The sequence below is a fragment of the Rhododendron vialii genome, chromosome 12a (assembly GCF_030253575.1).
Source record: "Rhododendron vialii isolate Sample 1 chromosome 12a, ASM3025357v1".
Classification (NCBI taxonomy): Eukaryota; Viridiplantae; Streptophyta; class Magnoliopsida; order Ericales; family Ericaceae; genus Rhododendron; species Rhododendron vialii.
This window is the reverse complement of record NC_080568.1, coordinates 762,929-831,236: the sequence shown is the minus strand read 5'-3', so window position 1 is coordinate 831,236 and position 68,308 is coordinate 762,929. Positions and strand designations below refer to the sequence as shown.

The window sequence follows — 68,308 nt, the reverse complement described above, 5'->3', positions numbered from 1 at the left end:
GGCCTTCTATAGGATGATCAGTCCTTTCTTCACCCAAAGGACCAAGAGCAAGTTTGTTTTTGCTGGCCCTTCAAAATCTGCAGAAACCCTCTTCAAGTTAGTGAAATCATGTTCTGTTTTCTTTTGCTTCTTTGCCTAATGGGTGAAACATCTTGATGTTTTGGGTTTGATTTCGGACTGTTTGATTGGTGAACAGATATATTGCACCTGAACAAGTACCGGTACAGTATGGTGGCCTTAGCCGGGAGGGTGAATTCACAACCACTGATGCTGCCACGGAGGAGATTATCAAGCCGGCTACCAAGCACACTGTCGAATTCCCAGTTTCTGAGGTGGGCATACCTTCTTGATTTCACCTAGAATTTGATCTTGAAACTACTGTAAAGATTGCGGATGATGTTCTAAATGTCGGTCACTAAGGTTGTGGTTATTTTAGCTTTCATTGGAAGAACTGCATCAGGCCACATCATTTGATCTGATAATTAGGATCGCTATTTTTGTAGACAGTGCATCGCCTTCCTTGATTAGAAAAATGATCTATAAGCTATAAAGAGAATTTCTATTTGCAAAAGGCACTCAAAAAATTATGAGCCACAATGGTGTGTTTCAGTTTTATCCTTTCCATGGTTTAAGTTACATGTATCAATTGTCATGTGGGAGTTGGATTTTCCAGGCATGCTCTTTGGTTTGGGAGGTGAGAGCCGTTGGATGGGAGGTGTTCTATGGAGCTGAATTTACGCCTGAAACTGGATACACCGTGATCATACAGAAGTCTAGGAAGATTTCAGCATCCGAGGAAACAGTGATCTCCGATAGCTTCAAGGTCGGTGAACCGGGCAAAGTGGTGCTCACATTTGATAACCAAACTTCTAAGAAGAAGAAGCTCCTATTCAGGTCCAAGATTAAGCCCTATGAGTGAGCTTGAATTTGCATTTCTGGCTTAACTGGGATTTCAAAGTCAAATCATTCATTAGAAGGAAGCCATTGGAGATGCACAATAAGAAGGGTTCTTTTGTTACTTCAACACAGTTTATTATTATTTTTTTCTTTTTTTGGTGGAAATTATTTTCAATTATGAATTCTTAGAAGTACTGGGGTGTTATTTATATATTTGTTGGGATTTTTTTGTCGGGTTTTTTGGTTTGTTTTGTGAAAAAAGCTTGTGAATTGGGTATGCTGGATGAGAGAAGACGACATTTTGAGATATACAGAAGGGGGTTGGAAATGTGCGGGCATGTGGACAGGAAAAATATGTTACCATTGTTTATACTCCGCCTGTAAAATTTATTTGTGTAATTTTGATGATCTCTCTCTCTCTCTCTCTCTCTCTCTCTCTCTCTCTCTCTCTCTCTCTCTCTTTTGGATGTTCATGTCAATGATATTCCTAGATTTTTGTCCCTTTCCTTGTTTAATGGTGATGAGTCAAGAAACCTTGAATGCATTTTGTCGATTTTTCTTGCTCTTTACCCTAGGCAATGAATTTGTGAAAGCTATGTCTTATTGTTTTCTTAAATGATCTTGTTTTACAATGTGTTTTGGTTCTTCAATTTGTAAATGGATTTACAGAGTGTATAATAAGAGATATATATTTGTGAACACCATTTTCCCCTTTTTAGCTCTTTGTTTGCTTGTTCCTTTTTATACAAAAAAATAATAATAAACGAATATGAAATTTTATTTATTCAATTAGGAAAAGAAACACCTCTTCTGACTTCTGAAAGTTGATCTTGAAGGATAAATTATCTAAGGAAAACAGTGCAATTTCGCTTATTGTGTTAGAAGATCAGCACACCTATTTCTTTCCCGCATGATGTGCTTAACCAAACGCTTGCTTCTGTAGAAAGGGAGCTGAAGCAAAGATCAAATTGTAGAAATGGTGTCGTTATCAACCGAAGTGAGGAGGCTGACTACATTGGGTGCATCCGTTTCTATTTCCACCAATACCATGCAATAAGTGAGAACTTTTAAGCACTTATCCAATGAACCGCCTCTTGTTTTGTTAGTTCTCCGTAGATTCTTGCTCAAACCACGTTCCAAACACACCTACACCTTCAAGTGCGGTGTGAATCTCTTTTTTTTTTCTTTCTTTACGGCTTGAAAGCTGAATTTGTTGGATGGATAGATTATGTATAGTATTAAAAGAAAGAGTACGAGATTTAATTCTTTTTCCCCTGTTCTTACTTTACTTTTTGTTCTTTTCACAAATTAAAGGTTTAAAAGACAGTTTATAAACTCACTTTCCCTGTAAACAATTAAAAAAAAAACCAACGACACACACAGCTGTCAAGCAATGTGGAGAAAAGAGAAAGCAAAGATAGTTTAGTGGAAAGCTGTACAAAAATCCAGAGAACTTCTGTGCCTTTTGGAAATTTGTATCAATTTCATGTTCTTCTTGGCTTTGTCTTTTTCTTACAATTCTGCATTTGAAGGATTTTTAGGCCCCGTTCCGCAACGCTAAATAAGTACTTATTTTTTAAGAAGGCAATTTCAAGCTAAAAAATGATGGGTTTATTGAAATCTAAAAATATGCAATATAAATCTTGTTTGAAAGATCTCATTGAGATCTTTAATACGGTGCAAAAAAAATTGAAAAATTATTTTTCATTTGCATTATTTTTGAATTTAAAAATTTGAAATAAGTAATTATTTTTTAAGAAGATGTTCTGGAACGGGCTTAGAATAAAAAGTGATATAACTCCGTCATTCGGACTAGCTTATGCCATCACCTCAATTAATTTTAGTGTTGAAATCAAATCTTAACGCTACAAGTTGGGATTTCTTATTTTTCCATTTTCCTCCTAGTATTGAAATATAAAACTAAAATATACAAGATCATTACAAAATTATGATAGTTTGTCCCCGAAATTACAGCCTCTCTTGTATCATGTCAAAAGACTATAGGAGCCTTGCCAAATTCAGCAGCGGTAATTCCCAAGGTTGGTCTGGTGCTCAAAGCTTAAGATTTAAAAATAAAAATAAAATTCTAGATTCACAAAATTTAACGAAGGTACGCTTAAACTTTCTTGACACCTGAAGTGATAAAAGAAAAAGAAAGGTCTGCAGTGAAAGTAAAAGCTCCATCACCTAAGCAAGGATAATCAATTCTTCTTTTTGTTGGTTTCTTACCCAATTAAAAATAATGTTTGACTTATTTTATTTCTTTTTTTTCCTTTTTTTTTTCCTTGACAAAAATCAAAGATTCCAACACAAAGGCTGGTTCCTAATCATTCTCTCCACCCCCACCACCTTGGTTAATAAATTGGAAAGTTGATGATTGTTGTTGCTTTGGCTCTTTATCAATTGTGGGTGTCAAACTGCTGTTCCTGTTTTTTAAATTTCGACCAGAGACCCCACTAAAATACTAATCATGTCTTCTAAATTCTCATCTCATCGCTGGCTTTGTTTCATTGTGTTTGTTTCGTGTGACAATTTTGTTTTTGATATAGGAAAATGCTAACAGCAGTTTAGTACTTCAGTGGACAATAATTAATATGCAAAAAGTAAATTAATAGCTGTGAAAGATGTCTAGATTTCCGTAAAAGTATATTGATATTCGTGAAAAATTCACTGAAATTCAAGCTTTTGTATTATTCACTGTCTAGTCGTTTGTAGTTAGCAAAATCGTTTGCAATTTGCAAAATACGGGTCATCAGTTTTGAGATTAAAAAAATGTTGTAGAGGTTTGCGTATTTTCTTGTATGTCTTTAGTCAATTTTTATAACATTTTAACAAAAAAAAATCACTTTTTGCATCGAAGTATGCTATATATATATGCAAAAAATACAAAATCATTGAGAAAAGAGCACGTTGACCTTTTTGTTCCGGTGACAATTCGATTATTATGGAAGTTGAGAGTAATTATCGGGTTTTGTATAAATTTTGAATTTCGAATTCTCTTGACCGCCATTCATTTTGTTCCCTTAAACTTGAGATTGCATATAATAATTGTATCATTTGGGGAATATAAGATTCTGTATATGATTTTACTTTATCTCCTGAGAATCGAATTATATAAATGGATATAAAATTATTGTAAATAATTTGTACTGGAAACTTGCTGCTATTTGTACATAGGTGCGTGAAAATGGGTATCTTGGGAAAAACGGAAAAATATATATATCACGTTATTTATTTATTTTACCTCCAAGAAATTTTCAAGGTAGTCCGTAAATGCCATGTAGTTTTGTCTCCAAAAGCAGAGAATGATTTCCTCTGACAAACTCAATTTTGTTGGCACCCACATGCCCAAGGAAAAGTAAAAAGAAAAGAAAAGCAAAAATCCTCCTAGCAACGTCTAAAAACAATGCTGATTAAAAAAAAAAAAAAAAAAGGTCTAAAAACAATCACTTTATCATCATCACTATTCTTATTTATACAAAGAAAACTTACTTCGAAAGTGTCTCAAAAAAAAAATCATGGTTGAGAATCATTTTGATGATTGGGTCACACACATCAAAATGAAGCTCAATAATTAGTTGCTCTTTTTGGAGTATTTTCGAAATATATTTTCTTTATCCCTAACATTTTTCATAAGAGATTGAGAAGTTGTGTTGGTGTTAGTTGTCACTGGTTACTTGTCTATATAGAAGTATATAGAAGTATCGTCTATATATGCCCCTAACTCAAGAAAATGAGTGCGGGTAGACTTGAAACGGAGCCGAATTAGATAGGAATAATGAATTACTAACTGAGATTCACACTCAGCTTTATTTAAGGCTCGCAAACTTATCTTTTTATCGCCAGAATATATAAGAGGTTGAAAATATAAGCGGAAAAATTTAACAGTCTACTGTAGTTTTGACTCATTCGGAGCTAAAATACGATACTTTAGGGATGGACCATTCTAATAGTATATGCATATTTTGTCGTACTTGGCAGCCGCACTAATTTTCTTTTCGTTCGGAGCATCAAGCTGCAAAACCCGGCTCTACTTGACTAAGCGTTGTGCTCGTCCAATGAGAAAGTTTGCTTTATTATGATATGATATGACTACCAATGTGGCATTGATCTTTCTACCACAAAAAATAAAATAAAATGTGGCATTGATCCTTGCACAAATTGAAGTTAAAAGTCAAAAAGGTGTGGTGGGGTGGAAGCAAACTCCTACGTTATTATTATCTATAATAAAAACTACAGTAGTTCAAAAGTTGAGTTAACTAGCCACATCAGACAAATCAGAATACCAAGATGGGATAAAAAAGATTGGAGTCTCGAAGCCGTGGTATATGTATGATCAAAGAAAGATCCAAGACAATTTCTAACTGCTTTCCATAGTTTAACCAGTGGCCAAAATCTATGGGCTCAACTCAATTGATATCATTAATAAATTTCTCTAATTTTGATTATGTATTAAGAGTCTTTAAATGGTTGATGTTGTGCCTGTATGATTGTTAGAGCGCGTTCGCAGTAGTTTTGAGGACATAATTTAAGGTTATGGTATGTGTCACTGTGTTTCGTTTCTACTTTGGGTTCAACAAAAAAAAAAAAAACCCCTCCTCTTTTCTTTTCTTTTTTCGAGACATGAGATTCACGAGAAAACCTCATTCAGACAATTGCTAACTAAAGAGGTGTTGGTGTTTCATGAGTGTTGTAAACTCTCACTCACTCTCCTGATGCAGGGAAGCTGGTCTTATGTCGCACCCCAAGAATTTTGCTGAACCATAAGAGCATCTCCAACATGAGATGTCAAATTTTTTTTGAAGGCTTATGTGGTGACATATTTAATTTGACATCAAGCTCTTCCTCTCCAATCCTCATGTCAAAAAAATACAACTTAAACTTGGGGGAAAAAAAAACTCAAACGGAAGAATTCCTTTTTTAACTTCAACGGTAAGTTTTTGAAAATTAGCATGCGGAGAGATAGCTAGATGTCAAAATTGGCATGGGAGTAGGAGATGTCAAAATCACCTCAGCTTTGACATGAATAAAAACATATCTGTTGGATTATCCATTTATGCCAAAAGTAACCATCGGAAATGTCACCTCAATTTTGACATCTCATGTTGGATATGTTCCAAGAGGGTGGGCATTGTAATGTGTCAAAGGAAAACCCAGCATGATAGGGCATGGCGTTTGATTTTAATTTTTTTTTTTTATCACAAGGCAGGAGCCTCACAAGAAAATCACACCCAGTAATCATTATCCTATTTTAAGAGTTTTGGATTCTAATTATTATCCTATTTTTCTCCAATTATTACCTTCTTTTTACTCTCTATCTCTCTCTAATTATTACCTATATTTTCAATCATTACTCTATTTCTCTATATACTATTACTTACAAATTCAAATTCAAATCCAAAATTCCAAAACGAACGGGGTCTACTATCCGGAGAGGCGGAGAGGTTCCTGTGGGCAAATTAATTACAACCTCCTTTCAACTTGCCATTTTCCATCGCCACAATGACCATTTTTCTTAAAGAGGGTTCTAGGTCTTTATCTCAAGGAACCCCGTTGCTATCACACAATAGACAGCCCACCTTTTGGGCTGAAATGGACATAGCTGGATAGATACACATGGTATTGGGATGAGAACAAAAGGCTTGAACACACCACACACACACAGTACTCTCCTGTCAAACATATGTGATGTGATGAGTCATTTTTCAGTATTGAGTGGGTATATCCTACGTGATATCCGCTAGGCGCATCCGAGCCGTTCGATACATTTTTAGATTTCTTGGATTGAAACTCTCTCTCTCCTCTCATCCAACACTTTCTCTCTCCAAATCTGACTCGTTCAAACACGTAATGGACGGTTCAGATGCGCAGCAATGAAAAATTTTCTGTGATGTGAGAGATAAGATAAGGGTCCTTTTGTCCCAATCTATTTGCACCTTAACTCATTAAATAACATGGCCATATACTTTGAATTTGGCTTCTCTTCGGATTGGTATCTCAGCTTCGATAAATTTTTGGGGGCCATCCGGGCCATCTATTTCGGTTTTGGATGACTCAGATTTGGAGAGAGAGTGGTGGGGTGAGAGGAGAGAGAGAGAAAGAGTTTCAATCTGAGCCGTCTAACACATTTTTTTTTGGATGGCCTAAATGAACTACTCGGGTACCACGTGAGCACGACCATGCGGTACTGACCTGACACCCAAAAATTTATCACTTCTCCTCAACTTCACTGCGCAGTTTTCCGCTGTGAGCGTATTGTGGTTCTACTTGTATCATTCAATTCAAGCATTCATGCCATTCATCTGGAAAGGTCATAAATTGATTGGAAAGCAATAACTGTTCCTCCATGAGTTCATAGGTTTCATTTTCACGGAAGCCAAACATTGGGGCCACTGGGGGCTTACTTGTCGTTAACTTCAGGGCTCTGGAATTAGTCGAGGTGCACGTAAGTTGTCCCGGACATCTAGTTATCAAAAAAAAAAAATAATAATAACAACTTGATTTAGACTGTATTTTTGTTATGCCAATTGTGTTCGATTGAGCGCCGAGTTAATTATTTTCGATAAATATGCAAGTTTACATGGGTGGTCTCCTCGGCCAACCTTTCAAAAATCAGGCTAAACAAAATGTCGATCAAATTACGTGATCAAGAGACATAAATGTCAGCTAAATATTCAATTATTTCGTTAGTTTAAAAAGCGTATCAAAACCATGAGTTGTGTAAACCATTCATTGGAATTTATATTCGCAAACTCTTCGCTAAAAACCGGCTTGCCAGAAAGAAAACAATTTCATCATTTCTTAGCAATATTGGTTCACTGGTTTTGTAGTTAAACAGTACTAGCATAAAGCCATAAAGATGAAGCGCACCAGCTGCAATGAGACAAGTTTGTCAAAGATATTTCTTTGTGTAAAATTGATTTTGAAGAATTTCGACAAGAAGTGAGTAGTAGTTACGAAAGCGGATGCATTGGATAGTTGGGACTACTAATTAAAGTTGTACTTTTGTTCTTTGGCTATATTCTGATAATGACAATAAAGACAAAGTCTTTTTAACGGTGGAGCTGTGAATAGTTGTTTACGGAGTCAATCTCAACTATTCAAAAGTGCTTTAAACGGTCTAGATGTTAATGAAACTTTTCCGGAGAAGAGTTAAACTTTTTCCCGGAAAAGTTTTATTAAAATCCAGACCTTCTAGAACACGTTTGAACAATCGCGATTAGCTGTTGTTGTAAACAATTTGTTCACGGCTAAGCCGTAAATAAATTTCTCTCGGGAAAAAAAAAATGGTCAAATGAGTAAAAAAAGAAGTTAAAGACTGTATTCAAGAACAAGAGAATGGAATGGCATGGAATTGGAAAGGTATCTCTCTCTCTCTCTCTCTGTTTGTAATTGGATTCATGGGGTAGCAGTGTATACTCTACGGAGTAGTATTTGTGGGAACATAAACTGACATGGGGCATGGGGTTGTAGGGCATGGGTTGGGGCTTGACCGCATCTTTGTCGCTGCTGTAACACAACACAAACCCAGAAACAGAGCACATAGTAATAGTGGAGGAGTAATGTTTTGTATGAAATGCAGCGCAGCCCAGCCAGCCGCTTTTTTTTTTTTTGATCCGCCCCAGCCAGCCGCTTTGGTTTAAGTAATTTGATGCATGGACCCCGACACCCCACCCATTCTCAGGACTCTTTTTGACCAGGCCACGGCTACAACTCAGATTTTGTACCCCAATATTGTTTCTGACCAAACCAACCCACAGATGTGGTCCCTCCGCAGGAGGAGAATAAACCGACACCTATCAGCAGTAACACAAGTGGGGGAGAATCAGCCATGAATGAACGAAACATTCCACCTGATCTGAGGAGCATATATAGAGAAATTGAGAATTCACTTCTTGCATTCCTAAACAGATCCATCGTGTTACGAGATTTGCACGGTGGGCATGTTTCATTCATTTTGGGATTAACTTCTGGGAATTGTAGAAAAAATAGATGGATTGTAGATGGAGAAGTTCACCATTGAGATCACATATTATGAGATTAGTTTTATAGCATTTGATTACGAGTCGAATAAAAGTTAAAATCAATAACTGGGCAAGTGGGGTCACCTCTTGTTCAATCCCAAATACAATAAACATCAGACTATCGGACTAGTTCGTTCGATGAGACCAGTAGTGAAGTAATAATTAAATAAATAGTGATTGAATTAATGCTACTACGTCTCTAATCACATTGTTTGTTACACACTTTGTGAGATTATATATTCGTTGGATGTTTATTTGCAACCAAAATTGTTTAGCCAAATACAGAATTGTATTCACCTTGAATATGTATAGTCACCCACAATAGTATCCAATCAAACTAACAGCCCCACAAATAACAAGGAGTGGGAGTGTTATCTGGTTACTCTTTGACACCTTTGCAAGCTAGATACCACCAACTACTGCCTGATCGGCCGTATGCAGCCATAAGTCAGTCCTAACTCAAGGAAGGAAATGTAGAGAGCTATAGTTAGATAATAACGACGTACATTTCTGCGGATTCTATACCTTATATAGAGAAATCATACTTGGGCTTCGTATAATCTTGTGCTAGGAACAAAACCATGATGTCAGCCCTACCCCCTCTAGGAATGACATCATGCATGATGCACCGAGCTCGTAGCTGAACTCCACATCACCGAGCCGTGCCACTGTTTACTCACGTGGAGCCCTACTAGTTGTCACAATTCGGGTTGGATTTATCCGGATCCGGTCCGATCACCAGGCCTTACACCCGCCACTCCATGGGTTTGTTGGACTCACAAATTCCAGGCCATATACATATCGTGTGTACCGGCCCTATAGGGACTCGATTTAGTCGAATGCAATCGTCGCCGTGGGTTGTCTGTTCTCAAGGCCCAATAATACCTTCTTCTTTCCGGCCCAATACATAAGGTAAAATGTGGCCCTATTCTCACCCCCTAAGTTGGGTTTCAAATGAGAGGAGAGTAATTCAAAGGCATGTGCAACTATTGAAAAATTCTTCGGAAAATTGCAAGCCGCTCCACCACTTAACAAATGCCAAATGTCAATTTATCAAATCACTAAAAAAAAGTAATGAGTCCCACAATATTACCAATGATACATGAGTTAGGACATTATAATGTAATATTCCTCATGAGATAATTATTCTATCCTAAACTCAAAAGGCACGTCAGTAAGAAAAAATGAACTTGTACAGAATAGGCGTGATGTGCACGGCAGCACGGGGCCTAAACACCTAAGAGTTAATTCTGGACCGGTCGTAATATTGGATTCTATAGCCTATCAAGTCTTATGGGGTAAAAGTGCAATGCTCACTAAGTCCTGTGGGTGTGATTTTACTTCTTTACCCCACTTTTAAATAGTAACAAATGAACACAACCCATCATTTAGGGTTTTAAATGAATGCAGCCACCCCCCCCCCCCCCCTCTCTCTCTCTCTCTCTCTCTCCAGTCAGCCCCGCCACCATCGGCTACTCCTCCGTCGGTCTTAGCCCCGCCACCGGCCACTCCTCCGCCGGTCTTAGCTCCACCGCCAACTACTCCTCCTCTGGCCATTCCACCCTCGACTGTTAATTAACACTGTTAATTGTGGTGGTATATAAAGTTTATATGAACCAATTGTTAATTAACACTGTTAATTGTGGTGGTGGTGACGACGGCGTGATGATGGTGATTGTGGTGGCAATGGTGGCGGCGGTATGGTGGTGATGGTGTTGGTGATGGTGGAGTGGTGGTGGTGGTGGTAGTGGTGGTGGTAGTGGTGGCGGCGTTATGGTGGAGGTTGTATGGGTCGATTGCTAATTTAGACAAAAATTAACATTGTTGATTTGTGGTGGCGGCGGCGGCGGTGTGGTGGCTGTGTGGGTGGTGGTGGCAACGGTGGCGACACGGTGGCGATGTGGTGGTGGCGGCAGCGTGGTAGTGGCGGTGTGGGGGTGGTGGTGGTGGCGACGGCGGCGATGGTGGTGGGGTGGCGTGGTGGTGGTGGCAGCGGGGTGGTAGTGGCGGTGTGGGGGTAGTGGTGGTGGCTACGGCGGCAGCGGTGGTGGGGTGGCATGGTGGTAGTGGCTGGATCATCTCTTTCCAATCACTTTTTTTTTATGAGGGGTATTTTTGTCAACAGAATAATGAAGAGGACTTACTGGGCTATAGACTATTTAGGAAGGATCTAGTAGACTATTCTTCACTCAGACAAGACCGGCCAGGAAGTTTCCCAACGCCTAATGAGTAATGAAAGAGGATCGGCTTTTAGGAAGCCCAAGATTCTTTAGCATCAGAGTATTACCACAGTGGAAAAGGAGTCCAACGCAAAAGCATCCAGGCACGCATGAGGCCCAATACGATACGAAGCCCATAAATAAATACTCTTTCAGTCTCAAAATTTTTGATTTTTTTCAATATTAGTGTAGTTCTTTAAACTTTTATATTTTCTAATATAAACCTCAAAAAATTTGCAATGTAAATCTTATTTAATAGTTTTCAATTAGATATACTCTTACAAAGTTTTTAAAATTATGAAAAATATCATAAATTATGAAATTTTAAAATTTTAAAAATAACACAAATATCGAAAAAGACTAAAAATTTTGGGAGGGAGAAAATAACATCCGCCAATACAAACCCAACCCAAGAAGGAAGAGAGTCAAGAGACATTAACCACGGGTCCACAAGTCCTAGCTGTAGCAAAGGTGGCAAAGACCCGCGCCCCAAGAAACCTAAACCAGAGTCCTATAAAAATGGAGGGAGATACAGAATCCTCACAATATTTGAAGTGATAGAAAGACCAAATGGCGGAAAAGAACTCCCCTGCTCTGCCGCAAGATACCAACGCAGAATGGGACGCCCGTATCGGTTTGGCTTTCCGCCGGTTCGTTTACCCCTCCGTGGCCGGTGCCTGCGGTAGCTTTTTCTTTAGTAAGCTCCCTTTTCCACTCCCTCTCTTGTTTATTTCCGAGAAAACTGCCATTTAAAGTTGATCCAATTGCGTCCGTCCAATATATATATATATATATATATATATATAGTATGTCCTTTATCTACATTTCCTTTTTCCCAATCCAACGTCTTATCTGTGTTATCAGTGTTAGATCAATAGCGTTGAAGGATTTGTGTTCTGGAAATAAGGTTCTAGAGTACTCCTAGACCAGATGTTTTACAAAATTTGACTTAAAGGCAGGATTTTGGCAGTTATGAATCCATCTAGATGATCGTCCCAAAACTGACCCAGATATGGGAAACCAGATACTTGGAACTTGTCAAAATTTAGTGTTTTTTTATTTTTAATTTTTATTGCCAAAGAAAATTTCGCTAATCAGAGGAGACCAAGAACTGAAATCAGTTCGGTAGGAAAAGAACTGCATGAGAGAGCTTCAGATAGAAGATAAACTCTCCTAGTGCTCCTATTAGCAACATCTCAACTTAACTCTCAACCTCTCAAGATATAGAGATCACAACAAGTGGTGGTCGTCAAAACTTAGGTCTTGGACGTGAGGTAATCGTTAGGTGTCAAGGGAGCAAAAGTTGTGTGTATGGCTTGCAAATGATTTGTATTCGGTGAGTTAACAGCCTTCTGCCGCTAACCTGAGCATAGTGAACATGACTGTCACATTCGGCCCACTACAGTAAGGTCTTATGTTCTGCAGTGAAAGCAGACCCTATTTTGTGGATGTACCTTTCTCTGGCTTCCTATTCAGGGTTTCTAAGGAAAAAATAAAATTCACAGTTCTGTAGATGCTTAATTTTTGCCTTTCCTTGACAAACTCGTGCAAAACTAGAAATTAGATCCAGCAATTCTGCTGGTTTTCTTTCAATGGAGACATCAAAAAAGATGATCATGTCATCCAATCTCATCTTTGGCTGGAGACATACCGAGGGAATCAGCTTTATATTTTCTATTTGACAGGAAAATAAAGAGTTTTCAGCAACAAAAAGTATTAGTTTGTTGTTTTGTAGGTTATTTATTTGTTTTTACTTGCCAGTTTCATGCTACCTGTATTTGTGAGAAATGGATATTTGGCCCATGAAAGTTATGTCTTGATAATCTTATGGTTGATCTTATCGTGTCAGAGAGTCCTGCGGGACGCTGGGCCTCATTGGCTTTTGGTGCTGGAGTGGGTGTTGGATCTGCATACGCAGAATGCTATGGATCTTCAGCAAAATTTGCTAACCCTAAGAGTTCAGATATTCCTGCTTCTCCAGTAAGTCTCAAGTTACTAACTATTGTTATGTGCTGATCTATTAGTCTTGTTCTTAAAGGCACAAAGATTAACATATTCTGTTGTGGTATGGTTTGTCTACAAGTTGACCAAGAAAATTATGCTCCCATATCTGATTATCATCACGCCAATCTATGGACTTGACGTTTCTTTCTGCGAGATTGTTTCACAAATACCATGGTTTCAGTTTATCGTGATTTGATAGGTTGGTCTGTGATTGTAGTTTTTATCAATTTTTTCGGTTTATTTAGCTATCTTGAGATAATTAGTTACCAGAAAAAAACAAATGTCAGATAAGCAGATGCTTTCTTGTGAGAATGGATTGGAAACAAGTCATGAATTGTGATATCCTTAGAGACCGTTTGGGACTGTGTTTCCCAAATGAACAAAATGTGTCAAATGTTCTGCCAAGTGGGATTCATAGTTCGAAAGTTATGAAGGTGCGTCCTTTGGTTGTTAAATGGTTACGCAAAATTGCTTTTCAAGATCCTTAAAGTACTTCTCTAAAGGAAATCCATGTTATATGGTTGCAAATTAATGTTTTACCTACTGGCCTACTTATAGTATATAGATATTCTGCATCCTACGCTGTTAGACCAACAATGTCGTGTTGCAGTAAATTTTCCACCATGTAAAGAATAGCAGTCATGGCTTGGCATTTATCTGGCCCACACCATGCTGGAATTCATGCTGTTCCATGAGAGAGTTGATTAGCCTGTGAATAGCTAAAGATATGATATTAACATTAATTAAGTCCAGGCAAGTAATCGTTATTCATTTCTTCTTGATCTTTTTTTGTTTCTATTTATTTATTTTTTCTAAAATTGCAGTCACTATGAGATAGTATTTCTAGTCCGGGAAAGTCTGTTTCCAATGTAATCTACGTTCAACATTTTTGGAAGAACTTTATGAGTGCTCTCCTATTCAGTTCTCCCTTATCACAGAAATTGCTCAAAGGCATCTACTATCTTCGCATTGAAACGTTGAAAAAATGTTCCTCCAAGTTTCCATAGCATTGACACTAATGTAGATGTAAATAGCAAAACAGGAGAGTATTTGTTCTCCAGAGCTTGTGTCGAACTAATTTCCTACTAGAACCATATCTTCTATCATATGATTTCCTGATATTCTATTGTTCATTTTAATGCTTCCGAGACATTATTATCTGCTCATTTAGGAATTAGCTTCTCTTAACAGTTTAACATTTAAGTTTTTCCCGAAAAGTCATTTTACTGAGGCTTTTTCTACATTCTTGTAGGTCATGGTTTTCGGTAGTTGCTTCTCCTGTCATTTTCGATTTGCACATTTACGAAACTCTTTAAATTTTTGGTTTTGGGGCTTGATCTCAGTGTTGGCTTTATGGGGCCAACATCCATCTCATACTCGAGGTGCCCCTGCTGGCGCAGGGCAAGTGTAGGGAGGACTAACCACCTCCATCGTCGTGTTGTATGGGCAACATTGCAAACCGCCTCGTGTTTGCCTGCTGCTAAGTGCAGAGCTTTGCGTTGCCCTTTAAAAGATTAAGTTGCGCCTTTTCCTTACAGCAATTGCTTTTAGGTGAGTTGGTTAGCACCTGATCCAACACTAAGATTCAGGTGTGATGCGTGGCATGTTGATATGTACACACCTTTGGTTTTGCTGGTTTTATTACCAATTTTTTTATATATGGAAGCACAGGTACATTTCACCGACTGATGATATTTTTTTTTTCTTTCTTCCCTTGCAGAATGGAGAGGACTGAGATGAGGAAGTTATTTTTTGAAAAATCTCGATCAGAACCGCAAAAAAAATTGAGGCTACTTAAATTAACTTTCTCATCACTTTGAAAAATGAGATGAGAAAGTAATTTAAGTAGCCTCAATTTTTACGTGGTTGTGATCGAGATTTTTCATAAATTCTTGTTGGGTGTTGTTGTTTCCTTTTGGCTGTTGTTGTTGGCCAATATTCTTCTAGATGGGGTTAACATTTAACCCAGTTATGAACTGGAAGTTTTTTATGAACCAAATAGGCTTTTGCCTTGTTAACTCTAATGAGAAAATTATGAATAAAGGTTGCTTTTGTTGTAGCATTGGGCTAGATATGAGTTAAGTTTCTGAAGAAGATTTAATCAAGCAGGAAATTGCAGTCTTATCTGCAGAGTTGAATCTTGCTCATTTCGCCTTCAATTAGAAGAGAAGTCTTCTAATGCCTTGAAAGTCTCCTTTTTTAGTGGCTTCTTGTGGGTAAATATTCTCTTTGCCGCAGGTGGTGCATGTTCTAATTGAGCAACTGTAGGGAAAGTGTTGGGAAATTTTCCCACTGTGGGGAAATTGTTGGGTGAACTGTAGGGAAATTGTTGGTTCTCTTTGCAGGTGGTGTCCAAGTGGGAAATTGTTGGGAAATTTCGTATTTCTCGGCTATACTTTTTCTACTAGTAGTATTTTAGGAGTATCAATATGCAAATTCTTGGACAAAATTGCTTCATCTTCGGCTGTATAGCCATGGATTGAGTTCACTTGGATAGACTAGGCCTGCAAAAAGAGCTCATGCCAGCTTTTTAAGTGTTCATGGCTCTTTTTATACCAACTTAGCTCGAGCTCAACTTAATTTGATATCGAGGTATTTAGCTACTAAACGAGCTTAAAGTCAAAACTCTGAGCTCGAGAGCCCGAGGTCACAGAGCCGAGTCAACTCATACGAGTCGAGCCTTGCGCTGCTCGTAATAACCCATTTTCCAGTCAAAAATTTCGATTATAGACGGCTGGGGTTTTCTTTGATAGGGTGGAACCCCATTTGCCAAAAATCCATTGGCCTGGGGCTTTGGATGGGAGGCTTATCATATCGAGCAATGTACATTTTTAATTTTCTTATACTAATAATTAATTAACTAGATTGTGCATTTTAAAAATCAAATTACTTTTGCTACGTGTTTGGCCTACACGGTTTCCACCTACTCATATAAACTTTAATTTAGCGTAAATCTGATTCTGTCAATTATTTAATTAAACATAAGCGCACGGCAGACACGCTTTAGACACGCTTTTTAACCGGGAAAAACAACTTCTTAAATGCATGTTTTTTTTTGAACCAATTCTTAAATGCATGTTACTACATACATAAATACACTGTAATAATCAGCCTATAACAGGAGACCAACAAGAGAGAGAATACTTTTGCTTCGCTATTACGTAAGAGACCCCGCGACTTCCAATCTCTGTACTCCTAGAGAGAGAGAGAGAGCTTTGACGGTGATGAGAGAGAGAGAGAGAGTTTGAGTGACTGAAAATGGAGGCTCCGTCGAACGACTGCTGTTCGATATGTCACGGCAATTTTCATGTCCCCTGCCAAGCCAATTGCTCTCACTGGTTTTGCGGTTCGTCCAATTATACGCCCTATACATTTGTGTTTTATTATTGTATATCGTACTACATACCATGTCTATTCAGATTTTACCCAATTCAACGAATTGATCTAGGGCATACATAACCTATTCTCAACTGCAATTGGTCTCTTTCTATGATTTTCTATATATGTGTATATACTAGGCGCCCGGGCACACACAGTGCGTATGCAAATGGTGTTGTGCAAAGGATGGAAACAGGAAAGTCTTGGATTGAGATTAATTTGTAATGCATTCTGGGATGTGAAAGTAGAAAAGAGGGGACGAAAAAAGGGGGTGGCATTTTTTTCTTTCCCTTCTTGGCAGTTTCTTTAGGTAGTTAAAGGAAAGGGCAGTTTGGGCGATTAAAATGTGAGCCAGCCTCAAAATTGACGTTCACATCGACAAAAAAGTGTTCCCATTATAATAGACTAGGTGTCTGGGCACACGATGCGTGTGCAAGTTGGTGTAAAAGAGGAAAATCTTCAATTTTGATTAATATCCAATGATATCTTAAGGGTTTTTTGTAGGCAGTTAAAGGGATAGTTTTGAAAAAAAGAAGAAGATGATTTGAGCCAGCTTGATACTCACGTTCACACCATAAAATGGTGTTCCCTTTATAATAGTAATAACAGATACTGTAGTAGATATTTGCTTCTTGGTATACAGAATTTGTGCAAAGCAATGATAGTGCTGTGATAAATAAATAAATAAAAAAAAAAAATTTGATAGTGCTGCAATCCACAACTGTACTTCAACTCGGAGGGAATTGGTGAGGTATAATCGAAGTGGAGAAAGAGAGAGATGGAAGAGAGGAAGAGAGGGGAAGTGGCCAAGTTGCTGGCTTCAACTTAACAATGGGGATGAGAAGATTTGAATTAGCTGTTTTTGGTCTCTAGCCTTGCATTTTATGCTCCTTTGAATTGCTGAGAATATAATCGAAGTGGAGAGAGAGAGATGGAAGAGAGGAAGAGAGGGGAAGTGGCCAAGTTGCTGGCTTCAACTTAACAATGGGGATGAGAAGATTTGAATTAGCTGTTTTTGGTCTCTAGCCTTGCATTTTATGCTCCTTTGAATTGCTGAGAATGTGTTGGGAAGGATTGAATTCAGGATTCTCAAACTGTAACTTGTAATTAGTCAAGACAAACACACCAAATATACTTTAATTACATGAGACCCAAGGAGAAAAATCAGTTTGCATATCGCTATTCATCTCTTCTCTTTGGCTTCCTTTTGTTAATTGTGCGCACACAGTGCATTATTTTTTCCTTCTGTACTATGTTGTAACTTCATTCGAAATAAATAATGAAGTAAATGCTGTCTGTTTACAAAAAAGAAAGCTTCTCTTTTGAGAACGAGATAAAATATAATTGCCCTGGTATATGGCAAATTCCTCGTTCAGCCTCTATCAATGTATATTTAGTTGGTTTTGGTGCATCTCCTTATTCAGGTAATTGCATCCTTCAAGTTTGGAATTATGGATCAGCCTTTCAGCCATGTAGATGCCCTTTATGCCGCCGTCAAATTAATTTGCTGATTCCTACTGATGCTGCATCACAGCAGCGTAATAATTCTGAAGTTGCTGAAGTTCTTGGAAAGATTGAAAGATACAACCGTCATTTTGGTGCTCACTCTAATGGTCTCATTCAGGTACATTTTGAGTGCATGCATTCCTTGGGCCAGGCGATGACAGTTTGCACCTTTTATCATTTCTGAATGTGTCAAGTAGTGTATACCTTTACTGCTAGTTTATCTCAAGTATTTCCACAGTATGGTAGTTGGTCGCCAATAAACAAGGAATGAGAATGAACGCAAAAGGAGAACTGCAGTATGATTTGCATGTTATGGAACAACGTTGGCTAGAAGTGTGGAGTAAGATTCGCATGTTATGGAACAATTTACCTGGAGTTTGGAGGGTTATTTTTTTCCCCATTTGAATGTTTGTTGTGGATTGTCTTGAGCCCTATTGATGATGCGATTTGTGAAAGGTTGGATTTTTGAGATAGTTACATTGGTGTTAAGAATGTGAGTTGGAGTGTGGAGATGATTGGATTTTTGAGATAGTTACATTGGTGTTAAGAATGTGAGTTGGAGTGTGGAGATGATGACAACCCTAAGCGAGATGATGACAACCCTAAGCATGAAGTATTTCAATTTCATAGCTTTGTGCGGATCCTCATTTCTCTAAGCTCTAATATTTTCTTGGTGTTGCAATTTTTATTCAAGTATATTAGTATGCAAATGAGTTGAATGACATTCACTTTTCCAATGCGGATTCTAATGTGGTTGTTTCTTCGTATGTTTTGTTTTGTGATAATGTTGAACCTTCCAAGGCAGGGCTGTTTCCAATTTGTTCTTATTTTAGTCCATCTTTATGGAGTAATGGACATTTTTAACAGTATTGTCGATCTATTAGATTATTCAGTTCTTCTGCTCCAGGACTATAATTCTGATGCTAGTTTTGGAATCCTGCATATTGCCATCCAAGCCCCTTTTATTGTCCTGGAATTTATTTATCTGAAATCCTATGAAACTGTACAACAGTGATTTCTATAAGCTTAGAATGCAGCAAATCAGTAAGTTGATGCATGATTGTTTTTTACAGAGATTCCGAGACCTTCCTTTCCTTCTCAGGAGGTTGTCACGAGATATACTGGAGCCTCAGAGATCACTTCCATTTGTTATCAGAACTCGTGTCTATTTGTCAGTAAGTTGATCTCGCAATATGCAAGCAAGTGCAGTAGCATACTAGCATCTGGCATTGCAGTTTTAGAATTTCATACGTACATCATGCATTTGTATATTTTCTGTATGTCATAATGAGTTGATTCCACTTGGGGAAAAGAAGTCCTGAGCGATTTGCTGCACAAACATGAAAATCCTTGTTACTATGCCTGCTTATTCCTTTCTTCCTTCTTTTTTCTTTTTCTTTTTCTTCGTTTTTTCTTTTTTCCTGCTGCTGTGGTTCACTCTGGTGGCCATTACTATTGTAGATAATGGTTTTGCATTTCCATGAATCCAGATGCCACCAAATTGTGCAGTTATAGATTAGACTGGTACCATGGGGAATAGTTTCCTTGACAGTAAATTATGCTTTTGCCTTGGAACCAAACTAAACCTTGATTTTAAATTTATCAACTTAAACCCTGGGCTTTTGCTATTAATTTAAACCAACCGCCAATCCATCTATGTTTTCAGAGAATAACAAACAAGTGATAATTTTGTCAGTTTATCCACCTCCTACCTCATTCTATAGATACAGCAGCCACCATCATATATATACATACACAAGCATATACAACCAACCACCATCACCACTTTCTTTTCAAACAGGTTCCAACCAGGCCCACTCTCACCCTTTCCCATGCCTCTGTTAACCTCGTAAAATGTACAGAATATGTAAGCTAAGTTTTGTTCCCCAACTGGATAATTTGCATGTGGCTTTCACGTAGATTGGTGTGTTAATTCTTTCTTTCTGTCTCTGTAAACTCTCTCCTTTCTTTGTAGTGAGGGGAAAGCAATAATTGATTTTTGTCATCCATCATCTCTAATTCTCTACTTTCCTCACAGAAAGTTCTGTTACCTTTTCCACAATTGGGAATTCATTCAATGCTTTTGACGAACAATTTGAGATATGCATGGTTTGCAGTAGTGCTTATGCACTGATTAGCATTGGTTTTTTTTTTTTTTGGTTTTTTGGTAGATGGAGCATTTATAAGCAGATCATTGTTGGTCTTTACTTGTTCCAAAGTTTTTATGTTTTTCCTTGTGATTTCCCCTAAAGGTCTAAATACTAGAGAAATCATATCTGTAGTGTTTGACCTTTGTTGTGGGATTTGTGTTTCATTGTTTTTGCACTTTCGAATATGCTTCGATGGTATATAGCCACCAATTTGCAGTTGTTTGTTATATCCAACTTTTCATGCCATCTAAAGCACCTCTACTGTGATTCTCATATTTTTCTTGTGTTTTCTTCCAGATGTTTGTAAGTGCGATCTACATTCTCAGTCCTGTCGACATTATTCCCGAAGGTATATTTGGTTTTGATAGTGTAGAGAAAATGTCTATTGTTCTGTTGCGGACTAGTTTAGTTACATATTTTCTGATGTTGTGTGCAGGAATAGTGGGAGTCATAGGTCTCCTGGATGATATTCTTATAGCACTCATCTGCTTCCTTCACATTGCCACCCTTTATCGGTCTGTACTTGTTTTTCGTCACGGAGGTTCTTGAACTGACTTGAGTTGCCAAAAAGACCGATACCTAGAAGGCTAGAAAGTTGAAGATGTGAAAGATGGAAGAGGAATTGGAAGGAATGAGATATGTACACATCTTCCACCCATGGCCGACGAAATAATTATGTTTTTCCAGCTTTATGAAGTTGATGAGGTAGTGGATCAATAAAGCATGTTAATAGGAAGTTTTTTATTTATGATTTTTTAGCTTTAAATTTCCTCTGACATTTCAAAATGGAAGAGTCTGTAATTGATGCGAATATGTTTTATTTCACTTTGATTTGGTTTCGACTGTAACGTAGAGTGGATGTGTGACATTGCCAGTGAGGTTGTGACTTGTGAGACTGCTGGCCACTGTTGCGTAATTTATTAATGTAGTTGTAGTGTGTATATAGCTTATAAAATATGACCTCTTGAATGCTTACTTAGAAACCGGGTTGTCTTCTTTATATCTACGAGAAGAGCTGAGTCTAGTTGTTTCAGTTTTTATAATTTGATTAATTATTGGAATACTAATCGATAGTGCTTATTCGCTGTGATGATTTATTGCCTCGTCAACTAGCTAATCGAACGTGAGCCCCTCAGTTGAATTTTTCCTTTTGCTTCTCAATCTGCTGGGTATTGACCGCTGTTTCTGATGTCTCCCTCCCGAGTGCATATTCTTATGCCGCCATTTGCTCAACACATTGGATCTTGAATTTGTCAAGCAATTGACCAACAGAAAGAAGAACGATAAAGGAAACCAAGAAAAATGAACTCAAATACTTCACTTTACTATCATCTCATTTTCCCCCCTTACTTTTTCCTTCCCCTGCCCCAATAAGCTATGGGCAAAATTCATGATCGATTCAGAGCCTTGTGGGATTTTGGCAATATTTACTTCCCCGAATTAGCAAAAACCACCCATAAGGAGTAAGGATCCGATATAACGCCATGCCACGACCACAAAAAGCACCAAACAATTTTCATTTTTTTAAATCTGTTTCACGGATCACTAATCAATTCAAATCCAGAGTGAGCCGCACACCATGATCTGCATGATTGCTGCGCGTCAGATTGTAACCAAACAAAAAAAATTAACTATGTAACTCTTTTGAATGACTAACTGGCCAAAAAGTATAACCCATAAACAGGGTTAAAGTTAGCTGATCTTAAGTTTAAACCTAATATTTTTTCATTTTACTCTTTATTATAAGCGGTATGAGAATACAAGTATCAGAGTAACATCAAATTGAAAACAAGTCCACAATCGCTCTAAACTGAACCAAATTAATAGCCCCATGATGAAGGGAGAGAAATAATTTCAATAAGTGCCAAGAAAATAACACTCATACGCCTCGAATACTTGACCAGTTGATCCACTAGAACCATGATTCCAAACCAGCATAGCTAACCCCAATTGGTTAGTAACCTAGTCTTTGAAAACAAAAAAAACCTCCAACATAGTTCCATTGAAAGGCCCAGCCCAAACCGCGAGCGGCGCGCGTTCGATTTGGTGCGAATTTTGGCCCGCCCCGCCCCGCCCCGCCCATTTTATTTCCCGCAACGAGTGACGCCTATTCCACTTTCAGTTCATTGCACTGCACTACTCCCAATTCTCTTAGCAATGGAAAGCGAAACCACCGAACAATCTCTCCTAATGGAAATAGACGAAGAAGATGAAGAAGTAGAAGTAGTAGTAGAAGAAGAAGCGGTGCCCACTCCATTAGTACAAGAGCCACCGAAGATCCACCGCCTGGACGAGTCCGTGGTGAACCGAATCGCCGCCGGAGAAGTGATCCAGCGGCCGGTCTCCGCCGTGAAGGAGCTGGTCGAGAACAGCCTCGACGCCGGCTCCACCTCCGTCAACGTCGTCGTCAAGGACGGCGGCCTCAAACTCATCCAAGTCTCCGACGACGGCCACGGCATCCGTGTATGTTAGTCGTTAACCCTTCTTCCCCCGATTGAGCTGCCTAGGGCTGAAAAGAACCGAACTGGTATAGGCTCGGCTCGTTAGCCAAATGAGTCGAGCTCGAGTTTTAAGCTTGTTTTGGTAAATAAGCCGAGGTCGAGTTAGTTGAAACTCGATTCATTTATGGAAGCTCGGCTCATTTGCAGAGGCTCGGCTTGTTAGGCACAAGTCTGAGTGTGGACTAAATTAACTTTTGTTAGAGACAGTAATACAATACAGTACGTATTATTTAATTTTAGTTACTTTTATTTAGCTTTTCGTCCTGATTTTTACGTCACATCGTTGGGACGAGTGAAATTGTAAAACTATGAAAATATGAATCAAAGTTGCAAAATTGTTCATAAGAAGATGCTAAAGACTAAAAGATTTGTTGTTTTTTGTGTGTGTGTGTGTGTGTGGTCTTTTTCGATCTTTTTTCATCTTTACTGAGGATTAATCCAAAAAATTTGACCTGATTATGGTCAAATGAGGGAAAACAACAATAAAACTCGGAAAACTAGTCCAAAGGGGGTCTTAATAGAGGCTACCTTAGTAAATGAGCCGAGTTTAAGCACATCGATACTAAACGAGTTGATTATTTGGGCTCGACTCGAACTCGAGCGAGGATAGTTTTGATCGAGCCGAGCTCGAATAGTTCAAAGCTCGGCTCTGCAGCCCTACTGAGTTCTGTACTTTATTCTCAAACTTGAATAGGTTAAATAGCCATTTGTTGTTGTTGTTTGGTGGGGTGTAGTTTGAGGATTTGCCAATACTATGCGAGAGGCACACGACATCCAAGTTGTCTAAGTTTGAAGATTTGCAGTCAATTCGGTCGATGGGGTTTAGAGGAGAGGCATTAGCCAGCATGACCTATGTGGGTCATGTAACCGTCACCACCATTACCAAAGGCCAATTGCATGGTTATAGGTATATATCCAGTGCTCCTTCTTGCTATTTCCCTTCATTTTGGCTCTTATTTCTTTTGTTTTGAAATTTATGATACCCAGCTACCAAATGTGTTTTTTCGTCTGTTATTTGCCCCTGCTCTAAGAATCCGGAGCATGTTTTCGAATTATGTTTTTTGCTGGTGGTTGTTGATTTTAATGCTTTTGTTGTTCAGGGTGTCATATAGAGATGGTGTAATGGAGCATGAGCCCAAAGCATGTGCAGCTGTAAAGGGGACGCAGATAATGGTATGTTTTGGAACTTTTACCTTGTCACATGCTATCTTATTAAAAATTGACAACTTCGTGATTTGAGAGTGGCATTAGAATAATTCAGTAGTTAGTTCAGAAACAAGAAAAAAAAGGTATAGTTCAACGCAAAAGTGGAGATTAAGGAAAGAAAAAAAATATGGGGAGAACAAAATAAAGAGTAAAGGCCGCCATCATTCCGTAATTACTTAGAATCAATTCACTAGATTCTGAGTGAATATGGGAACTATTTGCATCGATTGGGGGGTTTAGGGTTTGTTGGGTAATTTGAATCCTATAAAATGCCATGGGATTCAGGAGATAAAAAAGGCATGTTATAAAGGAGTTTTAACTTGGTTGTTCTGTGAAATGTTCTTATGCATCCCCAAGTATTCCAGTGATGGATTAGCCTATTTTCTGCTTTTCCTGTGTTTGATTTGTGCTCAGATAGAGAACTTATTTTATAACATGACTGCTCGGAGGAAAACACTTCAGAACTCTGCTGATGATTATCCGAAAATTGTAGACCTACTAAGTCGGTTTGCCATTCATCACACAAATGTGAGCTTCTCTTGCAGAAAGGTTAGTCTGTTTTCCCTTGATGCTCAATTTATCCACTTGGGGAAACATATTTGTCCTCCTTTCCTGTTCCTTTTGCATGATGATTAATAGGAGGCCACGCCAATTTTTCGTGTACATAGCATGGAGCTGCTAGGCCAGACATTCATTCAGTTGCCACAGCCTCAAGGCTCGATGCAATTAGGTCTGTTTATGGGGTGTCAGTTGCTCGCAATCTGATGAGTATAGAAGTTTCGGATGATGATCCTTCTAGTTCAGTTTTCAAGATGGATGGTTTTATCTCCAACTCTAACTACATTGCTAAGAAGATAACAATGGTTCTTTTTATAAATGGTACGTGTGCATATTCTATTGATGTAGTGGAATTGACAGGTAACCATATGTTGAATCTTATCTTCGTGGTTACAGTTGTGCCATTATTTGTATGCAACCACTATGGGCTATGATACAAGTAGTTGGGTAAAAATTTAGGTTAGGAGCACATGTTGATGTCCAAGTGTTAAGTCTCTCTATATCCTAACTTGGGTAGGAATGTAGGAGTGCCCTTGACATATTCAGGTACCTTAGGTTAGGTCGTATAGAAGAGTCCATTCATGCCACTGACAGGGAATGTTGTATCGGACAGGGTTGCTGGAAGAGTGACGAGATTGGGACAAAGCAATTGACAGGAAACAAATAATGAAATGAAACCATAAGTACCCAAAAGAAAAGGAAAGATCAATTGCCGAAATTTCTCTTCTCCAAGTCTCAAATCACTATTCTCAATGTAGAAAGTGTCTATCAATGACAATAAGTCATGTATATTATGTCTTTTAATGAAGCTCTTTTTTTGGGGGGTGAGGCTTTTAATGAAGCTCTTAGAATGACTGAGAAATCTATCCTGAAAATACATAATTATTTGAGAATAAAGCCCAAGTCAAAGTTGATCTTAACATTTCATAGTTACTCAGCTGATTCTTTTTGTACCTATCAACTGGTTAGCAAAACAGGTAGATTATACATAAAATCAAGTCGTGGACTGTTCAAGTCAGGAAAAAAATGATTGAATACTGAACTAGAATAGCTTCTGTAATTGATGTTACATAACGGATGTAGCTGAGGTCACGTGAAATTTTAAGGCCAAAGATTTGTGGTACAAATCTTAAATTCTTTTGGTTCTGTGTCTCCTTCAAAGTCAATGACATTAGCCTGGTCTTTCCACTTAGGTATTATTAGATTGAGCAAACAGCTGTCAAAGATGCTGGGTTTGCTACGCTAATGCATTTAAGTTTTATTTGTTCCCGTAGGACCAAGATTTCCATAACCAAGTTTCGTAGCCATCAAATTTTCAAACTGCGAAAGATTTTAAATTAAGAAGCAAACTACAACAAGGAAGGAACTTTATGTGATATGGTGCTCCGGGTGTCATGTGTTTTCCTCAATTTCCCTCGTCTTTAGTGAAGGGAAGGTAGAGCCAACCAAATGGGACAAGCTGAGCAACCTTGATGATCTCTCAACTCTAGCCTACAAGTCCTCCAGTTATGTCAAATGGAGATCCATATCGGCAAGTGGGGGAAGGTGGAGGCAAGGAATGGGCGGTAGAAGTGAGGGGTTGGCAGTTGCTTTGGGCAAAATTACTGTCTATATTTTTGCCTCCTCGGTTAACTCATTTCTCTACATACATTTAAAATTTTAATTTATGGAATTGCCTGTTATACTGTTCTAGTTAGTGTTTTGACTGTAACAATCACACTAATCTATTTTGCCGCCCCTTAACCTAGCAATCGAAATAGTATTCATCCTTTTTTTTTTTGCTTTTCCTTTGTTTTACTTCCAGGTCGATTAGTTGAGTGCAGTGCTTTAAAAAGAGCTATTGAAATTGTTTATATGGCAACCTTACCCAAAGCATCAAAGCCCTTCATTTATATGTCGGTTGTATTGCCACCTGAGCATGTTGATGTGAATGTACACCCGACAAAGCGAGAGGTATGAATGTTTCTTGACACATTGCTTGAAAGCTGATACTATCTTCCTTAATTTTAATTTTCCTTGAGCCTCTCACAGCCTCCATCACTCAATGAAATTGATCTATGAAAACCTGATAGTTGATTCCTATCGCTTTTGAAATTCAAGCCCTACACTTAATTCTTACTGAGCTTGAATTTCCAAACTCAATGAAACTTGTTATGGTGGTCCTTCCATTTCGTGCGCTTGGAGGTGTTCCTTTGTCCCTCCTCGTTTTCGATTTATGTCCAATGAATTATAAAAGAGATTTGTTGGTTGATGGAAGCTGGTGTAGTTGAGTTCTTCCTCTGGTAGGAAAGATATAAATCCTCTGAGCTGTTCTTTCTTCATTAGGGTTAAGCTCGTAGTAAAATATTGCTGTAAACTTGGTAACCTCATTAGGGAATCATCCATGTGCAGGTAAGCCTTTTGAATCAGGAAATTATCATTGAAAAGGTACAGTCCGCAGTGGAGTCAAAATTGAGAACCTCCAATGAATCGAGAACATTTCAAGAACAGGTAATTTTTTTCTGCCAGTTTGGTAGCTTATAGTTTACTGATTGATCCAAACAAACTGAACAATGGTTATTTAGTCTCCACCACAATGATATATTGGTTCTAACATCTCCCTGAGCTTGAGGACTGGCTTCAAGCATTGTCCCTGTTTCCCTCTTCGCGGGTTTACTTGTTTACTTTTACTTGGATTTGAGATAATTTCTCTAGTTTTGTAGTGCAGAGTTTCTGTGTGGAGCATTCACTACGGTTGTCATCCCCGGAATGATATTTTTTAGAATCAATAGGGCTCATGCTCACAAACTGTAATCTAAAGCAAATACTGATTTCTGCCGGCTACTTTATCCATCACAACTCACTCCATCTCATATTTTTCATCCATTTAAGAAATGTTAGCTTTTGATATGAGAAATTTGCGGGTTAAGTGAAATTAGCAAGATCATCATGTAGTCCTGCTGTAATTAGAGTTTAAAACATAGGGCCCTTAAGTCGTTAGGTTGAGCAAGGCTGTTGGGAAATGTCGACTCTGTATATACATTGGAACACTTGCTACCTGTGCTACAAATGTATATCCTTTTTTTTTTCGCAATTGTTATTCTAACTTTTATTTCATGTTTGTAGAGATGGAATTGGGATTACAATTAAGTCATTAATATTATTCAGCATGAGCTTTGTTGACAGTATCTTAGTAAATATATACTTAGCACTTAGTCCTTGTGGCATGCAATTATCTTTTATGTTCCTACTATGTATGGCTGTTCTGTTAGTGCTTCGCTTTTTCTTTATGCTCTCTGCATTTCAAATATATCTACGCCATTTTACTATTTTCCTTAGTCTTTTAGCCAAATAACCCTCTAAACTTATATGCGTACATGTGGTCTCCTTTGTTTCATTTATGAGACAGGTGGTAGATCCCTCTCCATCTAGTCCTATGGTTATCATCAAAGATTCGCAAACAAAGCCCTCTGCTTCTGGTATGAAGATATGTTTCTCTCTTACTTGGCAGTGCCTCATCCTTTAGCAGATCTATCATAGATAATTGGTCATTGATTCACCAATTTTTGGCCTTGTCTTTTAGGGACGAAATCACAAAGAGTTCCAGTCCACAAAATGGTACGAACAGATTCACAGGATCCTGCCGGAAGGCTGCATGCTTACTTGCAAGTTAATCCTTCTAGCCTTCAGGAAAAGAGTGCTAGTTTGACATCTGTCAGGTAGGAGTTATATACAGTCCAAGTGCATCTATTACTTTGTCATAGGCGTACTTAACTCATCTTTCATTTGTTCCCACTCAAGAGATCACCATCTGTTCGATCGATCAAATCTTCCCTGCAACTTACCACCCTCTCCTCCTTATTATTGGTCAATATTGATTTTTATCATTGCTCTTCCTGAGTGAACACATGGAAGAAACAAACTTCACCTTGTATTTAAGGGGAAAAGGAAAAACAAAACATACTTAAAATACACCAACCCATATTTGAAAATTGTGCTACAAAGAACGGCAAAACGAAAACAGGAACAATGTTAAATAGGGACAATGGTAACAAGGAATATGACTTTGGATTAGTGTATACAGTAACATCCATAAGAACAATGTTAAATATCTTTATCTGACCCTAGCCCAATCCAAATCAAGGAGACAGCTGTTAAGATTTACGGTACAATAGGACCTAGATAGGAGTAGAAAATTAGGTTAGGTTTTTCTAAAGCAGAAAAATCTCAACATGAGATGACTCTTTTTGTGGAATGACATGACAACTCTTGGATTCTTATGATAAAAGATTACTCGAACTTATAGGTATGCAGGTGCCAACTCTTAGCCAAGTAATCCAATGTGGGTTATTACTTACATTGGTTGGCCTTCAAAACTGAACCAAACGATCTACTTAGTGTCCTTAGTTCTAAGCACTCCACTGTTTGGTGTGTCCACAAACTTGACATGCATGAGAAGTATAAAATCAGTTTGGTTTTGGGTTCGATGGCTTGACGCTATGATGCAAGGACACGGACACGGGGACACGGGAATTCTAAAAAAATGGGGACACGGACACGGCGGGGGACACGCCACGTGTATATTTATTTATTTATTATATTTGTTTTTCTATTTTTCCCAAGTTTAAAGGGCAAAATGTGGACAAAACGAAAAATCCATAGTTCCAATACCATTCAAACAAAACAAGATATCCATAAGTTCAATACAACCCAATTGAAAAATGTCCCTCTCAAAAATTTAAATTAATTTATGGGACATGCCACGTAGCGTGTCCCATACGTGTCCCCGCCGTGTCCGACACTGCAATACGTTGACCTCTATAGGTGTTAGTGCTTCATAACGTGTTTGGTTTTCAAATCCTAGTGTAATATCTGAGCTTTCATAAAACATAATATAGGTATGTATGTCAGTCACAGACAATACAGCACTTGCTTGGATCTTGCATAATAGGAGTCTAGGGGAAGTAATATCTCCCTGTCAAAGGTGAGGGTATTTCCATGTGCCATCTTATTTGTTTGTCTTTATGCAGAACCATAATTTGAAAGTGAGAGAGTTCATTTCTGGCTTGATCTACTCTTGTGTTGGGAACATTTTAGTTATCCTCCTACGGCGGAGGACAGAGGTATCTAGTAGTTAGTATAATCTGAAATGTGTCTCATATCCTTGGTGTTTAATTTTAAGAAGGAAGTTGAATAAGGGGGAATCCTTTAGAATTTTGGTAGTTATGTGGAGGATGAATCTGTGGTCAGTGGACACGTAACAGTTATTCTTTTTGACATCTACCAATTAAACATTAGCTGCCTATATTGACTGGACATTGATTTTACATTTCACTTTGGGTATCGATTATACCTCTGAGGGAAAACATAGTTGGTCTTGTCAGGAACCCTGATCCTCTTTTCTTGTTGCCCTTATTGGTTTCGTATTGTTATCTTTGAATGTATTGTAGACTTTTTAGTTTTGGCAGCTAAAGGCTGGTAGCTAGAAAATTATATTCTAAACGATCTTTAGTAAACCCAAAGTTGGTACTGTATTGATTCATAATTTTAATTTCGAGAAGATTTCGTGGTGTTGTATCCTACCAAAATGTTAAATAGAGTATGCAATAGCAAGTAAAGTTCTTGAATGACTGAACTGGAAACATTATTCAGCAGAGTATCGAATAAACCTTTTTGAAGCCTTGCTTCGCGGGATTAAACTAATAAAGAATACTGTAGTGAACTGCTTAGCTTACCGTTAGGCACACGCACACACAAGTTGTATTCGTAGGATGAGAAGTCTGTTTCCTCGGATATTTTTATGTTCTGGCCACTGCTGGGATTAAGTTGTAGATGCGTATTTAGTTATGTGTAAGGTTCGTATAAGAGAGCTTTACTGCAGGTCTTCTATCAGACAAAGGAGGAACCCGAAGGAAACTGCTGATCTCTCTAGTATTCAGCAGCTTATTGATGACATTGATAACAGTTGTCATTCTGGTAAGTTTTTACCAGATTCATCATCTTCGACAATAAAAATCTTCTCCTGATCTGCTTCTCTCTCTGTAGCTCTGCTGGACATTTTAAGACACTGCACATATATTGGGATGGCAGACGATGTGTTTGCTCTGCTTCAGTATAACACTCACTTATATCTTGCTAATGTAGTGAATTTGAGGTAATAATGCTGCATTGCTGCTGTTTCATGCTTCTTAGAACGAGACAGAATGACAGATTTAGATTTTTGTTTAAATATCTATGTTCCTAGAAAAAAACATTGTTCCAGAAATTATGTTGTCATGTAATCCTTTGTACTAAACTGAAGATTCTGAAAAGTAAACTATTTGAGTTTATATTACTCGTTTGTCAGGTTCAAATTGATCTTGGGAATACTGATGACTAGATGTTGCACTTCCATGTTTTCTTGTCCCCCTTTTGGTGCATCAGTTCCTAATTTGTTCTTTTGTTTTGCTCGTATGCTTTTGACAGCAAAGAACTCATGTATCAGCAAGTCCTTCGTCGGTTTGCTCACTTCAACGCAATACAACTTAGTGAACCGGCCCCTCTGTCTGAGCTTATTTTGCTAGCACTGAAAGAGGAGGATTTAGACCCAGAATGCAGTGAAAAGGATCAACTGAATGAAAAGATTGCAGAAGTAACTAAATCTCAACCAAGCAGATAGTTTTCATCACTTTGCACGTTATTTTGCTTCTATCCTGTTTTTCCTTTGCCATCGAGTATGCAGTACATTTTGCTTTTGTCTCTCGTTTGACAATTGACTATTTATGAATTGCTTATGCCTTTGTTTGGATTCAAATTTGAGTTTTTTTGAGTTTGGTTTTTGGAGTCATAAGTGGAGAGGGAAACTAGGGTAATGATTGGAGATAGGGGTAATGAGTGGAGAGAGATGGAGAGAAATGAGAGTAATGATTAGAGATTGGGGTAATGAATGGAGAGAGAAATGAGAGTAATGATTGAAAGTAGGGGTAATGAGTGTTTTTCAGTTGGAATTTTTTTTCCAAGTTTGAATCCAAACAAGGCATTAAGTGCTCATCCTCTCACCTCCTCTTCTCTCTTTCCCTCTCTCTTTTCCAAGTTTGTCTTTGGTTTTGTTGGTGAATGCAGATCAACTTAGATCACACGGTTCTTATTGGTCAAATTCCTCCTGACTGATTATCTTGGGCTCGCTCGTTAGTTTAAGATACTTAGTTATCTTTTTATTCTGTTGGCAGCAGGTTATTTATCACTCTAATCCATCAATAGCCATGCTTCATGTACATGAAATTTGTCTAATTCGTGAGGAAAAAGAAAAAAACAAGCAACATTCGGTGTAAAAGTGTACTGATATAGTGATGGATTAGTTATAATACTAAACACGAGGCTGTGGAACACTTAAGGATGCTGAGGCAAGATCAAACAATTTTTACTTGATTGTTTATGCATTCAGAGAACAAATAGCATTTTTGGTTCTTACATAATTATCGCATAAGACAAGATAGAATGCAAAGAACTTTTTTATGCTTTCTGGCCTCTATATCTTAGTAACAATAGAAACTAGTAGCCTAAGTAGTTCGAAAAAAATTTCTATTGCCTTGCACTGTTCTGTGACATATATTCAGCCCAACTCAGCAAACATAACTCTTGCCTCATTGTCTGTGGTTGTTTACATACATTGTGTCAATCCCTTCCCAATTCGCTTTAACCAGCAGTTAATGGTCATCCTCCTAAATGAGAGCCAAAATTTACAGATGGACATTCTAAATGAAATGGTAAAGCCTCCAAGTCAAAATTTGGAAAACAATGTGGATCACAAGCTGCTGCTCCTCGTATCAAAATAATCTTAAACTAAAGTTTTTTAGTCAGACTCATTATTGTAGAATAAAATCTTTGTGAATTGGGGTATTTACAACATCCTAGTGGGATTTAAGATTTTTAAATTATATTTCTATGGATTTTTATGTACTTACAGGTCTTGTTTTTCTTCTTCGTCTTCTCCAGATGAATACAGAGATGCTCAAGCAAAAAGCTGAAATGCTAGAGGAATATTTTGGTATTTATGTTGATTCGCAGGGTAAATTGTCCAGGCTTCCTGTCATACTTGACCAGTACACTCCTGATATGGACAGGGTCCCCGAATTTGTACTTTGTTTGGGCAATGATGTGAGTTCTGATATCTATTTCTTTTTATCATTCCTTTCCTTTGCATGTTTGTCTATCTTAATGTATATATAGTAGCACTTGCAGATGTGATGTTGTCTGGAAACTTAATTGACTACGTTTGCGAGTCTTGTCTCATTCTAACTTCAAAGGGTTCCACTCTGCATTGTTGTGGGAGATACAGGCATGTGCAATTTCACAATAGTCTTACCACTCAAAACATGTTTGGAAAGACCGCCTAATAGTCGGTACAATTGTTGAGTTCATCTTTCAGCACAATTCTATTGGTCCCAAAACAATGAAAAGTCGAACGAGACGGAAAATTGGCAGAAATAGAATTGGTTTCTGGGTTTTCCTTCCCCAAAAATATATCACGGATGTTTAATTTAGGTGACGATTAGAGATTTGTTTTTAATCATCTGTGTATTTATGCGAGAAGGCTTCGCTGTTGGTAATGTGGCAAGTCATTTAAGTTTTTGTTCTATTATATGGCGGTTCAGAATCTTTTGAAATTTGGTAGGAGATGTCAGATTCCCAGAACTGTCTTTGTAAATTTTTTTAGGTGGACAATTCTATTGCGAGATTAATGCATACTAGTAGAGGTTCTTGGTGGAATCTGGTATATTTGGAAAGGAGTAAGACATGGCATTATTAAAACTTCTGCTTTCAGGTTGAGATTGCTGCTAGTGAACTTTTGGGCTGCTTTTTCCGGGTTTGGTTTGCCTCCTTCCTTAGGTTACATAGTTCAGTTTAACCAACTCATAGCCCTTTCCCGTGTTCTAAGTGTGATCTTTTTTGCTTCTTCTATTTTGGAAAACTCGATAGCCTTTAAAAAAAGGAAAGGGGAATTCATGCTCTTAACGAGAAAACTTGTCAGTGGAAATTTGTTACCAAGATCGAGTCCTAGACAAGCAGACCTAATTTTAACAGCTGGTACAGTAACCATGAAAATGGCTCCTTCTCTAGTGAGATTTAAACCTTTAGAATCGACGCAGTTTTTTTGGGTGGACCTCTTGTACTTTGAAGTTGGTTTTACAGTCTTCACTTACGTGCTTTGATTCCCAAAGAACTTCTTGACTGTTCCTTGAGGGAAAGAGAAACATGGAAAACAATGTGTTTCGCAAGAGTGAGAGCATGTTCAAGCAAGCTATTCGGCATGTGTGAGACTGAAATGAGAATGAACTTGTAATCCTTCTGTTGGATGTATGTCTGCTCATTTTGGTCCTCTTAATTTAACCTTCTTTTGCTCTTGTTACTTCATTAAGACAGTTGCAAATGCAATTTTGGTTATTGTAATTGTTGTCCTTGTGGAAGTAAAATCTCAATTATCAACAGTGCCTATATCATCTGTTCATTCAAGCTCTCATTCTTATTCCTTTCTGAGGTTTGGCCTTCTATTTGGTCTGTTTTGTGAGTTTTGCTTGTACTTATAGGTTGACTGGGATGACGAGAAAAGTTGTTTCCAATCAATTGCTGCTGCTCTTGGGAACTTCTATGCCATGCATCCCCCATTGTTACCCAATCCATCAGGTGATGGTTTGCAATTTTACAAAAGGAGAAAACCGTTCAGGAGTACCCAAGCAGAAGAAATCCCCAGTAAGAGTACTGGTATGAGCGGTTTCCTTGTACCATTTCTAACTATGCAGTTTATAACTGTATGCTTAGTTACTTGAGTGGTTTTGTCTCCTTCATTCCTAGACCATGGAGAAGACTCAGTGACTATGTATGGATTATTTCCTTGCTGCTATGATTGTTCAATCACTTTGTTTCTCTTCTGTTGGTTATTTTGGATCAGAGGATCATGCAATGGAGGGCGATATTGACCAGGAACTAATTTCTGAGGCAGAGACTGCATGGGCCCAGCGTGAATGGTCAATCCAGCATGTCTTGTTTCCATCCATGAGACTTTTCTTTAAGCCACCAACTTCAATGGCTACGAATGGAACATTTGTCCAGGTATTGTAATGAGCTCCGTTCGGAAACCAAATGGATCTAGGCCTCATAGCTTGGTTATGGCTAAATTCTATATCTAGTCCAACCAATTTTCATTTAGATTCGGTACCAATTAAATTTACGATAAGTTTGGAACTTAGAGAAAGAAAGAGAAAAGTAAGGCAAACTGATGTTTTTTCTCTGCCCATGTTTGGTTCCCACCTTGAGAGGAAAGGAGAAGAAATACAAAATTTGACTAGAAGATAGTTTTGTGCATACTTTCGAAATACTTGTGCTCTTCCTCTCCTTTATGAGTTGACTCTTTTATTATCTTTCATCTTCATTTTTGAACCAAATTAGGATATGCATTTTCCTTTTGATGTCCTTTTCTTTTCTTTTCTTTAAAAAGAGCCAAAGGGAAATAACCAACTTTCTCTAGAATTTCCCTCCTTGTAAACATTCCTTTCCTTCTCTTTATTTCCTCAAGTTCCAAACACACCCTTAGATTTACAGATCAAAAAGAAATAGGACCCTTGTTATTATGCCATTTTTCTAAACCAAAACTTTATCAGATGCTATAATAGTGCTCTAGATTTTCCAAAGCTTGTAATAGTTGAAGAAGTAAACCCTTGGAACTTGCACTGGCACATGTGCAAATTGTTTCTTTTTACCTCAAAAGTTTTGTAATTCATTTCTGCTTGTGTTAATGGAATCATTGTTGATTCTACTGCTACAGGTCGCTTCGCTGGAGAAACTTTACAAGATTTTTGAAAGGTGCTAACAAGAATAGTTCTGCTCATGCCTCAGTATAGAAGCATTTATCGATGCAATGGGAAGGAGTTAACATTCTGTACAGGAAAGAGTTTTGTAAATGTACAGGGAAGAGTTTTGAATCTCTCTCTCTCTCTCTCTCTCTCTCTCTCTCTCTGCGCTAGTGATATGGTGGAGATTTCTCAGGGCAATATTGTGGGACATTATTGGTACTTTTGTGGACTGTTTTTTGGTTTATGAATACTGATGCAAATGTGTGGCAGTTGGTGCTGCTGTTGTCTGTTGATATCACGTACTAATATCACAACAAATATCATGGTTTGTTCATTGTTGTCACGTTAATTACCACATGCAAATGGTCGGAAACACACTGGTAAGTTTTTCACACTCCTCGACTAATCCTTGGGGCAGCTGGTAGGCTGTTGTCCAGGGGCCAAACAATATCATCCCAAGCCCGAAAACTTGATTTGAAACGTTCACTTGAAAGATCTCATCACGTACTATAACCTTGCAAAAATGGAGTCGACACCTCGATAACCTTGTGAACGAATTTTAACTACTAGCAATGCACAAAAGATTCATTTGTAGTGAGGTGATCTTAAAGGGGTGTCCCAATGTTTTGTCGATAGTTTAATTTTTGCAACTCAAATTCCTACATGATATTAACGTAGAAGCACTTACCGTCTTTTAGATTGAAAAATACAATCCCAAAAAATAAAATGTCTGTTTCACATTTTTTTGTCTTTCAAAAACTCATTTTTCCGAGGCAGGGGAAAAATAGCATCAAAAACAAATTTTGGTTTTCAATTTTTAAGTTTTCAAAATGAAAACTGAAATTATAAAGTTTCTCTCTCTCAGGTAAAGAATGAGATGGACAAATTCTCAAGTGGGATCAGGGGAATCCAATAATTCTTTTAACAGAGTAATTTTTATTGTTTTTTGGGTGCTGATTTAACAAATAATTCATGTGCAAAGAGAGAGCAAAAGTACAAGGCCGTACTCGAACCAGACCTCGGCTTGGACCAAGGATGCTGTTTGGCAGTTCCCTGCTGAGTGGGTGCAGAGCGAACGATTCGGCCATTCATCTCGACACGGATGACTCGGATTAGATCGGAGCGCATACAAAATTGAACCGTCTATTGCTTGGTTAAGATCCGAGCCATCGATTGCCGAGCTGCTAGATCGGGGGAGACGCTGATTGAAATGTCAGCATATCGCCTTAGGTTTCACAGAAAAATTTTCAGTGTAGTGGGTACCATGTGGTATCCGGTCGGCTCATCTGAGCCATCTATTACATTTTTGGATGGCTCGGATTTGGAGAGCGAAAAAGGAAATACAAAGTGTTGGGATGAGAGAGAGAGAGAGAGAGTTTCAATCCGAGCCGTCCAAGAGTATATTGGATGGTCTGGATGTGCCGAATGGGAAAAATGAGGCCTGCCCAAAATGGGAGCCTAAAGCTCATGCTTTACCTGCCTAAAGGCAAAGCCGGCCTTGGCTTCAATACCTAAACGTAACTACTCTAGCATTGCACTGTATCCTAATTAACCATGCATCGTGTTTGTCGCCTGTTATAGTATATGGAGAGAGAAACCTTGACGTCATTTTGCATTCAACTTCTGTCATTGCTCTTGTAATCAAGAGTTGTTTAGACCTACCAAATTTCAATTATTTCAACATATACATTGACTTTTTTATTTATTTATTGCCAACCTTGACGGAGTGTGTCACAAATATATAACTGGACAGGTAGAGAATCTTAGAACTTGCATGCACACTTAACCTTGTGCATGCTAGCTACCGTAATTGTCTAAATATTGATCGACAAGACACTATTTATTACGTATCTCGAAATTGGTGATCAATAGTTGTCTCCGAAAAGAAAAGGATGGGAAAAGGGCGTGCCCCGTGTTGCGACAAGGCCGTGGTGAAGAGCGGTCCGTGGACTGCAGTTGAGGATATGAAGCTTGTTTCATATGTTCGGAGGCATGGACATGGGAATTGGCGCGCTCTTCCAAAACAAGCAGGTCTCTCTCTCTCTCTCTCTCTCTCTCTCTCTCTCTCTCTCTCTCTCTCTCTCTCTCTCTCTCTCTCTCTCTCTCTCTCTCTCTCAAAGAGTTTATGTCAATAGCTTGATGGGTTGTGCATGTCATAATTTTGAAACTCAGGTTTGTTGAGATGTGGGAAGAGCTGTCGTTTAAGATGGATAAACTACCTAAGCCCAGATGTTAAGAGAGGAAACTTCACCCCCGAGGAAGAAGAAGCCATCATCAAGCTGCATGATTTGCTTGGCAACAAGTATGAATCTCAAGCTGCATATAAATATACCTTCATATACTTGGAACAGACTATGTATATGCTATTATATAGCCATTTCCTTCTTTCTTTCGAATCTACTTTTCGGGTGGGAAAAAAAAAAACACATTCAGTAGTCGCTAAATACTCGCACAACATGTGCATATGATGCTCTAATCCAATGAGAGCACCCAAACTAAATCGTAATGTAACTTTGTGTTATGAGTCTTATGACACATCGCTTGCTGGCTTAGAAACCAAGAGAAATGGACTGCCATCGTCCAAAACCTTTAAGCTCAAATTAGCAGTACTTGTTGCTCTATATGTACCTTTTAAGGTCTTGTTTGTTTGGTAACTTTGGGTTTTTTAGTTTTGGTAGTGGGTGAAGAGAGAAATATGATAATGATTAGAGAGAGAGGTAATGAGTGGAGAAAGATAGAGAGAGAGAGAAACGAAATTAATAATTAGAAATATAGGTAATGATTGAAAAATAAAGTTAAAACAAAGTAAAATTTGGAAACGAACAAGGCCTAAATATTAACATCCCAGCACTAAGTGAGTTGTTATTCCTTGTCTTCCACCCATATTCCTCATATATCTCACTAATTAAGCATTTTTTCTAATGCAATTAGCAGATGGTCCAAAATAGCCTCTCATTTGCCGGGGAGAACTGACAACGAGATAAAGAACGTCTGGCACACACATTTGAAGAAACGCTCGAGAGTGAAAGAACCTAACGATTGCAACAGCTACAGTGAACCCTCCAACAATTCTCCTCAATTCACTCCATCAGTGGCAAACAGAAATCAAGTTACTGGACATGTTTCCCTCCCTAATAGCCTCTCTGGTTCATTTCCATCTTCTGAAAATGAGCAAGGAGCTAGTTCCATAGATCACGAAACGGCCATTACTCCATATGGTTCACCTTTTACCGATTCTAAAAGCACGAAGTGGTCTGAACCAGAAAAACAATCAGCTTCATTGTCGGGCTCAGAGGGAGAACGCATCGATGCCAATTCGAGCACTCAAACTTTGTCTCGTGAAGTGGTTGAAATCCCATTTGAGCCTAACTTGGACTTTTGGGACATGTTAGATGATGACTCCATTACTAGTAGTGATGTTCCAGTTAGTCACGTGGTTGAAAGTCTAGATCAGCAAGTCACATTCTCTCAAGAAGACAACAAAAGGGAGGTTGGAAGTTGGTGGTGGTTGGCATACTTAGAAAGTGAGCTTGGACTTGAGGCCACAATATTGGATGGAAACCAAGATGAATGAACCCATTCTGGATACAACCTATACTCCACTAGGCTGAATATAGTGCAATCACACACATTTCACTCCTGAATCGATTTTTCAAATCTGCAATATTCAAAGAAACAGTTCACAGTCAACATTTTGGAATATATCAAATCATGAGGTCTTTATCATTAAATCATATGTAGTTCAGTAGTTGGGAAAAAGTTTCTCCCAGAAAGTGAGGGCAACAATTTAAAAGTTGGCTAGTGATGGTAAATTCTATCTACCAGAATAAAATTGTCTATCTGGTTATGTTGCGGTTGTGCTTTCACACCTTGGGAATAGTCTAATCAAATGAAACAAATAAATTCAACTAAGTGCATTAGCTAGAATCAAGTGTACTCCATTGTCTATATAGAAAATAAACCAGCGTCGAATGTACAAGATGGCACAGCACTTCCGTATACACCCCCTCCTACTAAAAGAACACAGAAATCACTTTCACCGACTTGGCCTATCAAATTAGAACCTTCAATTTAGCAACGTTGATGTTCCTTTCAAACTCCTGATGCTTGTAAATGAACAGACCAATGGGCACAAAATGTTAAGTCGGCAAAATCTTTCCTGATGTTGAATCTGCCTCCAGATTGTTAAAACAAGGTAGAAACGAGCCCCTGTAAGACAATCTACTTTCTTTGACCCAGGAAACCATTCTGCCCATAGTTTCAGCAAATGCAACTCTTTGGAAATGTAGCACCACATTATCAGGCAGAGGAAGATAGACTGGATAGGCATGTCAATGTCTCATGATGACATGGGAAACTAGTAGTCATGGAAGAGCAAGTTGATTTTTTTTCCCACTGGAAAATGTTCACTTTGATCAAATTCAGGGTCTAAACTGAAAGGCCAGATGGTAGTTTGCTTCTTTTGCGAATGTATAGATTCCCACCCATTTAGTGAGCCGAATGTCTAAACAGCATTTTATATATCCCATGTTTCTCTTCTTACCCTAACCCGTTCACCCTTGAAGTGGATGTATTTCCATTTACTCAGGTACTTCCTGAGAACCAGCTTCTGATTGTCCACTTGACCTAGGTTTTGGAAGGCACATGCCACTTTCCTGACGGTGTCTTCATCTGGCTTTACACCTAACTCCTCCATGTCTGCAAACACCTGAATTTTATCAAGGAAAAAAAACCCGAATAATTCAACACCATGAATATCATTGTTACGAGTATTTGCCGATTGACAAAAAAAGAAGATCATTGTTACGAAATTAAGCTTCTGAGTGTGCAGAAGTTCAGAAAGTTCAGTCATACTAAACTCCCTGGGGAGGTCCCTTTCACTTCCACAAACCTCAGGGAGGTCAGTGCAATAGTTGCAAATACGACAGAAACAAAAATCTTGTCGTAAAAAGGTGACAAGTAAGACTTAAAAATTAGAACAGTTTGTGTGTACCTCAATTATCTTTTCTGGAAGGTTATGATGTTCATACAAGGAGATCATCCGAGCAAACAATTGCTTTGAGATAGAACGTGTATGCGTATGCAAAATCATATTCCATAATGATTCTGCCTCATCGACCCTCTGATCCATGTCAAATGCTAGTAGAAGGGTGTCGTATGTTCCCATAGTCGCTCCTTGACCTTTGCTCAACATCCACTTGGCAACCTGTGTCACACTTGGGATGAGGAACCAGTAACCTTGTTAAAAAGAACAAACTAACCTAGCAGAATCCAGCAATTCCATTTATAAAATCAAGTCCACAAATTAGTGTAGTATCATTCAACATGACCGTTGCAACTAACAATATGATAAACATAAGCTATTAGCATCGCCCTTTTCTCATCCAGGTGAATTTTAGGGGCCTCAAGACAAAAGAAGTACAGACACAAGAAAAGGGATCACCCATTAAATATCTGTGCGCCGTGGTCCAAATTTGAGCTCTTAACCGCTTTTTCCACTACTAATCATGCTTACATTCTTATACTAATACATTGTTGATGCTTGACGCTGCTTGTATGTCTAGCAGTTTGGAAAAATTCGACACGAAAAAAGGACAAGTTTCCACACACAAGTTTTAATCCATGTAGTTCTGTAAATCTCTTTCTCAGTATAATGTTTTGGTACAAAAGAAATGCCATACACCTCAATTTTTTGAACCATCTCTTAAGATCATGGTTTTCTATCCTCAATAAAGGTGTACACGTCTATCAGAAGGGCAATCATTTGAAGTAAACCTCAGCTGAGATTCGGTCAATAAACCAACAAACTGGAACCAAACTGATATATATTCTGTCAACTACTCAAACTACTTGATTTTAGTGAATTGGAACAAACTCAGCAAATACATGCTCGCAAATTTAGACTGAAGTAAGCAAATTGACCAAACTGTATGTTAATACAATGTATGTAACACTCCAAATGATTCGGAGTTACAGGCAACATGGGTGACTTAACCTTAAAAAAAAGGAACCCTCAATTTGACCTATCTTAGCAACTAAAAGCTAAAACAAGTAAAACGCAACAAAGCTAAAACAAGTAAAACGCAACAAGAACCCCACCCAAACACAAGCAGAGCCAAGTCATTCTACTAAGAAGGTTTGAACAAACAACGTCAGACCCAATTCCTAATTCAAAGACAGATGAGTTTGCAACATCCAGCATTCAGAACATTCTCATTGCTATGGTTATATCAGATACCAACTCACTTAAGACATATGAAACAATTTGCATTATGCCATAAAAGATAATGACAGTGAACAATCTCAAAATGCAAAGAAAAGTTCGCAAAGTCGCGTACTTGAATCACCCGAATCCACCGACTCCTCTTCCTCAACATTCGTAGAGCCTTAGAGGCAGCAATTAATGGAAATTCTGTTTCCCAAGCAGTCCATTTATCCAAAGCACCATAAACGGCTTCTTTCTCATTTGGCAGTCCAGATACCTGCCAGATTTAGATTTCACGCAGAATGCAATCTACTCAAATGCTATTTTAAATTCCAAATATGGAGAAATGCAAATCCACTGAATTCAAAAAATTAAATAATTCATGTATCTTAGAAGATCATAAACTTGTAAGATCACAAATAGGTCTAAGCACAAAAACAAATGAGCGACTAATCTTACAATCTGAACAAGGTTGAGTGCCTTTTGCCCAGACCCAGCTGAATCTCTTTTTTTCCACAAGTGATGCTCTTTCTTCCCAACCTTCTTAATTACTTTCCTGCATTGCGTGTGAAGAAAACCTCAACAAAGAATCTGTAATAAACAAGAAGACACACTTGTAGATCAAGGATGCCAGATGTTTTGAGTAGTTAAGGTGACATATTAGTAAAGTTAACCGATCATTTAACAAATATAAACCTGGTAACAATACAAGAAATTTGAGCAAGAGATAAAGACGTACTTCTCAATAGCCTTTGAATTACTTAGAGGCTGCCCTTGACTGCGGGAGGGATTAACCATTGAGATATCTGCAACCTACATATATAGAATTGCCCAAATAGAAGGAAACCAGAAACTCAAAATAGTTTACCATACATTTTAAACGACAAAAGGAAAAAGGATGTTAAATGGCTTCATACAAACTGTTACTGCTTGCCTTTTCTACGAATGCAGGAAGCCCTCTAGACATGTGAAGAGACGAAATTCTGCATTTTGAAAACCCAAACCCTAGCAAAGGGTTTACTCCACTGATCCTCATCTGAAGAGCAAATACAGAGTTCAGATCAATAACCATTTGGTACAAAAGATGGCATGCAATTTCAATTAGAAGATAATATAGAAAATACCGAAAACTACCTGCTTTTTCCCGATTGATGATAATTCGAAGGACATTGGATTTCAGTCACTGAAAATCGCCATAGCTCTGTTCCGAAACTTCCAAGTAACTTCAAAGCAGAATGCAAACAACAAGGAGGAAAGTTAGTGTTTGGGCTGCGAATGATTACCGAGTTGCTTGCAAGCAACTCGAGGATCGGCTCAGCTCAGTAATAAATGAGTCAAGTTCGAGTTTTAAACTCATTTAGTAAATAAGTCAGAGCTAGAGTTACTTGTAACTCCGCTTAGTTATAAAAGCTTGGCATTTTTTTAGAGGCTCAGCTTGTTTACAGAGGCTCGTTCGCTAAACAAACCAAGCTTGAACACCTTGATAATAAATGAGCCAAACTCGATAATAAATGAGCCGAACTCGAGCCGTCAGAGAAAGCGATTGCGGGGACTCGACCTCAGGCGCGGTGCTCTCCAACCGGTCTCTCTCACTCACACACTCTCTCTCTACATAGCTGCATATAAATATTTGTATGTTTATATATACAGGGCGGTTCAAGGGACATCCAAAAAAACACATAAAAAAATACCCAAAATCTCAATCTCATAGTTCCCGATCGAATTTTTATGATATGAACCGTTCAATGTGTGCAGAACGTGATTTTAAGTGTGCCAGCGAGAAATTAGTAAAAAAAATGACCGGGAAAGGCTTGATTTGAACAGTTTTTATTTAAACCGTCCAATAAAAAACTGTTCGAAACTGTTCAAATCAAGCCTTTTCCGGTCATTTTTTTTGCTGATTTCTCAGAGTCCCCTTAAAATCACACTCTGATCACATTGAGCGGCTCGGATTATCAACATTTGATCAGGAACTATAAGGTTTTTTTTTAGGTATTTTTTTGGGTGTCCTCGGAACCGCCCTGATATATATATATATATATATATATATATATATATATATGTGTGTGTGTGTGTATGTATATACATACCTTCTAAAAAAAAGAAATCATTTATATACATACATATATCTCAGTTTGTGGGTGTTTGAGTGAGTGAGGTTGTGGAGGTGGAATGTTTATCAAAACCCTAAAATTACGATCATATGCCCCTTTTTTCCTACCCCTCTCTTGTTTTTTCAACTTGCTACCATCAGATAATTCTATCAAAATTATGCTGTAAAAAACATGCCTTTTCTCTGCCTCTTCTCAAGGGGGAGTAAATTATGGCATTTTATTAAAACGTGCTGCGCACACGATCTGACAACTGGGGGAATAAATTAAGCCAGAGCTACAAGAATCAAACAGCGTCGTTTAGCCTATTAAAACGTTCCTGTGTTCATTTTGGGTTTAAAAATCAACCACCTCCTCTTGCTCAAAAAATTTCTCTCTAATTATTAAAATTCTTCCATCCCATTTAAATGCTCCATACAAAAAGTAGTGCATTTTAACTGTAAAAAAAAAAAAAAAAAAGTAATTTCGGTTGCACGATTCAAAAGAAAACGGTGAAAAAAAATCTAAAAATTAATCTCGAAAGCCTTTTATTTTGAGATCAAAGTTACACGGTTTTCAATAAGGAACATTTGAAATGGGATGGAAAGTGTACTATCATTTCTCTATCTATCTATCTCCACTCATCATCTCAAAATTTCGCTCACAATCCAAACTAAACAAGTGATTGTATTTTTTTTTTTATTTTTATACTTTGGATAGAACATTTGATTGCACTTCGAAGATTCAAACAAAAAGTCCAATTAATAACACAACTACTGGTATAATTGTACGTAATGCGAAAATGTTTGATATTTGCGATTCACGTCGGCTCTGAACACAATTACATGTGTTAAAATTGTGTCTGTACCATTATTGCTCTTTTCAAGGGAAAAGTGTTAGCCATCAAATAAGCAGAGCAGCCGGATTTATAGTTGTAATAATGTAGTTTCAACTTTTACGGAGACAGCATTATATAGTACAGACTTCGAGGGTTGGTGTTGTGCACTGAGGTACAAAGCACCGTGCTGCACACACGATCTGACGGCGGCTTGAATCTCATCTCGGCAATCAACGATCGATAGCCGTTTATTGCCGAGATGAGATCCGAGCCGTCGGAGGTGCGCAGTAGGGTACTGCCACACCACTGCACAGCACCATCCCCCAATTCATATAGCACAGTTGTGATCAAAACGGGTTAGGTTAAATGATTTTTTCTATTAAGAAAAAAATTCAGAATGTCTGTGTTTAACTCATATGCTCCTTGGCTGATTACATCTTTTTTTTTTATCCGAAGTTCATTTCAGTAAAGTCAGACGGCACTTATGGCGATTCTATCAAAGTACAATGAAAAAGACTACTCCAAACAAACCCATCACAGAAAAATACACATGAAATGCAGGGACAAAGAGACGAAACTAACGTCTAGATCGTAGCACGAGCCAAAGCTCTCTGCACACCGCCTCTAAAAAATGGGACACGTGGAGCTAACAATTTATTCATCAGTGCCTCGGGACGACGCAGCTTCCATCAGCGCCTCGGCTGATTACATTGAAATCTTGATTTGGATGGTGTAACTATGATAAATCTTTTTGTCTAAATGTTTCAATTCAAAAATGTTCCATGTGGACATATGAGCATCGATAACTTATTAGACCAGAATGTACAAGTAATAGGGAAAATAAGAGCATCTCCAACCCATCTCTCACTCTTTTTCCATTTTGGAGACTTAAAAATATATATTCTATTCAAAAAGTAATTTTGGAGAATCAACAACTCCAACTTAATTCTCCATTTTTCACCTCTAAAACTCTCCCCAATTCTTCCTCCATTTATTGTTCGATATTGTTTTTCCCCCTCCTTTCATTAGATGCATGTTTTTTTTTCTTCTCTCATTTCAACTCAATATTCAAACCAATACAATGATAGGATAGCGTAAATGGAAAAAAATAAATATTATGAGTTCAAATGGTTTGAATTTACATTTGATGTTATTTCAAAATGCATTTACATATAATTAATATTAGACTCATTTTTGAAGGTATTATTATTGTCTTTCCAATAAAACCAATTTTGTAGAAAAAGGATGCGTAATATAAAAGTTATATGTAATTGACGAAATTCTAGCAAAAAAGTAAATAGAATATTAGTGATGAGAGAAATGGAGATGGGTCTCCATTTGGGAGGTGATCCTCCAAATATGGAGAATGAGAAACTTCAAATGGAGATGGGTTGGAGATGCTCTAATGCAAAAAGGTACATTTCGGACTACCACGCGTAGTGATCTAATGGAGTAATGGGGTTTTTGTTAAATGTCCTTTTGTTTGAGGACTTAAAATTCACCTTAATGACAAGAGGACCATTCTAATATCTTATAGTGTCATATTTATCATTAGTTGCAATTGCCATGTAGAATGAATCTACACTACTTATGGGCTTGATATTTAAATGGAGTTGTTGGATTTCAGCCAAGTACTTTTAGATGTTAATTTTAACGAGGTTAATCATAACTCATCTTGAGTCACCTGTACCAAATGGTAAATGCACTTTCTAGATTTTAATTTAACAGAGGTAAATGCACTTTTTGGGTACAGAAAATTTGCCCCCCTTGAGTATGGCTCGGTGACCCCGTTGAGTATGGCTTGAATTTCCTAATGAATATTGAGCAAATGTCTAGAAGCGACTATGGAAACATGTGGCACAAATTAATGAGGAGATAATTTTGTAGAGACCATTGGAGATGCTAACCCGTTTTTGTAACAACTAATTACTCGTGTAAATGTTGCCGAGCGGCATCCCATTTCAGGTGAATTGGGCATTTTTATCCATTATATTGGTCTTACAATTATTTGGAAGGAACTTCTTAGATATATGAGAAATTACCCTAAGCTGCATTTATAATCAAGATAGTACAATTATTTGGAAGGAATTGACTCGGGTTTCTGTGGCCTCAGGCCAATAGAGATCCCCGACCACTCACACCTTATCCTTGTTCTTTCTTTCTTCAACACCCTTTTCCCATCTGGAAAAACACATGATTGAAATGGAGGAGATATTGCATTCTAATGATAAATCTATCTACTACTAGAGAGAGAACCCAAGCAATATGTTCTTGGGGAAACCTTGACGGCAAAAGGGATTTTTTATTGAAGATCTAGGGAAAAAATTACAATAGAGAACTAGACGTTATGAGTGTTTCTTCTCACTCATGACAAGCAAAATGATGTATGCAGAAAATAAGTGTCTTATAAGCTAGAAAAAGTCAAATATCTTTTAAACTATCGATGCATATAGGTCTCTCACTATTTTGTAAAAACAAGTGAATCGAACTATTCAAAATACCGATATTTTTTGATCTATTCATATAAGACATTGGACGTAACATTTATCCATAAGCCATGCAGAAAAGGTGAAAAAAAGAGAGAGCGCAAATTGTAAGGGTAAGTTTCACTACATCCTTGAGGTGTTTTTTAATGACGGATCTTCCCTTCACATATACGACAAGATTCCAAATCCTCTGTGATTTCAGTGTTCATTTCACTGACAACCAACGAATAAATGTTCAACCCAAGTGATGAAATTAGCCAAAAGTGACTTATAATGACAATTTCATACTTTTTGGTTATAAAATAAATAATTACAGCTCTGAATTCACCATTTTTTGACCCAAAAGTAATAAATTTGTTCTTCCTAACCAAAATGTTTATTTCTATTAAAACATCCAACTCGTGACCGATTAGTAATGAGAGGAGAGGCCGTCCAGGCTCATATATTAATTTTCGAGGTGATAATTAACCAACGTGGGATAATTTCCAACAATTTCAATGACTAAAAAATAAAGTATTACCGTGTCCATACAAACAATTTTTAAATTCGGAGTATTGGTAAAATGCACCGAGAAACCACAAGAGGTTCATTGTCTTTTTTGGCATATGTGAGGGTATCTGTCATTAGGAAAACCTCACGGGCTGTCACTGAAATTTGCCCAAATTGTAACTTTGTACAATAATAACTTGTTCATTTAGAACTTTCTCTGTCTGAGAAGAAAAGGGAAAATGGCTCATGCGAAAGCAAGTTACCCCAGTATTACAAGGGGAATATTGTGCAGAGAAATATCATGTGGATACAGAGTTTGCAAACATGGTGAGACTAATTTGACTGACTTTCGATTGACTAGATGGAATAATACTATAGTCCACAATGTGAGGAACAGAGAGAAGAGGAATCCAGAGAAAGAAAGAGAGCTTATGGTACAGTGCAGCACTTCTTCTTCTCCTTCTTCAACTGAGGAGGTGGAGTTGGATGGCACGATTGAGGATTTGGATGCAAAAAATGGAGATGGAGAGGGGCAGTTTGGGGATTTGGTGAGGGAGTATGGATGGAAGGTGAGGAGAATGGTTGAGGAGCCGAGTGAGATGAGGAAGGTAGCTCAAGTTCAAGCTGAAGCCTTTCATGAACCTGTTTTTCTCTTCAATGATCTCTTCTTCCAATTCTTTCAGGTTAGTTTTCTTCTCTTTTCTTCTTCTTTTCTTGCTATTGTTCATGGGTTTCTCTTTTATTTTCTTGTATGTGGGTACCAAATCAGAAAGTCTACTGTCCCATAACCAAGATCAAGAAAACTTCCCATGATGCTAATTGTATGGTTGTTTCTCCACAAAAACGAGCAAAACTAAGTAAGCTTGGTTGCGGGCGTGCCAGGACTGGATTGCAGTCCAAACTATTGTTCAAGGCCTGCGTGCCTCAAATCTGACTTCGTATTGAGCGAATTGTGTACGACCTAAGGGGTGAGGTCGTATATGGTACGTTCATGGTTTGCCTTGTCGGGATAATGACTTAAAATTTTCTAACCGTTGTTAGAAAATGGGAAATGAAAAATGCAAGGACTGAAAGATAAAGATAAAACAAACTTTATTAATTGGCTTAACAAAGTTTGGGTACAAGGAAATGAAAGACAAGATTTAGGCTGGGCTAGATTGAAAGATAGTAAAGTACTTTGCTGGAAAGTAAATGAAAGATAAATTTGGTAAGCGCTGGGCTTGTTGGTGCTGAGCTGCTTTATAGGCATAAAATTTCAGGCCTTGAGCTGCTTGAGCTGCTTCTTCCTGCCCTTATGCATGACTACCAAGTGTCCTCCTGGTAAAGGCCTAGGCTTGAGCTGCTTCTACCTCCTCCAATAAGTGATTGCCACCTGTCCAAGCCTTGCTCTCCACTCCAAGAAATCGGCTGAAAAGCCTGAAAAAACTCTCTTTCCTGCATAAAGGACTACCAAAAGCAAAAAGAATTTCGGCTGTGCAGAATCCCCAGGCCTCTTGAGCAGCTTGTAAGCTGCTTGTGGAGGTCTGGACAAGCAGCTACATGAATGCCACATGTTCCAGACCTTACTTCATCTTGAAGGATAACGGCTGTGGGCCTCGAGTTGCTCATGTAAGCATGACTAAGCATCTTCTGCAGGCCTGTATATGGCTGCCAAGTTTCTTCACGGCAAAGGCCTTGAGTTGCTTGACATTTCCTCCAATGGATGGCTGCCATTTGTCCCAAGCCTTGCTTCATGTTGAAGGATGATGGCTAGGCCTTGAGCTGCTTATGAGCAGCTTGCTTCCCAAACATGACTAAGTAGCTTATGGCCTTTTTGACTTGGTCAGTTTTAGGCCTGAATAAATCTGAAAAGCTGGGCCCAGACTTGAAAGCCTTATTGGGCTAAATAGACCTGAAAAACTAGTTCGAGCTTTGATTAGTTGGACCAAGGCCTGAAAATGGGCCCAGATCTGAAAATCAATTTGGGCCTTGACTAATTAGGCCATGCTCCAAATATTAATGCGGCCTAATCAATTTTCAAACTCTTTCCGGCCCTTCCAAACTCAATTCAGCCTAATTGTGGCCACTTTAAATTCTACCAAAGGCCCAATTCAATCAAGGCCTAATTCTACCAAGCCCCAAAATAATATTTTGGGCCATTAATCCTTTAACATATTCTTTTTTAGATTTGGCCAAAAATGAGTGTAAACAATGGTCCATATTGACTTGAGTATATTTAGATGAATTTGAACTACACAATTTATTTTGTACAGAGCTTTCTTGATTCCAATTCTTATCACTCCTTGTACCCTAGGAAGCACATATAGTACACGGATACGGCATACGGACATGACACACCACAGATACATGGACACATTTTCTTCGAAAATTAGTACACGGACAGGTCAGAGACACGTCGAATGTAAGATGTACTTGTATTATGGAGGTATGTTATGAATTCATATAAAAGTCGGGAAAATTATTTCTATCAAACTGAGAATAATACGAAGAAGGGTCTGCATATAAGTATACAAGAACTATACATCTGTGAAAATTTTCACTCTAGATTGAAAAAGAGCCATTGGCTTTCCCACCAAAAATGAGTCAAATAAATCCACATAAAAAAAAGAAGAAGCCAATAAGCCATTTTTTTCGTCTTTATTCAAAAAATATTGGATTTCGATCAAAATTTTATACTTTTTAGATTCCTCTCGTCATGAAGATGCAATAATCCCCAAAAAAATGAGGATAAGCCAAGTGATACGAAAAAAATTTGAATAAGGACAAAAAATAAGCCACTTTGGCTTATTTGTCCGAACACCCCCTAAGTTTAAAAGTTTATTTAATGTTCCAAGAGTGGCGTCAAAGTGCCATAAAATATCCACAATGTGTTTTAGCAAAATAAATAGTATAATAAAAAGATTGGACAAGTGTTTGAGCATGTCCGACACGTATCAAGAGAGTTTCGTATTGTGTCCGTGACTAAGACGTGTCGGACACAGATACGTGAGGCCGGTAGACGTGCTCTTAGACTTGTACCAAATCAAGTGGTTCTGTTCCTATTAAAGTTGTTTCCCTCATTTGCTCAGAATCTTTCTTATTTGGTTCTGTTCTCATGACATTTTCTTTGGCATTGCAAACTGACAACTGGTTCATATCTTTCATGATTTGAAGAACTGTAAGTTATCACCAACTCATTTGGGAAGGAAAATCTAGAAGAGCTTGGCTTTAGAGCATTTCTCTCCATTCTTTAGCAGCGGACGCAAGTTAGATAAAAAGAAGGCCAAACACAAAATCATTCAGTTTAGAGGATGATAAAAAAATTATAATTGAGAGGTTCAAGTTAAGTTATCAAGATTTTGAAGCGACGAAAATTCTGAGTTTAGCGTGAATACCAAAAAATAAAAGGATTATTGAGAAGTTTGGGGTGCCATGAACTCACCTGCTCCCTCTCCATTTGCCACTGCCATTATCTGTCCTACGTACCCTTCTTCTAGTATGGACATTTTTGCTACAACATGAACAAAGTACAATCCGTGGAAAAAAGAAGAAACTCTTTTGTCGGTTTAAAGCCAATCGAATATTTGATCCGGCTGGCTTTAAGGAACAGTTTCCTTATTCAATGGTCGAAATCTTTGAGTCTATGCCAACCCAAAGAAGCTGCTTGAAACTGCCCTTGAATACTGACATGCGCGAGTAGGGAGCAACCTAAGGCGTTATTATTTGTCCTGTCACCTGGGTATGAATTTTGATTTAAAATAGTTTCAATAATACTATAGTACTGTCATGATCAAAATCATCACCATTGCAATGCTACTACTCACAATTTGGTTTCTTCTTGTATCATATAGGCAGAAGTACTTTCAGGACTTCTTTACAAACTTCGAAACTCAGCCCCAAACAGGTAAATAGGAGCTCTAAAACTTATAACAACTTCTTTCTTTCCTTTTGTCTTTTGTTTTTTAAAGGCTTATTTTCTCTCTGATCAAAAGAGACCAAGACAGCAGATTTTCTAAGTTACAAGTACTCTTTGTCCTCTAAGATTTTTGTAGTCAGTCTATGGCACCATTTCATTCAAAATGCACAAAAAATGGTAATCACAATCCAGAGTGGTGGTTACTGGTTAAGGTTGAAAAAGCATGTTGAAAATTGTGAGAAAAGTATGAAAATATGTAAAAATCCGTTGAAAGGTGTAAAAAGCGGTCTGAAATTCTTAGGTACTTGACATTATTCCCACTTAACCCTGCCTAGTTGGTAGCCGTTAGAATCTGCTATTGAAAATCGACATGCTCTTAGCAAATTCAAATTGCCCATTCAGTTAATTTTCCACATGTGCTGACAGTGAGGGACATACCTAACAGGTATGCATGCTTGGTGGCTGAGTCTAACACCGATGATCTCGAGTCGAGGCAAGAGCTTGTGGGAGTTGTAGATGTAACAGCCTTGAGAGATGAAGCTGTTCTTCGGCATCTCTCTGGAGCTAAAGAATATCTTTATGTGTCTGGGATTGCCGTTTTAAACACTTTCAGGTAAGAACATTCTTTAAAGAAAATCCTTTTCCTTTCCTTGATAATCTGCAACGCAATGCAATTTAAATTGATGTTCCCTAAGCTTTTTGATAATCTTGAAGATGTCTCTCGTGGTTTCTCAGATTATGTAAACATCTCTTGCTTTTTATGATAACAAAATAAACTTCCTCATTAGTCAATCTTCTCCTTGTACAACATTGAATTACTTGGTACAACACCACCACCACCACCACCTACAAAAGGGACGTTGCGTAAAGGCAGTAATACCATTCGTGTTTATCAGTTTTGTGTTTTTAATCTAGGAGTTTCGCAAATTTATTTGTCACCGTGATTAAAACACGGACTAGGTGGCCATATGAAGGACAAACCAAATTCGTATATTTTTAATTTTAGAATCTATAGGGGACTAGGGGTAGTGTAGTTGGTTGATACTGGTGTATTGAGTGTAATATTGACTAAAATTCTTTCGATGACTAACAGGAGGAGAAAAGTAGCCACTGCATTACTAAAAGCCTGTGACATGGTTTCCATTCTTTGGGGTTTTGAATATCTTGTTCTACGGGCTTACGAAGACGATTTGGGTGCTCTCAAACTGTATGGAAATGCAGGCTATAGAATTGTCTCAGCAGATCCCCCATGGATGACTACTTGGATTGGTCGAAAACGCCGCGTTCTTATGATTAAACGGCCTAGTTCTTGTCCAAAATGACACTTTGAGCTATCATAGAGCTCACAGATTAATGCATATGGTGCATAGGTGACTGATTGCTCCAAATCATGATTGTCAATCAACTCACAAATTGTTTGTTGGCCCCCAAGCCTCGTTGGCTATTGCTACCATCTCCTAGTCAATTGGAAAGTTTAATTTTTTTAATAACCGGGTATTCAGATCAACTTATGTAAGTTTTCTACCTAATCAACGAGGAGCGTATAGCCCCTCTACTAGGCCTTTTAGGTGATCACTTTGGGTCCCGTACTTCAAGGAAGCCTGAAACTTTTATGTCCTAAAATGATATGAATCATTTCACCATCTGAAGGTTGGATGTCTTGCTTCTATTCGGCAAACTTCAGTTGTACTTGAGCAACTCCAATGGTTCTGGCCATTTTTCTCGAGCCAAAGCTATTTTTATAACTTGCTACAATACTACTATTTATCCAAATTTTGGCTAAATTCCTCCAATGGTGTGTCAGCTATTTTTTAGCAATCATCATTCCCACGCAATCGCAACTATTGGATCATCGTTAAGTACCAAAACTCTCAAGACCCGCTGATGCGCAAAATCAGTAGATTACTACACAAAATCAGTAAATTGTTGCATACAATCAAATATGGTAATCAATGATTGTTGCACAAAACTCACTATTGAACATAATAAACTTTGGTTTGGCAAAGCCCACAGAGTTTACGTTATTTTTCTGCTCCTAAGAATGATGTTAGTTAAACCTAAAATGATATGACCACCACAAGAAAGGGTTAACTTGTATTGAATTGAGTGAAGATATTTAATGTCCCTAGGCACCGCCACGCCACGTGGTGCTGCATGCCTCCTCTTCACTACACATTTGTATGGGCCGCACATGAATGTGTGGTGAAGAAGAAGGCTATGACATTTAATTTTTTTCCTAAAAGAGGCTCATGTGGTGTTACTTTCAAAAGAAAAAAAAAGGTTTTAGATATAAGTTAGAAATATTTTAGTATCCAAACTTAAATATTTTATTTGCTTCGCATTTAACTTTAGAAACGTTACATAAATTCTTTTGTGGGCTGCCCTGGTATATAAATGAGCTTCGACATTGGAAATATCTCAAGTAATTGAGTTCTTCGGTATTGTCTCTTATTTGAGTAACTTTATCTGTTTTCTGAGTAATTTTATCTTTTGAGCAATTAATCTTTTACACTAGATACCGTGATATAAGTAAGATCAACTTTTGACTGGATAGAGAGAGATAAAGACTATTGAAAAGTTCTTCACAAGTTCTTGAAGAGCTCAAGTGAGAACACTTTACACCGAATTGTTTTTTTCATCACATGAACCTCACTCACTAAACCCATCAACAACATTATTATCTCCCTCTTCGTGCAAGTTGAACAACAGTACTTCATCGACTTACCCTTTTTTTTATACTCCCGCCCTCCTTAAATAAGTGTCTGGCGCGCAAAATTAGGCCTTACAAAATATGCATGTTTTTCATTAAAAAATTTATTTATTTTTCACAATCAAATAGAACTCATTGCTATCTATTGATTTGTGAAAAAAATTTGATTTTTTTAACAAAACAAATGCATCTTTTTGAAAGCCTAGGTTTACGCGTTGGACACTTATTTAGGGACGGAGAGAGTAGCTTTTTGAACTTCTTAAATTGTCTTTATTCAAATTTTCCGTGCATTTGTTAGTCTTGAAATTTGTGAATTATTGGTTCGGTAGTTGAGATGAATTGAAAAAGTATATGAAATTTATATATCTTTGAAAATATCCAAGATAAAGTCCGAAAAGCGGATAAAAGTAATAATTTTTTACTTCTTCATCGAGACAAATCAAGAATTCATAAAAATTTGGCATAAAACTAAAAAACGCAATTATTATTTTTGGATTTTGATTTTCGCGATCCACTTTTTATTGATGGCACTCCACTTTGTTTATGAAGTTACTAATAACGTGAAGTGAAGCGCCATCAGTAAAAATTGAAGTGCGAATATCGGTTTCCTTTTTTTTTTTAATAAAAACACAAAATGAGAAAAAAGCCGAAAAAGCTAAGAGGAACGGGGCTTAACCTCATGTGCCAGCAGCTACATACATAATCGCTGGGCCAACTACATTCAGAGCCCACTTCTTTCTGTACTGGGTTATGGAGTAGACCTGTCTTTGCTAGTTCCTCATCTCCACTTCTCGTTTTCTTTCTTTCCAAATAATTCTTCTTCTTCTTCTTCTTCTTCTTCTTCGTTTTGTTCTCTGCAGAATTACCGAAGCAAATAAATTAATCCCCACATAGGCAAACAGATACTCGTGGATTTGGGTGTTCGTAAATAGTAAATATTAGTAGCATCTGATGATGGAAAGCCTGGCCTTAGTTTCCTCGCCCAAAATGGTACTGGGTTGCTCAGCCAAACCCAAAGACATGGTCTCCGGCAGATACCCATTTGGCCTTCCCCGTCAATTTCACAACACCAGAAGAATCGGTCTCAAGAGACCCACTACTTCTATTTCAGCTTTCAATCCACCTCAGTCTAATCACGGGCGAACTCCTGTACGCCTCTCCAAATCCAACGGTACTCTCTCTCTCTCTCTCTCTCTCTCTCTCTCTCTACATGCACGTGTATTTATGTGTAGGGCTGATAAACGACTCGAGTTTGGGCTAGTGTTCGTTGTTAAAAGCTGCTTCAAGATCAATTTGTTGAAAAAACAGACTAAGCTTGAACAAAATTTATTTATTTTTAGCTAGTTAAGCTTTCAAACCAAGCCCGGACAATCTACTACGCGGCTTGTTCGGCATATGATGTATGAAACATTCAAGCTACTCATGATCGACTCTTGTTCGGCTCGATTAAAGCTCTTATGAGATCCACTTGTCTCATACTAAGCTTGAATATGTTTTCGACTTTCAAGCTCATTAAGTTTGCAAACCAAGCTTGAACAATGTAGTGGTACTTATTCGGACGCCTTCAATTACCCTTTTATGCATCAGGTTTAGTGATTAAATGGAGATTTCTTTTTTCAGTTGCTGAGGTATTGAACTAGTCGGTAAAGAGATAGGAGTGATGCAAAGGACCGTTTGAACAATTTGACTTTGACAAGTTTACATGGTGTACATAGCAATGGTTAAATACAAGGAAAATATACTTTGGAGGGGTCACTTCGTAGAACATTTTACGGAATCAAAAACAAGTCCAGTTATTTCCTTATTGATGGCTGGTAACTTTTGGCCATAATTATCAAGATCCTGTGGTAGGAGAGCATGTTTAAATTGCACCCCAGGTCATGAAAAGCACTTCTTTTGGCCATTTAACTATTTATTTCGTTTGGTTTGTGCCACCTGCTACCTGATGGATGACAGATTATAAATGCCGAATTACTTATCAAAATAATAAGTGCAGAATGGTGGGCTGAAAAATAGAGAAATAACACATCAAATTAAAGCAATAAAAAGATAGAATAAAACTGAACTTTGTGAGCTTGAGAGGTTTTTGCCAAGAAATGACTTGTGCGAAATAGTTTGGTAAATTTGGTTCAATTTTGCAGCCCTTGATTAAATGCATTGACAAATTTGAAAAACTTTCTCAGTTTTTTCATTAGTCTAAGGCCGTAGGTGGAATTGATCCCACTAAGATATTGAGGAACATGTTTAGCCACGTACCTTAATGAAAAGTTTTTGGGGATTCAGAAATATGAACCTAGTGGAGGTTGTGGAACACAAAGACTAGTGTTGGATTCAAGTGTTTTAGAAAGAGAAAAATTAGTTGAAACTTGAGACCTAGGAGTGCCTATTTCCATTTTTCAGCATGTGATTGCAGGATACCTTGTGATTACAAGATATTCTTTTGCTTTTGTCATGTGAAATCAAGTTTTCCTCTTGGTTTTAATCTCGTAAAGTTTCATGAAGGTAAGATATCAAAAGATGTTTGGAAAACTGTTTGATTCTAATATTACAATCATTGCTTAAATGTTTATTGAACAAGCTGTATTAATATCCCCAAGTAGTCTTTTTTGGGGATAATTTGACATATTTCAAGTCCTTTAACAATATTGGTGGGAATATGTTCTATTAAAGGGGAACCCGTGAAAATTGATTTTGATGCCTTTTGTATAGATAAGGATATGACATTGGTGATGACTTGTTTAATGGCCCCAATGAAGTTCCTGGCTACGCCATTGGTAGTTGACATCTTTATGTGGTGCTCTTTTCACCTTTAATGTCGAGGAACTCCAATTGTTTTTGCTGTTTGCAGTTCTGATTCTTTTGATACATTGTTGCTATACAGTGCTTGAGAAGTTAGGGAGGGAAGGCTTTGCAAGCATTACTTCTTCAAATAGCCAGGAAACGTCTTCAGTTGGTGTTAACCCACCGCTTATAGTGCCACCGCCACCATCATATTTGTAACAGTCTATTACCCTTGTACCTACTATGCTTGTATTTTATTTATTATCTCTTTTTTTTTTGGGTATGTTTACTATCTATTACGAATATGCTCATGCTTTACAATTATTATTTTTGGTTGTGTCTCCAGTGGATCTCCACTATTTTGGGTTGGAGTTGGTGTTGGGCTTTCGGCACTTTTCTCATGGGTGAGGATGTGGATCACATGCATGCTGTTTGGTCTTGTTTTCGTATACGATTTCTCATTTCGCTACATCTGTCTTGACGACCTGAATTTTATGGCAGGTGGTTTCAAAGTTGAAGGTGAGTTTCATAAAACCAATATCGAATGACCTGGCAGGTGATGTTTATTCGTACCATAAATGGTCCTGGACTGGCCAAATCAATGTCCTGATTCTCCTGAATGCATTGCAAAGCAAGAACTTCCCTACAGTTGTTATGAACATAAATTTAGCCGACTTTCTCAACTTTATTGGGTTTAGTATCATGATCACTGCACTCCCTTGGGCTTTGTTCAAGCCTATCATTTCCTCTGGCTCCGTATGATGGTTTTGCTTGTCTGTATATTCGCGTTTATACAAATAGGACTAGTAGTTAATGTCTGTGTGGTTGCAAACATGCAACTACCTATTAGAAGGTTAATAGGCTGAATGCGATCAGAAATCCAACCTGAGGTCGAAACTTAATTTGCATTGCTGCTCATGTCTTTTCCTATGATACCATCAATCAAAGTTTTTAGCTGTTGAATTATAGGCTCCGTTTGTTTAGACAAAATGTTTTTACCTATTTTCCGCTGTTTGGTTGTACAAAACATTAAAAAAGCATTTTATATGTAAAACATTTTACCTTAGTCGGCGGAAAATAACTCACCAACAGAACTGCTGTAAGTCGTTTTACGTGTTACATGTCGATTGGGCTCTTGCTCCCCCAATTCACTACACCTCAGCATCTCCTCACCCAAATTAAATTTCTAGCCATAAATGTCCCAATTCCTCTCTCTCTCTCTCTCTCTCTCTCTCTCTCTCTCTCTCTCTCTCTCTCTCTCTCTCTCTTCCACATATACATATATATTACATATACTTTGTTTCATAGGTTTTGAATACAGAAATCTTCCTGTTTGTGCATTATCTTTTTCAATCACTACCAGAATAAGATTTTGTAACTTCTTTAGTTTTGAGCCAAGACTTTGATTGATTCTATTGTTTTACAAAACCATGGGAAAACTATTTTTCCCACTATCCACCAAACACCGGAAAACTAAAACAAGAACTATCTTTTTGGGAAAATTATTTTCCATTACATTGAAACAAACGGAGCCATAATCTCCAAAGAAAATCTCCTTGTCTAGCTAACTTTGGTGCTTCATGTGATCTTCATCTTACATAAAGAAGTTAATTTGTGGAGGGTTATGTTATGTACGAGATGTCCTTCCCTCTCCCCCATCCAAGAAATGTCATTGCTTCATGTGAACATGGTTTTTCTTGTGTCTTATTTTCCAGTTAGCAGTCTTTTCAATCTTTTGACATTTGTTTTTATCATTTCTTCCTTGGCAATTGTAATTCAGAGTAGGGTTTATCTTTGTAGGCTGGCATTTATATTTTATAAGAAGTTAATTTGTGGAGGTTGTGTTCGTGTGATACTAGGCTGAAGGATTTTCTTCCTGTTAGGGTTATTTTCTCTCACACCATCGCCATATCTCAACGTATTTGGTAGCATTATATGCTAAAAAACTAGTCGAATTGCATGGTTCTCTACTTTGAGTCTTGACTCTCGTGTCTTTTTGTTTTGTTTTTTGTCTTCTGTTTTATTCAGGTCAATGTTTAATGAAATTGTTGACTGTTAGTGCAGTTCGGCAGTCATTTCAATTGCTGGACTTTCGTTTTTTTCATTTCTATTTTCTACCATTTCAATGCAAATTGAGAATTGAGTTGATCTTTTTAAGCCTGTCTGTGTGTTGGTCCTTATTACTTGTTCAGCTTTTTAAGACTGTTTATGAGGCTTTGTTTGACCCTTGCTTTTTTCGTTTTCCCTCCATGTTTATCTTTTTTAGTTGTGACTTTGGTCTTGTTTCAGGAATATGCAATGCAACAAGCTTATAAGACTCTGACGGGGCAGATGCGCCAAAATAACCCATTCAATAATGCTGCCTTTTCTCCTGGATCACCTTCCCCTTGGCCAACTCCTTTAGCATCAGGGCCTGCTACCTCACCTCCTTTTCCAACTGCACCAACATCTAGGCCAGCTACATCAACTTCTCCAGCTACCACTCAATCTACGGTGACGGTGGACGTAACAGCGACCGATGTGGAGGCCCCTCCCGCTACAGATGTGAAAGACAATACAGAGCTAAAGCAACCAAAGAAATCTGGTATTGCATAAGCGCAATCTTAGTTTGGCATTTTATTTATTCTATCGTCTAATTTGCTCTAACCAGCCACTACAACAATTTTGAAAGATTGAACACTTTGTGTTCTAGCACTTTTGGCGATTCCTTTCTACCTGAGTTTCCACAACGCCTTCTTGTTTCTTAGAGATCTCCAATGGGCTGGAGCCAGGCTTATGCAAATACGGGGGCCAGAGTGACTTTAGGTGCTAGTTTATGGGGTTGGGGTCCCATGAAATGTTGCAGCAAGGGCCTTACAAATACTGGGCTTTCCTGCCATCCTCATCTAGTTCCCTCTGCCGCTGACTCCACTCTTTTGCGCTATCATTTATGTCGTTTTGTTGTAGCACATCCTCCACGCCCTTTCTTGTAGATTTGTTCTGTTTTACTTATTTTCGCTCATGTTACTCCAAAACTTCTGGAAACTATGAAACATAAGCAGTCGTTGTATTTGAAAATCTTGGATCATTTGCCTCAAAATCTTTGAGTAGCCTTATTTCTTACTCCCTTTGTCCCATATTGTTAGTCCTCTGCGAAAAGATGTGCAGTTTTGAAAGAAAAAAAAAATTACTTGGGTGCATAATTTTTTCAGTTTCTCGGCACCAAATTAAAGAACTAATTGAGATCTTTAATTTGGTGTCAAGGAATTTTAAAACTTATGCACAGAAGTACTTAATTTTTTGATCCGAAATTTACACATCTTTTCGTAGAGGACTAACAATACAGAGGGAGTATTATTTGTGTAATTTCAAGCATATGGTTCCTTGCCGGTTATTACCTTCATGTTCTGAGTTCACTCATATTTACAGCATTTGTTGATATTTCTCTCGAGGAAACATTACAGAGACGTTTCGAAGATACAATAAAGTGGGATTCAACAACGGATGATGAGCTTGCTGGTCAGGTTAGAATTCGAGTTTGATATAGTAGTTGATGCCTGTGGTGCTTACAGATTATGTGTCTTGGATTAAATCATGTTGAAAATGAAATGAAGGTGTCCCAAAATGGAGCTGCTTCCACACCGGGGTTTGGTGCTTCGTCTGAGGGTTCATCTTCCCGTAAGTAAAACAATCCTTCAAAAATATTTCTATTAGTGCCGCCTTTTTGACATATTTCTTCTATATCATTTCCTTCAAGGAATATTCTCCCTTCGTCCCTAATTGTTAGTTCCTTACTTCCTTATTCTATTCATTTTGGGATGTTTCAAAATGTTGGTCCTTTTCTAAATGTGGAAGTAGAAATTTGATGATTTTTCAAAAGTATCCCTTATAACTTATAAGTGAATATAAGTGTTGCAAAGTAGGTAGAATATAAGGGCGATAGAGGAAAGATGCCACGAAATGTGAATGTAAGTGCAATCTTTACATGTCTCCTTAAAAAGGAAATGATGCCATGAAATGTGAATGTAAGTGCAATCCTTACATGTCTCCTTAAAAAGTTGGCACTCCCGAAAGGGACAAACAATAAGAAACATAGGGAGTAATTAACAGAAGTGTTGATATTCAGTTATTGCAGGCATTAACAGCATGATATACGATCATATACCATATGGCATCACACTTTAATGGTGATTGCCCTGACTGTTGAAAATTTGTTTGATCTATATATCTCTGATAGGGTTCGTAGGTAGAAATCATTGGTAGAGTGCTCTTTCTAGCGAGTTTTGTTTCTCTTTTCATTGGACAATGCCCCTTTGATCTTGTATCCTTTTCCTTTGGTTAATAAAATCTTTAATTCCACAACCCCCCCCCCCCCCCCAAAAAAAAAAAAAAAGAAAAAAAGAAAAAGAAAAGATGGGAATCATCGGTGGCTCTGTATGCCACCAAATGTGAGATAAGGACCAAAAAGTTAGTTCCATTGGCCTTATAGCTTCATTGGTGGTTCGAAAGGTGAATTTAAATCTATTGAAATTGAACTTTTCATGGTCAATGTTCACTCTACTGTGTTAGGACTATGCTGGTGCCCTTGTGGCTCTTTACTATCGTGATATCAGCTTTGTTATGTTAGCATTTGGATATGTTGGATTTTTAACTGCAGCATATGGACTTTTTTGTCTCCTTGAAACCATGTTTTACCTATTGTTATTTCTGGTGTTCTATGCACTTTAACATGAAGAGCTAAAGTAAAGCTCTTATCCATTTGTTGGCAGAAAAAACAAGTTCTCCTCTGTCAGTGGAAGCTTTGGAGAAAATGATGGAAGATCCAACAGTTCAAAAGATGGTTTATCCGTAAGATTGCTTTCTATTTGTTTTCCTGTGTGGCTTTCACAGAAAGTTTCAAATTTATGCTTGTGTTCGAAATTCATTCATGTCAAATGCAAGTTGTCTTTCCGTATTCTGTCAGTTTGTTGATGCTTGTGAGAAGTATTGCATATATGATGTGGGATTCGATTTGACCCGTGTTACAGATTTCCAGCTTCTGCTTGTTGTTTGTCATTTCTCAGCTTTCCTTCTTTGTTTATAGTTTTATGCGTAGTTCTCATGATTTAAAATAGTTGTTTCAACCACCTAAAATTAGTATGGTAATAACTGCAATCACCTTTCTGTGCTTCGAAAACTATGACAGCTTGGATTTCATAGTTGCTCTTTTTTTGGAAAACAAAAGAAGCCTCTTTAGACGTTCAGTTGGGGTGATGAAGTACTTATTATTGTAATAGCATCTTTTATGGTTGAATTCTTGGAGCAGATTTTGTCATCCATCCTTGTATATCAAAGGGATTAGTGGTATCTTTTCTCAACCCAAAAACGCTTTTGCTCTTGTTTGCAAATCATTATATTCAACCAAGAGTTGCTGAATCCATTTCAGGCTTTCCAGACCGGCAGCCCATGTCATGGTGCTTTTGTATTTTATGTTTGTTCATCTTCTTGTGCTACCTATATTATCATAAAACCATCTCATCCTGTAGATGTTGAAAATCAGCTTGTCATGTGCATAGCCATCTTAAGAAGCGTCAATTTTCACTGGATCTTTTACCAGCTTGGGAAATTTTGGACCTTTACATGTTTGTGTGTATATGACTGTTACATCGGCTGCAAGTTCTCTTTTTGGCTACCTAACCTCGCTACTTTAGCGAACGTGGACCTGTGATCAGTCTCAAAACATTTGTCTGGTAGCTTTATAATAATGAGATAATGTCATGATTTTGAATCAAAAGCCAACCATCATGGCCAGATCGATAGTCTAGTATTTCTTGAGTTTTGGTCTGAAAGGTGTTATTTTATGAGAGATTTTCTAGTTTTGTTCCTCTTCTCTGTTGCAATACTTGTTTTTCATCTATGAATGCTTATGCTTAGAAATCATTATTATCGTTCTCTCTTTCAGTAGTGTCTCATTTCATGTTAGAGTGAATAGTCTGGAAACACATTCATTGGCTATTTTCAAACCATCGTCCTATTTTGGGTTGTTTCCTGCTTTGTAACACACAGTTGTTTGACATTGTGTTGTAGTTGAAGTTTCATTTGATTCGTCATTTATTTTTTATCCTAGCAGATATCTACCAGAGGAGATGCGGAACCCAACTACCTTTAAATGTTAGTTCATCAATCTGACCCCTCTCTCTCTCTCTCTCTCTCTCTCTCTCTCTCTCTCTCTCTCTCGGTAAATGAGGGTTTGGTTATACTGTTATATAAACACTGAATCTATGCTTTGTAACAGGGATGCTACAGAATCCACAATACCGTCAACAGCTGGAAGACATGCTGTAAATATGACTTTTCACCTACTTGCATCCTTTTATGGATTTTCTGGCATATTTTTTTCCATTTTAATGGATGGACGTCTTCTTCCTTTTCAAATCTAATTTGTTTGTAATTCTATTTGATCTTTGAAAACATGTGCCTTATGCTGTCTGTTGAATGCCATCCACCCCATAACCCCGGAAAACCAAACACACACACACACAGACATACATTACTGAGTAAACAAAAAGATATTGTGCAAGTGCCTATGACCTACCCTATTCATACCGGATCTCCACCATCGATACTTTGTGCTCTGGACTGAAGTCAGTTATCCGGTTTTAGTACTCTTATGTATGCATTTGCTAAGTGAGTACCTTATGGTTGGGCAAAACAAGATTTTTCTGTAACTATAATAGCGACACTTTCTTTCAGAAATAACATGGGTGGAAGTGCTGAATGGGACAACCGTATGATGGATTCTTTGAAAAAATTTGATCTAAGCAGTCCTGAGGTGAAGCAGCAGTTTGGTGAGTTCTTACTTGATAGATTATTTAGCAGTTTCCCTGAAAACTTTTACCTGTTTAGTTAGATTCCAAGTAATGTTTCCAAGAATCCTAACATTTCTCTGTAGTTGGACATTATTTTGTTTTTTGCGTCTAAAATGTTAACTTGTATCAAGTTAAGAATTTTACACTTTTTACACATTTAGTAAGATGTCATTTGTGTTTCGTAGCATTTCTCTATAGTTTTTTTGACCATTTTCGTTCACGGAAATACTTTAAATAACCAGAACAGATGAGGGGTAATTTTACCAATGTAACCACCTCTTTGTATGATTTTGTCGAATTATTGCTTCGGCTCTCTTCACCAAAATAAGGAGCAATCACCATCGCCACTGCCGCGCTTCTCCCCCTTACTTTTCTCCTTATCTACCCCTCACCAAACTCAATTTAATGTTAACCTGAAACATCTCTCTGGTCAATACTGAGCTACTTGGTTAGGGACGTAGGGGGAAGTTGCATGAAGTGGCGGCCGGAGCAGGAGCACAGTCATTATTGGTGGAGGGAGACAAGAGCCTTATGGGAGCATCTATTTACTACGCACATAACTGTATATAGCCAGTATAAGACATTAAAATATAGACAAACATTGGAGATTGATGGGGATGCAATGATTATATCATGTAGGGATTATATGGGCATAGTTAAATTTTGGAGGAGATATAGTAGAACAACTAAGTTGTTGGAGGGGCCAAAATGCCAATATTTTGTGAATACCAAAAGCCGTGTCTGCTTAAATGATCATATACCAAAAAGTAACTTTAATGGCGACTTGAATTTGTTTTCTGTATATATGGAACTATTGTGTGAATACTAATTACTCTTTTATGTATAATTGGTTTCCATAATCTGATGTCCGCTATAGATTTTCTCTTGTTTTGTAGCTTTTCTTCTCTCTTTTGGTATTCATAATTTTTGAAAGTGAGGGATCAGATTCTTTCTGGAGGAAAGTGAGATTCTTGCAAATTCTTGATCAGAATTACAGAATTGAGGTTCTAGAGTAGATTTGTTGCCCCCAGTAGGAGTTTGCTACACCTAAGGGCAAAGTTCGCTTCCTTTCCCTAATCTGCTGCAGTTGGATGATTCTCTTCATTCAGTTATCGCTTCCTGCACTAAGTTATTCGATCAGACATTACCTTCATATTTCCCCAGTATACATGCACCTAGATGATATTCCTTATTAACCTGACCAGAATCTTTGTCCCTCACCAAGATGACATTCCTTATTAACCTGACCAGAATCTTTGTCCCTACAGACCTGCAACAATCATTGCAGTGAATGTCACAAGTAACCAGTACCTTATGTCTGACGTCAAGTAAATCTTGGACCCAGATGACGCCCTCTCTCTTTTCAACGAGTAATGTGAAGTACGCTTTTAAGCATGACTATGAGTGGTGAAGGATATTGTTTTCCTTTGACGTTTCATTTGTCGAAGATATCGATAAGATAAATCTGCTCCATATATGCTGCAAAATAGATTTGTTTTTTTTTTTTTCCGGTACTTAGTCAAATAGACAGTTAGTGTCCATAAACATTGTGGTTTATTTGGGGTAGTTTCTCGATGAAGTATGCAAGAAAAAAATCAGACTGAAATTGGGCGATGGGCTAGAAATTTGTGGCTTTCTGGCTTTGCTGCCTATACTGTATTTCATGACCTTGGTTGGTGTTATGATTATGTTCATCTCTGTTAGATAGCTTGATATACATTGTTGGGCCCATTTCCCAACAATTTAAGCTTTTGGGACAATTGGTTACTTAACATGGTATCAGATTGCAAGAGGTCTTGGGTTCAAGTCTTTCTATTTGCATTTGTTCCCCGTTTGCGTTCTGCTACCCTTCGTATTCTACTTCGTTCTATGTATGAAAAATTGCATCTCCACGTGCAAGACAGGGTTGCACGTGAGGGAGGGTGTTAGCTAGCTTGATCTACATTGTTGGGCTCATTTCCTAACGGCTGGGCCCATGTCCTAACACCTTAAGCTTTTGGGACATTTGGTTAATTAACAATCTCATCTCAACATTTAGATTCTATTCTTTGCAGATCAAATTGGGCTTACACCCGAAGAAGTTATTTCAAAAATTATGGCTAATCCTGACATTGCCATGGCATTCCAGAATCCCAGAGTTCAAGCAGCCATCATGGATGTATGCTCTAATCCATGCGTTTACTTGATTCTAACTACTTTTGTTCTGTCTAACACCACCTCATTTTACAGTGTTCACAGAATCCTATGAGTATTGCTAAATACCAGAATGACAAGGAGGTACAATTTAAACATCATCCTTCTGTTTTGTCATGGAACATAGTTATTCAAAAAGTAACTAATCTGTTGTTAAGCAATCGTCATTGTAGGTTTACACCCTTTTATGCTTATTAGCCTTGTTATACAATTGTTTTTTTCCCTAGGAAGAAAGAGGACGACACTACTAATGCCCTCTTTCGCTACAGCTTTGCCAACAATTTTCTCAAGTACTAGTTTTTTTTTTTCTTTTTCTTTTTTAATTAGAGGAGATTTCCATTCAATAAAATGCCATCCGACACTTGCAAAGATTTCATCACAAAATACAAGAATGAACAAAAACTACCAAAATCTAAGACATGTACTACAAAGCATATACCAACATGAGGTTTCGGCATAGAGTCCATCCGAGATTTAGTAGTAGAGAATTCCTAGGGAAACCCCGCACAAACCATAATTCAATAAGCTCAAATGAAATCAACAAAGTTACAGTTCCCAGCCAAACGCCCAAAACGGCCACTGCTTTGTAGAGAAAACATACGCCAACTAAGATCCAGCTAGCCCCCCTGCCACAATAGGCTCTGACACAAGGGAAAGCAAAAGCAAGAGCTGGTGAACCCTGTGAAACCCACGCGACCACGGCGGGCACTGGAAAGCCATAACCGAGAATCAAATAACACTGTTGAAACTTATTTTCCCACCACTGTCGGTGTCACCCACCGAATCTGGGAACCTGACCGGTATAGACCCCGGATTGTGGAAACCAGTCAGGAGAAGAAAAACCGAACAAAAGCCGGAAGAGAAAACAAACCCTAACCCTACCTCATCTTTCTTGCTCCACCGCCGGCCTCCAGTAACCAGGGAAGCCAAGGCGGATTCAGACTAGAACAGGTTCATAGCCACCGGCTAGAGACATTAATTGTGAACAATGTGGGATAAAAAACAAACAAAAATCAGAAAGTGATTTTTATTTATCTTCTCAAGTTCCCTTTTTTTTTTTCTCGCTAAAAAATCCCATTGTTCTCTCTCTCTCTCTCTCTCTCTCTCTCTCTCTCTCTCTCTCTCTCAATTATAAACAGAACAAAAATTAAAATTGTAAGAATTTATGTTTGGAGGTTTGAAGACTTTTGGGTATAACTATATTTGTATATACCATAGATTGATTTACAAGTGTTGTAAATAAGTGACAATATTGCTGCTAGAAAACGAACATGATACGGAAATGATGAGGGTTTACTTCTGTTGAACATTTTTTTGCTGCGGCTGTGTTTGGATCTAAACTTGTGGGCGGGTTTGTGGAGGGGAAGTACAGGGGAGAAGACATGAAAGTTCTATGTTTGGATATCTTTCCATGCCATTGTCTTTTCTCGCAAAATAATCCACAAATCCAATATCCAAACACAGCCTTAGTGTTGCGTATTGAAAATATGGAAGTGACTCAATAATGTCCTTATTTCTCATCTCAGGTTATGGATGTTTTCAACAAGATATCAGAACTGTTCCCCGGGGCGACAGGCTCATTTTGATGGTCTTTTAGTTTCAGAGAAATGCAGATTATGGGGGCTGATCGTGCTATTTTATTTTCTCCAGGTTTATCGAAAAATATGCGAAACCGCTGTATAAAGCATGTTTCCCCTCATATTAAGAGATTAGGAGATTAATTTTGGTTTGGTTTCATGTTATAAATATCTTAGTTTAATCCTTCAAATTGTTGAGTTTGCCTTTTCAAAATTATATTAGTAGGTTTTACTGTATTTTGCTTTCCAGAAAAACGTTGATCTGTTCTTTTACCCTTTCTTTTTAATTGTATTCGAAACCCGCATCGGTTTTCATGTTTTGATATCGCCTCTTAGAATTTGTGTTCAGCAGGTGAAACCCCAACACCTGTAATGTTTTTTTCCCGACCTTGCGACTTCTTGGGTGCAAGCTCTTTAGTTGTTTAACGAATCACGACACTCAGCCAAACCCCTTGGGGTTGACTGAAGTAAGCCCTATTGTTTGTCAAAAAAAAAAAAAACTTAATCACATTCTAACAATAGTCGAGATGTGCGTAAGTTGGTTTGAATATCCGATTATAAAAATAATATGTAGCCATATGAGAGGTTCTTGATTCCTCTCTATCTCAACCTGGCAATTGAAAATTTTGATAAACTTTCGTTTTGTTTTATGGATATACTAGGAATTTCAGTAGTAAAAGGTATATGGTTGCCTAATCCGACCTATTTTAATTTTTTATTTAATTTTTTAAACATGAAGGAAAGTGATATCGATACGCATTGGAGAAAAAACCAATTGTGTTATGCCCACCGTTTGATTCCACCACTTCACTCACTGCTGTGCCAAAACGTATACATTTCTCCTTCAATTCCCCCTGGTCCCTATTTGGTGCCCAATAAATGCCTAAATGGGCATGATGATTGTTAATTTTGTGGGGCTCATTTTAGCTCTAAAAAAAATGATTCAAACCGTAAATTATTCTTTAT

At 37.8% G+C, this 68,308-nt stretch overlaps 8 protein-coding genes and 1 long non-coding RNA gene across 14 annotated transcripts in view; 7 read left to right on the top strand and 2 right to left on the bottom strand.

Annotated features, from left to right (window-relative positions):
- LOC131310192 (patellin-3) overlaps positions 1 to 1,319 on the top strand; it is a 3,977-nt gene extending 2,658 nt beyond the window's left edge. The window contains exons 2-4 of the mRNA XM_058337088.1: positions 1 to 96; positions 197 to 332; positions 674 to 1,319. The exon at positions 1 to 96 is cut by the window's left edge and continues 29 nt beyond it. Of these exons, the coding sequence (XP_058193071.1) occupies positions 1 to 96; positions 197 to 332; positions 674 to 919 (478 nt within the window). The 3' untranslated portion in view covers positions 920 to 1,319. The remainder of the gene's footprint in view (positions 97 to 196; positions 333 to 673) is intronic.
- Positions 1,320 to 11,607: 10,288 nt separating this feature from the next.
- Positions 11,608 to 15,221, top strand: LOC131311091 (MICOS complex subunit MIC10-like). The gene is made up of 3 exons (XM_058338419.1): positions 11,608 to 11,837; positions 12,990 to 13,120; positions 14,865 to 15,221. Exons 1-3 carry the CDS (start codon positions 11,711 to 11,713, stop codon positions 14,877 to 14,879), a joined length of 273 nt encoding a protein of 90 aa, XP_058194402.1. The 5' UTR covers positions 11,608 to 11,710; the 3' UTR covers positions 14,880 to 15,221.
- Positions 15,222 to 16,225: 1,004 nt separating this feature from the next.
- LOC131311151 (uncharacterized) lies at positions 16,226 to 21,161 on the top strand. The gene is made up of 5 exons (XM_058338484.1): positions 16,226 to 16,490; positions 17,947 to 18,146; positions 19,102 to 19,203; positions 20,476 to 20,527; positions 20,615 to 21,161. Exons 1-5 carry the CDS (start codon positions 16,403 to 16,405, stop codon positions 20,725 to 20,727), a joined length of 555 nt encoding a protein of 184 aa, XP_058194467.1. The 5' UTR covers positions 16,226 to 16,402; the 3' UTR covers positions 20,728 to 21,161.
- A 1,069-nt stretch (positions 21,162 to 22,230) lies between these two features.
- Positions 22,231 to 35,600, top strand: LOC131311326 (DNA mismatch repair protein MLH1). 3 transcript variants are annotated; one of them, XM_058338730.1, is made up of 16 exons: positions 22,231 to 22,641; positions 23,414 to 23,586; positions 23,780 to 23,852; positions 24,300 to 24,434; positions 24,554 to 24,764; positions 26,248 to 26,396; positions 26,835 to 26,933; positions 27,832 to 27,901; positions 28,006 to 28,141; positions 30,304 to 30,398; positions 30,468 to 30,576; positions 30,888 to 31,053; positions 32,397 to 32,558; positions 33,989 to 34,163; positions 34,351 to 34,511; positions 35,224 to 35,600. In XM_058338730.1, exons 1-16 carry the CDS (start codon positions 22,336 to 22,338, stop codon positions 35,266 to 35,268), a joined length of 2,265 nt encoding a protein of 754 aa, XP_058194713.1. In that variant the 5' UTR covers positions 22,231 to 22,335; the 3' UTR covers positions 35,269 to 35,600. The 3 variants fall into 3 exon arrangements, with proteins under 3 accessions (XP_058194713.1, XP_058194714.1, XP_058194715.1); XM_058338731.1 differs by having other exon boundaries at positions 22,506 to 22,645; XM_058338732.1 differs by lacking the exon at positions 22,231 to 22,641 and having other exon boundaries at positions 23,512 to 23,586; positions 24,304 to 24,434.
- Positions 35,601 to 36,687: 1,087 nt separating this feature from the next.
- LOC131311236 (transcription factor MYB30-like) lies at positions 36,688 to 38,960 on the top strand. 2 transcript variants are annotated; one of them, XM_058338594.1, is made up of 3 exons: positions 36,688 to 37,282; positions 37,424 to 37,553; positions 38,186 to 38,960. In XM_058338594.1, the coding sequence occupies exons 1-3, from the start codon at positions 37,144 to 37,146 to the stop codon at positions 38,823 to 38,825; spliced, it is 909 nt and encodes a 302-aa protein (XP_058194577.1). In that variant the 5' UTR covers positions 36,688 to 37,143; the 3' UTR covers positions 38,826 to 38,960. The 2 variants fall into 2 exon arrangements, with proteins under 2 accessions (XP_058194577.1, XP_058194576.1); XM_058338593.1 differs by having other exon boundaries at positions 38,183 to 38,960.
- A 208-nt stretch (positions 38,961 to 39,168) lies between these two features.
- LOC131311528 (pentatricopeptide repeat-containing protein At4g18975, chloroplastic) lies at positions 39,169 to 45,375 on the bottom strand. Its single transcript, XM_058339027.1, has 7 exons — positions 45,346 to 45,375; positions 44,582 to 44,690; positions 42,591 to 42,774; positions 41,916 to 42,012; positions 41,590 to 41,733; positions 40,245 to 40,457; positions 39,169 to 39,959 (listed from the first exon to the last, which is right to left on the bottom strand). The coding sequence occupies exons 1-7, from the start codon at positions 45,373 to 45,375 to the stop codon at positions 39,768 to 39,770; spliced, it is 969 nt and encodes a 322-aa protein (XP_058195010.1). The 3' UTR covers positions 39,169 to 39,767.
- A 2,160-nt stretch (positions 45,376 to 47,535) lies between these two features.
- Positions 47,536 to 52,923, top strand: LOC131311592 (GCN5-related N-acetyltransferase 10, chloroplastic-like). Of its 2 annotated transcripts, XM_058339087.1 has the most exons (4): positions 47,539 to 48,042; positions 51,190 to 51,242; positions 51,700 to 51,867; positions 52,348 to 52,923. In XM_058339087.1, exons 1-4 carry the CDS (start codon positions 47,599 to 47,601, stop codon positions 52,574 to 52,576), a joined length of 894 nt encoding a protein of 297 aa, XP_058195070.1. In that variant the 5' UTR covers positions 47,539 to 47,598; the 3' UTR covers positions 52,577 to 52,923. The 2 variants fall into 2 exon arrangements, with proteins under 2 accessions (XP_058195071.1, XP_058195070.1); XM_058339088.1 differs by lacking the exon at positions 51,700 to 51,867 and having other exon boundaries at positions 47,536 to 48,042.
- Positions 47,579 to 51,180, bottom strand: LOC131311593 (uncharacterized). Its single transcript, XR_009195509.1, has 2 exons — positions 50,158 to 51,180; positions 47,579 to 49,900 (listed from the first exon to the last, which is right to left on the bottom strand). It is a non-coding gene; the product is annotated as an uncharacterized LOC131311593 (long non-coding RNA).
- Positions 52,924 to 54,694: 1,771 nt separating the features above from the next.
- LOC131311973 (protein TIC 40, chloroplastic) lies at positions 54,695 to 67,662 on the top strand. 2 transcript variants are annotated; one of them, XM_058339645.1, is made up of 14 exons: positions 54,695 to 55,135; positions 56,846 to 56,960; positions 57,092 to 57,149; positions 57,247 to 57,264; positions 59,035 to 59,329; positions 60,154 to 60,248; positions 60,339 to 60,402; positions 61,494 to 61,572; positions 62,834 to 62,874; positions 62,999 to 63,044; positions 63,457 to 63,551; positions 65,627 to 65,730; positions 65,802 to 65,849; positions 67,292 to 67,662. In XM_058339645.1, exons 1-14 carry the CDS (start codon positions 54,916 to 54,918, stop codon positions 67,349 to 67,351), a joined length of 1,338 nt encoding a protein of 445 aa, XP_058195628.1. In that variant the 5' UTR covers positions 54,695 to 54,915; the 3' UTR covers positions 67,352 to 67,662. The 2 variants fall into 2 exon arrangements, 1 of the variants encoding a protein (XP_058195628.1); XR_009195670.1 differs by lacking the exon at positions 67,292 to 67,662 and having other exon boundaries at positions 54,740 to 55,135; positions 65,611 to 65,730; positions 65,802 to 65,836.
- Positions 67,663 to 68,308: the final 646 nt, after the last annotated feature.

Excerpts from the sequence above, each read along its gene's own strand:
- LOC131311592 (XM_058339087.1), top strand. The coding sequence starts at position 47,599 with ATGGCTCATGCGAAAGCAAGTTACCCCAGTATTACAAGGGGAATATTG. Across the intron at positions 51,243-51,699 it reads CGAAACTCAGCCCCAAACAG|GTATGCATGCTTGGTGGCTG; the intron begins GTAAATAGGAGC and ends CATACCTAACAG. Across the intron at positions 51,868-52,347 it reads GCCGTTTTAAACACTTTCAG|GAGGAGAAAAGTAGCCACTG; the intron begins GTAAGAACATTC and ends GATGACTAACAG.
- LOC131311326 (XM_058338730.1), top strand. The coding sequence starts at position 22,336 with ATGGAAAGCGAAACCACCGAACAATCTCTCCTAATGGAAATAGACGAA. Across the intron at positions 22,642-23,413 it reads ACGACGGCCACGGCATCCGT|TTTGAGGATTTGCCAATACT; the intron begins GTATGTTAGTCG and ends GGTGGGGTGTAG. Across the intron at positions 26,934-27,831 it reads CGAGAACATTTCAAGAACAG|GTGGTAGATCCCTCTCCATC; the intron begins GTAATTTTTTTC and ends TTTATGAGACAG.
- LOC131311151 (XM_058338484.1), top strand. The coding sequence starts at position 16,403 with ATGGAGGCTCCGTCGAACGACTGCTGTTCGATATGTCACGGCAATTTT. Across the intron at positions 19,204-20,475 it reads GAACTCGTGTCTATTTGTCA|ATGTTTGTAAGTGCGATCTA; the intron begins GTAAGTTGATCT and ends GTTTTCTTCCAG. Across the intron at positions 20,528-20,614 it reads TGTCGACATTATTCCCGAAG|GAATAGTGGGAGTCATAGGT; the intron begins GTATATTTGGTT and ends TGTTGTGTGCAG.
- LOC131311528 (XM_058339027.1), bottom strand. The coding sequence starts at position 45,375 with ATGGAGGAAGAATTGGGGAGAGTTTTAGAG. Across the intron at positions 42,775-44,581 it reads ATTCAAGCCGCCGTCAGATC|CTGAGCCGATCCTCGAGTTG; the intron begins GTGTGTGCAGCA and ends TTTATTACTGAG. Across the intron at positions 40,458-41,589 it reads GGTGGATTCGGGTGATTCAA|GTTGCCAAGTGGATGTTGAG; the intron begins GTACGCGACTTT and ends AGTGTGACACAG.
- LOC131311236 (XM_058338593.1), top strand. The coding sequence starts at position 37,144 with ATGGGAAAAGGGCGTGCCCCGTGTTGCGACAAGGCCGTGGTGAAGAGC. Across the intron at positions 37,283-37,423 it reads CGCTCTTCCAAAACAAGCAG|GTTTGTTGAGATGTGGGAAG; the intron begins GTCTCTCTCTCT and ends TTTGAAACTCAG. Across the intron at positions 37,554-38,182 it reads CATGATTTGCTTGGCAACAA|CAGATGGTCCAAAATAGCCT; the intron begins GTATGAATCTCA and ends TAATGCAATTAG.
- LOC131311973 (XM_058339645.1), top strand. The coding sequence starts at position 54,916 with ATGATGGAAAGCCTGGCCTTAGTTTCCTCGCCCAAAATGGTACTGGGT. Across the intron at positions 59,330-60,153 it reads AAAGCAACCAAAGAAATCTG|CATTTGTTGATATTTCTCTC; the intron begins GTATTGCATAAG and ends TCATATTTACAG. Across the intron at positions 61,573-62,833 it reads GTTCAAAAGATGGTTTATCC|ATATCTACCAGAGGAGATGC; the intron begins GTAAGATTGCTT and ends TTATCCTAGCAG.
- LOC131311091 (XM_058338419.1), top strand. The coding sequence starts at position 11,711 with ATGGCGGAAAAGAACTCCCCTGCTCTGCCGCAAGATACCAACGCAGAA. Across the intron at positions 11,838-12,989 it reads CTGCGGTAGCTTTTTCTTTA|AGAGTCCTGCGGGACGCTGG; the intron begins GTAAGCTCCCTT and ends TTATCGTGTCAG.